The sequence below is a fragment of the Vipera berus genome (genome assembly GCF_964194415.1).
Source record: "Vipera berus genome assembly, chromosome: 9".
Taxonomy (NCBI): domain Eukaryota; kingdom Metazoa; phylum Chordata; class Lepidosauria; order Squamata; family Viperidae; genus Vipera; species Vipera berus.
Window position 1 is genome coordinate 6,948,836 of NC_138212.1, and position 71,333 is coordinate 7,020,168.

Consider the following 71,333-nt stretch of genomic DNA (forward strand, 5'->3'; position numbering starts at 1 on the left):
ATTCTATGTATATGCCTGCTTATTAGGGCTTTCGCCCCCTCCCCCTCAAGCGGCATTATTACAAAGTCAGCTTATTGCCCCCAACAATCTGGGTCCTCATTTTACCTACCTCGGAAGGATGGAAGGCTGAGTCAACCTTGAGCCTGGTGGGACTCGAACCTGCACTAATTGCAGGCAGCTGGTGTTACTTAAGGAGGCATTAGCCCACTGCTCCACCAAGGCTCTTTCAAGGAGATTGGCTCCTCCTGTTGATTGAAAGTGGGAGAGAAGAGTCTCCCTCTGACATCTTGCATGGAGGTTTTTTTTTAATGCAGGATCCAATCTGGGTCAGTCACCGGAACTAGAAGTTTTGTCTTCCAAGCTTTTGGATTCAAATGCTGGACCCGATCTTGAGGGAACTTCTCTGTGTGCTTTGGGCTGTTCTGTGTGTGGTATTTATATGGTGGCTGCTGTGTATAGCTTTTCTAGATGTAGATTGGGGTGTTGGTGGCTGGCTATTAAGTTGTTGGCTGTTGTTTCCTTGTGCTGCCAAGCCGTGCCTCCTCAGTAATTTATAAGCTTGGGGGGTAGATCAGTTCTCTTGTTGATTGATGGGTTTTTAAAAAAATTCTTCGGAAGAAGCTCATCCCGCCCCTCCAAAACACACTTAGGAGAAGACATTGCTCCCCAATGATTGCAAACCCCAAATGAGTTTTTGCAAAGGCTCCACCTCTGTCTGCATGTTCCTTATTGATTCAGTAATACATAGGGCACAGCCTGTTAACTAAGAGTACACCACAACTCCCAACCAACTTCTTTATTGGCCAAACCAGCTGCAGCTGCTGTGAGTTGAAGGTCCACCACCTTTGCAATGTGATGCCTCGGTAGACACTGAAGCCTATTTTTGATCTGGGGACAGGGAAAAGAGATGAAGAAGATGGCAGTGTTTGGAGGTGCAATGAGCACAGCCTGAACAAACCTCCTTGCCTTCTGATTTTCTCTGTCAGATCCTCCCAAAAATGCAACTATCTTGATCATTGGGAATCCAAGGCTCAAAGAAGGAGACGATGCCACTCTGAGATGTCAGAGCCATGGAAACCCACCGCCCATCACCTACCACTGGTTCTTTGGGCCAAAAAAGGCGCCACTGAAGGTAGCAGGTGGTGGACCAGAGGTGAAGCTGAAGGACATCAGGAGAGACCTGGAGCCCTACCATTGTGCGGCAGAAAATGATCTTGGCATGGGGGACGACTCGCCGCCTACTTACCTAACTGTGGAGTGTGAGAGGACCATTTAATGTTTTCTCTTTCAGGGCTTTTGCATTTCCCATTTAATACCTTCTGAGAGCTTAGAAAAGGTGATCATTCAAACTTGTCTCACTGGGTTGTCCGGCGCACCTTCTTCTCTCAACAAAGTTATTTCCTACACCTTTAACCTTTGTGTCAGATACTCACTAGTATAGTGTTGCTCAACCTTGGCCACTAAGATGGATAGACTTCAACTCTTTGCTGGCTGAGGAATTCTGGGAGTTGAAGTCCACAAGTCTTAAAGTTGCCAAGGTTGAGGACCCCTGCCTTAAGCAATTTCCTTATGAGTACATATTCCCAACGATATTTAATTCTGGCCCAAGGACGATCAATTATTTGTGCTTGGAGGAGCAGTTGAATCAGCTGGTTTAGGAGGCGACAAGGTAGAACTCTGTGCTCTGAAAAGTATTCCATCAATCAGGTGGAGATTGGATAGTGGGCAGTAAGCCCAGTTAGTTTTTTTTTGGTTTTTGCTACCAAGTTCATGTGCCAAATCCAGTTTTTTTTTATTAAAGAGTTTTACAAAAACAAAATTTTACAATATATCCCCAAATCCAGTTTGTAAAACCACAGATCACCACTAGATGGAAACAAAGAGAGATAGTAAAAAAAAACATGCGCTCTTTACTACCATCTACTGGTCTTGTAGGGATTTGGAGCCCTGATCTGGTTACCCTAAGCCAGGGGTAGGCAACCTTGGCTCTTTTCTGACTCGTGGACTTCAACTCCCAGAATTCCTCAGCCGGCATGGCTCAGCTTGGAAACCTCTCCCTTTCCCCTCAGCATGGCTGGCTCAGGAATTCTGGGAGTTGAAGTCCACAAGTCATAAAGCGGCCTAGGCCAGGGGTAGGCAACCTTGGCTCTTTTCTGACTCGTGGACTTCAACTCCCAGAATTCCTCAGCCGGCATGGCTCAGCTTGGAAACCTCTCCCTTTCCCCTCAGCGTGGCTGGCTCAGGAATTCTGGGAGTTGAAGTCCACGAGTCATAAAAGAGCCAAGGTTGCCTACCCCTGGCCTAGGCCGCTTTATGACTTGTGGACTTCAACTCCCAGAATTCCTGAGCCAGCCACGCTGAGGGAAGAGGGAGAGGTTTCCAAGCTGAGCCATGCTGCCTCAGGAATTCTGGGAGTTGAAGTCCACGAGTCATAAAAGAGCCAAGGTTGCCTACCCCTGCCCTATTTAACACTTCTCTGTACAAGTTGGTACGTATACCATTCCTTTTTCTCCCTGTCTGCTGCTCTTCTTCTCTTAGTAGTGGTAACAGGAGATAATAAAAACTCTGTGTTAGCAACATTTCAGGCGTCACAACATTGTGCCTCAAGCCCTGTGATTTTATATATATATATGTTCTAATGTTGTATGCAGGGCTTTTTTTTGTCATAGAACGCTCAGAATGGAGTTCCACCACCTTTTTGGGATGGAACCTTGTAGGGTAGGCAAGGCAGATTGTATGACGTGTGAGTTCCGGCACCTTTTTCTTTTACAAAAAAAAAGCACTGGTTGTATGCATGCCCCAAAACCTTACATATATAAGGTGGGGCTGGTAGTGGGCAAAGGTTTGTGTAGTCTTACCGTTGGTGCCCCCCTATGGACACTGATGCTCATGCTAAGATAGGCTACATTCTTTTGAGCTAACTAGATCTAAATCTGCTTACTTTTTTTTTGAGAATGCTCAAAATAGGTTGGTGCTGCCACCTAGTGTGGCGGGAGGCAATGTGTCTTTATGCAAAACAATAGAATTAAGGGCATATTTCACCACGTTGGAGAGGTGTATACTCTGAATCAAATGAATTCCACGTTTATTAACCTTTAATACATGTTTTTTTAAAAAAAACAGTCAATGCATAACACAATCTGGGATACAAAGTGAGGGAAATGCTAGGGGGCAGAGATGCTAAGGATTTCACAGGGAAAGCTTTTCACAGGCTGATAACCTATTTCCTGACACATTTTTTTAATTGACAGTCTATTTTGCACCCATGATTAATGAATGCTCAATATGTTCAATGTAAAAGCTTTGCAAAGACAACTCTTGACATAAACATGCCATGCAGTGGTGGGATTCAAATAGGTGGACAACCGGTTCTCTGTGTGGATGCCACTTCCGGAAGTCCATTCTGGGCCTGGACAACCAAAAATTAGCTACCGGTTCTGTTTAGGGACCATTCAAAGTTCTGGTGGATGTATCTGGGAGCGGGTGGGGGGGGTTTTCAAAATTCCATTATCACGTACCACACCACACTTCAAGCACTAGGCAACCAGGCTGCACTTACAGCCGTTGGCAACACCCCGCAGCCACGTGATTGCATTTTATGACAGTTTTGCCTTTACTTGTAGGGTTTGTTTGTTTGGCAAAAATTGCCCATAGCAAACCATGGGCTTGCTTTAATGACCACAGCGTTCACTTAATGGCCACAACGTTTACCTAACAACTGCTACAAAAAGGTTGTAAAATCTCTTTTTTTTTAAAAAAAAATCCTTCATAAATTTTGGGCCACAAACTTGCTTTTTGTGCCTGTGGTGTTTTTGCTGTGCCCTGTAGGGCAATTTGAGGAAACTACCACAATAGGATAGCTTGGAGATTGTTTGGAGCAATGTCTCAAATCCAGGGGACAGACCTCACCAGCCTAGCCTGATGCTTTCTCCTTTCTTTGCAACAATTCCTTCTATGTCTTTATTTATTTCTTTTTTTAAGACAAGCCAGTGATTTGGCCTGAAAGCAACTGTACTGTCTCAAGAACTGAAGAGATTGTCACCTGTTACTGTGTGGCAGAGGGAAACCCCCCTCCGAGAATTGAATGGAACCTTCTAAACCAGACCATTCCTGGAGATTTCAATAGCTCCGAACTGCAAGCAGGCTTGAACGTTTGGGAACAAACCATTGGTGGCATTCTAAGGGTGCCCAAATCTAACTTTACCCAGATATCCTGCAAGGCCACTAATCAGCATGGGACCAGCTACATCACCTTGCCGACCATCAAGGCAGGTAAGGCTAAGGAAAGTTAAACCAGAGATACCTGTAGGGATGGTGGAGATGGACTAGAAAGCAATGGGCCACAGTTTCCCTACTGTTCCAAAGAAAACTATATGGACATATACGTAAGTGAACAGCCTGAGGAGTAGAATGGTTAAGATGCTGGACTAGGAACAGAGAAGACAGCTCCTCTCTGTGTCTCTGTCTCTGTCTCTCTCTCACACACACTAAAGGCACACATGTACCGTAATATAAAAAAGAAGGACTAGTTCCATATTTTGAAAAATACTCATAATTGGCTTCACAAAGATAGAGCAGTGTTTCTCAACCTTGGCAACTTTAAGACTTCAAGTCCCAGAATTCCCCAGCTAGCATGCCGGCAGTCCAACCCACTGTAGCCTAGATATGCACACTCACGGGAAAAGATTTGCAAACCGAATTCCTGGTTGTTTAAGTATGTCTGGCTCAAACTGGCTGTTGACCATTCCTTTGCCAGTGTCTCTCTTTTTGCAGGGAACCTCACCCTTTTGCTCATTGGATTGGGGGGAGCTGTTGCAGGGCTGGTCCTCTTCACCTTGCTGGGAATTTTGGTTTACAAAGTGACAGTAAGCAGGTAAGAAGCATAAAGGATCGGTCAGATCTGCCGATGAAGATTCTCAATCCTTCGGGCAAAGGAGTCTGAAGGTTCAATCATGGCAGCTGGACCAATTTTTGTTAGTTGAGACGTTTTGCTGCTCAATCGAGCAGCTTCCTCAGTTAAAGTAAGTGAGTTAGTCAGAGAGTCATTGGAAGGTACCAACACCTGACAACCAAACTCAGGGGTTTCCTCCCCCAGATTAGCCAGTTCCAACTATAGTCATGCAGCTCTGGGGGGGGGGGGGGTTGTCCTCACTAACGTTGTCCAACCATCGTCGTACCAAAATAACAGTCAAAGAGCAGATTTAATAGCTCTTTAGGCTTTATGGGCCAGAGCGTTCCAGAGCAACTGATGCTTTCATTAAAATGACAAAAGTAGTGTCATTCTGTAGCATAATTAGCTCCACACTATCGTCAAACCAGCCTCTCCCCTTTCATGATATTATCCATTCAATTGCATCTGACTCTTGGGAATTATGTGGGCTAGGTCTCTCCATGTCTTCAAATCTTGCAGTACTTCTTTGAGTTGTTCTATGCTCTAGGCTGGGGTCAGCTTTGATGGTGTCCAGCCACTATATTCTTGGATGGCCTGATTTCCTTTCACCGCTAACTCTTCCAAATATAATTGCTTTCTCCAGTGAATTCCCTTGCCTGACTGTGTGTGATGTCATGTCACATGTGCACAAATGACAGAGTTGCTTTCATAATTCGCCTCACCCTGACATGGCTCCCCTGAGGATGTCTCTTGAGCTGGGTGATGCTATGAAGATAGCATTCAAGGAGAGAACCCAACTTAGAACTAAGGAGAAATTTCCTAACAGTTAGTGTTAAATAGCGGGTTCTTTGGCGCAGGAAGAAGACACAGAACTGAGTATAAGGTAACTCATAGTTTATTTCGTGCAGAAACTGTACTGGGGAAATGGCTGCAACTAGCCGCAATATATAGTCTGGCCCCTAGGAGGCAGCCAATAGGTTTGAATCAACCATTGCCGCCTGGAGATAGCCAATTGCAGCACAGGAGACTTGTAGTCTGGGTTGCTGGAGAGCCGTTAGCTGCTCCAGCACCCCACATGGTATTCCTCAAGAGGTAGAATAATTAATCAGTGGAGCAACTTGCCTTCAGGAGTTGTGGATACTCCAACACTGGAGTTTTTTAAAGAAGAGACTGGATAACCATTTGTCTGGAATGGTATAGGGTTTTCTGCTTGAGGAGGGGGCTGGACTAGAAGCCCTCCAAGGTTGTGTTACAAGATGCTATAACTCACTAATGGGGAAATGGCCTCAATCAAACTAACCAAAAGTTGCTTTGGATATATCTAGTGTGTGCCTTCAAATTTTAAGATAATTTTCAAAAAACTTGTCAATCTTTTCAGTGGTCTTTGCTCCTATATTTTTTTTTACTACTGATACACTCAGAAATGCTTTGCCTGCCATATTTTACTAGATATTTTTCCTTCGTTGTCTTTTTATCTTATTCCTTCTTTTATTTTTATGATATTTCTTTGGCCAGTCGGAAAAAGGAAAAGAAAGAAGGGCAGAAAGAAGAGGAACAAGAGGAAAACCCCAGGCTACATGGCAGTGGAGAAGAAATGATTTACCTTAACACAAAAAAGCCATCTAAAGATAATGAGGAGGAGCAACTCAACACGTACAACAAACCCAATGTTCCAGGAAGCCAAGCTGCTGATAATGTATGAAGCAACCTGGGGGCATCTGAGAATAGCAGCATCTTCTGTGAAACAAGGGCTTACATCACACTTGCTAGATGCATGGGGAACCTCTGACCCACTTCCAAATATTTCTGAACTACAACTCCCAGACGCCCAACCAACACAGCCATAGGTTAGAGTTTCAGAGAGGTATAATCCAACAATATCTAGGTGGTCATGGATTCTCCTGGAAAATCCCCATCCACATCTATTAAGTTCACCCAATGCTATCCAAATACAGTATGTGGACTTTCAGTTCCCAGAACCCCAAGACAGCATAGCCAGTGATGAATGATGGTTTGATTTGTAGTTCAGCAATGTCTGCAGGGATTCAGGTTGCCAACTCTTGCTGAATTAATCGTTCCCGTCCTTTTCCTTCATGCAGACCAGTGTTTTTCAAACTTGGGAACACGAAGATATGCAGGCTTCAACTCCCAGAATTCTGCTCAACTTGTGAGGGAGGTAGATGGGCGGTTCTTAAATTTGACAAAGTAAATAAAAAAAATTGGGGAATTAAAGTTCACACACCCTTAATGTGGCCAGTTTTGAAAAACACTTATGCAGACTATTACATCATCATCAAAACATAATCTCAGATAGCAACACGGTGCTCTTAGGCAGGATGGTGCACAGACCCTCCTAGATGACAATTGCAAAACCCTAAAATTAAACCAAAAGTATGCCAACAGTCTAAAAAGATTTGTTAACCTGACAATGTGTCACCCAAATCATTTGTTCTGTTTTGGCATCTACTTCATGGACCAACCCTAGTATTGTCACAAATGATGGTTTGGAACTATTAGGTTTTGCAGCTAAGTTATACGGTAATAATATTTATTCAAAGAATAAATGTCGGCTAGTCCCTCTTCCACAGGGCTCTGGTACAAACAGGAATGATACAAAAATGAGGAAAGGTTTGCATCATGTCACAACATCATGATGCAAACCTTGGTCTTTCATATTGGAGTCCAAGTCTTACGGTTTGTGTCATGACAATATTTCATAATTTGCCATCATTCCCTCCTGCAGACCCTTCCAGATAGTGTAAAGCCCTTAAAACATAAAGTTTAACTATTTTTATTAAGTCGTTTGAACTCAAGTCTTTCCTCTGGTTTCTTCTACATTTTTAAAGGAATTAAGCACCAGCAAGGCCTATGAGAATACGGAGATGCCAGAAGATTATGAGAATATATCAACAGAAAAGACCACTGGATATTTTGGGATAAGTGACTGGCACTTTCCTTTTGGCTCTGATCAACTCTACTCCAACATCTGATCCAACATGGGCAAAAGATCTTGAGAGCTCCTGTGTAACAAGTGCTAGATGCATGGGGGGGACCCTCTGACCCTTTTACAAATACCTCTGAACTACAACTCCCAGCATTCTAACCAACATGCCATAGGTTAAAGTTGCAGGGAGGTATAAACCAGCAACATCTAGATGGCCATGGACTCTCCTGAGAAATCCCTACTCACACCCGTAGGTTTACCCAACCCTCCCCAGACAGTGAATGGGTAGAAGACTTGGCAAGGCATAACTGCAATTAGAATATTGAAATGAAGAAATTTGTGAGAATCCTTTTATCAAGGAATATCTCTCCAAAGTCCCTGGAGAATATTATTATTGTAAACTCTCCCTGCTACTAGGATCATTCCTGCTATGGGTAGTCCTCAGGTAATGACTCGTTCCATTTGAAATTACCACAGCACTGAATAAGTGGGACTAGTGACTGGTCCTTGAAGTTCTGGTTTTCGCAACATGCCTACAGTTACAAGAAAGTCAATGGGGAAGCCAGCAGGAAGTCAAATGGCGACCACACGACATTGCACATAATAACCAGATTCACTTAATCATAGCAGTGGGTCCTAATTAGCATTGTTGTTACCATTTGCTGTCATTATGTGTCTCAAGTACTGTCATTAAGTGAGGATTAACCAGTATTTGAAAGGAAAGGCATGTTACCTGATTAGGGCTGAATTCCCAAGGCTTTAATGGAAATATTGATAACATTAACTCCCTTCCTGACATCTTTCTGGGGGAAACATTATTAATCACTCAAACTAGCTACCAGATCTACTTGTTGAAACTTAGGGAATTGTAAGTCTTTGACCACCACTACAACAATCCTCTTTTTTCTTCTGAAACTCAAAATGTTCCTTCTGTTCTCAGCCAAATGTATTAGTGGATTTGACTCTCAGGCTTTCAGATTATAAATTTTGTACTTAACATGTGTTGCTGATGTTTTATCAGTCTGGAGAATTTTGTGGATGATTGTATGATATTCCAGTTTTTAAAATGCTGATCGTAGGGTGATCATCATCACCTCACTGGGTTCCTGTGTCTTGAAGAGCTAGCTGACCCTACACTACATAGAAAATCTGCACCCCATTTTCCTTCCATGCAGATGTTTAAAGCAGAGTTGCAGGGCAAAAAGGAATGGATAGGAAGAGGGTCTACATCAGGGGGTCTTCAAACTTGGCCCTTTTATGACTTGTGGACTTCAACTCCCAGAATACCTCAGCCAGGCACGCTTATGCCCACAAGTCATAAAAGAGCCAAGTTTGAAGACCCCTGGTCTACATATATCCTTGCTGGCTGAGTATATTCCATGGCTTGATTCAAAATTATATGGTTTTTTTTATACCTTTCTGTTGAGTCATCACAGCCCTCATGATCAGGCTAATCAGGTGATCTGTGGTTTGCCATATTTGGGAAGGCCAGAGCTTAGGCAGGAAAATATCAACAAGAGGTAGGAAATCACAAATCCATAACAGCACGTATGAGATAAAAATATGTTTAATTGTCAAGAACTGACAAGAGCATCAAGCAAAACAAAAACACCAAATATTGTCAAACTAATAAATAAGGAAAATGTATCAGGAGACCTGGAGATCAATGTGAGGAGGTTTTTTGAGGTGGTCATTTCTACAAGGAGAAGGGCTTCTCCATAGCAGTAGGACATGTCCTCTTCATGTCCGACAGCAATAGCCAAAACCCTTGTTTCCACAACAGTCCCAGCAATATCTGCACAGAGCGATGTGACTGACGTGACGCTTGGGTCTTCCTAGCAATGCCTGTGGGGAGAAATACAAAGAATTTACTCTCTGTGCATGCACAAGTTTGGATTTCAGAAGAAGTTACAACAAGACCAGAATACAACATACTTAGAACATGGAATTAGCTACCAATAGCTGTGGCAATGGGTGCCCATTAGAATGGCCTGAGCAGAAGACCAGACCAGCAATGGCTTCTAATCCTAATGGATGTCTCTTATCTCCCGAAATAAGCCTTAAACACCTTTGCTGGGAAATGGCAGTGGAAGGGAGAGACCGTATCCTTCAGGGCAAACTTTTGAGTTCCAAAATCACACCTAGTAGAAAGGTCAATATTCTGATCTGGCTGTTTGCTTTATAACGTAGATTTTTGACAGCCCACCACTGAAGTGTGGCTGTTGCATTTGCTCTTAACGTGAAGCTTCTTGGAATGTGATTGCATGATCAAAGTAGGAACAGGTAGGCAGTCAATTGATCGTAGTTTGGCATGGATGGAGTAAAGTCCTCTTTGCAGGCATCTATGCCCAATGGCCATAATTGCTAGGGATTTCTGAGAGCTGTCAACTAACACCTAAGGAGGACGGAGAAGGAAAATGAGGGGCTTATAATGAAGAACATCTGGAGGGCATGAGGTTAGAAGAGAGTCACAGAGCTACATTTGGTAGAATCTCTTAATGACTAAACTTGAAGAAAATATAACCTGACATGTCTCTGGACAACGCAAATAGGACTTTTAACTGGTATTTTCTAAGAAAGGTTGCCACCAGTGTGCTTTCAAAGTTCCTAGTATATCAATCTGAGTGTCTAGATTAATCTTACTAATTGATTTAAAAAACAACCAGATTATAATTGTGAAAGAAACCAAAAGAAAAAGTAGTATAGAAGTTGCAGCTGAGACTCCTATTTGAGTCTCCTCCCTACAGTTGCAAAGTTCAGAATGTAAGACTGCAAATTTGTATTCTGAATGAATTGCACACAGAGACACGTCTTCACCATCCTGCTCGATTACGGAATATTACAAGCATTATGCAGACATTGGTCTCACCTGCAGTCCCATGGTTTCTGTTTTGTAGGTATCCAAACTGGCCAAGTCTTTCTGGACATCTCTCTGTAAAGAGGAGGAAACAAAAATATTTCTTTCAAATCTTCTATTGTCAAAGAGGAAAAGATATTTCAAAAGTAGCCTTTAGTCACCATGTTCACAGAACATCCTAGACTCAATTAAAATGAAGTTGGCTAGCCTGCGGTTCAGCTTGCTGTGGGAGAACCAGCCACTGTCGTAGATTATGAACTTAAGATTCGTTTGTTTAGACATTGCATGTTAGGTCATTTTGTGAAGATTTTTGAGTTGAAGATTAAGCAAGGTGTATGAATTGGCTTCCTAGACTTTAGGTGCCCAAATCTTTAAAATTAGGAGAACAGGGGTATAATTCTCTTAAGGGTCACATTCCCCCAGAAGAATTTAAATTAGTAATGGGACATGGTGAAAAGGAAGGAAGGAAGGAAGGAAGGAAGGAAGGAAGGAAGGAAGGAAGGAAGGAAGGAAGGAAGGAAGGAAGGAAGGAAGGCAAGAAAGAAAGAAAGAAAGAAAGAAAGAAAGAAAGAAAGAAAGAAAGAAAGAAAGAAGGAAGGAAGGAAGGAAGGAAGGAAGGAAGGAAGGAAGGAAGGAAGGAAGGAAGGAAAAGAAAGAAAAAGGAAGGAAGGAAGGAAGGAAGGAAGGAAGGAAAAGAAAGAAAAAGGAAGGAAGGAAGGAAGGAAGGAAGGAAGGAAGGAAGGAAGGAAGGAAGAGAAAAAGAAAGCAAGAAAGAAAAAGGAAGGAAGGAAGGAAGGAAGGAAGGGTCTTTCTTTCCTCCCTCCCTCTTTTCTTGATCTCCTGAGAAATGGGTACATCACAAGCAAGCACTTTGAAGGATTTTGAAATTAAGCTGCAGACTGCTCAGTCTTGATCTACATTAAATGCAGGCCTCCCATGTCACCAGACATACTTGGCATCAAGGCCACATTTCAGCAATTTGTTTGCAGTTCTAACCATGCTGGCAATGTATGTAATTCTAACCATGCTGGTAAGGCTGATGCCAAGGTTAGGGCTTTTGGAGGTGAACATGATAATCTCACTCCAAATTTAATCCCCCATGCTGTTGGTGCCTTTCTCCTCTCATGAGTAGGAACCAGTACAAAGAGAAGATGACTAGTTTAAAGGTAAAGGTAAAAGGTTCCCCCGCACATACGTGCTAGTCGTTTCCGACTCTAGGGGCCGGTGCTCATCTCCATTTCAAAGCCAAAGAGCCAGCGCTTGTCCAAGGACGTTTCCGTGGTCATCTGGCCGGCATGACTAGACACCAAAGGCGCACGGAACGCTGTTACCTTCCCACCGTAGTGGTCCCTATTTTTCTACTTCCATTTTTACGTGCTTTTGAACTGCTAGGTTGGCAGAAGCTGGGACGAGTAACAGGCGCTCACTGTGTTACGTGACACTCGGGATTCGACCCGCCAAACTGCCGACCTTCTGATCAACAAGCTCAGCATCTTAACCCACTGAGCCACCGCGTCCCTTAGACTAGCTTAGGTCTAGCATAAGAAAATGGAGCAGTTTCTGGGAATAAATACCACAGCTAGTCTCCCCTTGCAATTTTATCTCTCTGGACATTTCTCTAGCTCCAGTTGCTATTAGACAGGTACAGAATGGCGTCCACAAAGTGACACCCTAACCATCTTCCCATTCTCCAGGCTGCCCACACAGACCTGCCGGACATTTCTCTTGTCCATAATTATAAAGGAATCTCTAGTAAAACAAGTGTCTTTGTCTAGATAGGCTGGCCCAGTGGGTGGAAGCAATAACAGAAAACCAGATAGTCCTACTCCCATTCTTCTCTTTTTCATTAATTCGTCAGAAAGAGTTAACAATGTATTTGGGGCTCCCTGCAACAATTAAAGAGGTTGAATCTTTCCTTTCTGCTCTGCCACTTTTTTGGTCACCTACAAAGCAGGAGAAAACTTTTATCTGGTATTATTCCATTCTGCAAAGCACCTGAAAGCAGGACAAGAAGCAACGGATGGAAACTAGTCATGGAGAGAAGCAACCTGGAATTAAGGAGAAACTTCCTGACAGTGAGAACAATTAACCAGTGGAACAACCTGCCTCCAGAAGTTGTGAATGCTCCAACACTGGAGGTTTTTAAGAAGAGACTGGACAGCCACTTGTCTGAAATGGTATAGGGTTTCCTGCCTTAGCAGGGGGTTGGACTAGATGATCTCCAAGGTCCCTTCCATATTATTATTATTATTATTATTATTATTATTATTATTATTATTATTATTATTATTGTTGTTGTTGTTGTTATTGTTATTATTGTTGTTATTGTTATTATTATCCTTTGACCTTCAGCTGTCCTGATTTTCAGTGCATCTGGTACTTTATAACAACGTAGCGTAGTTCTAGCCTGAGTTTTCTTCAGGAATCTCCTCCAACTATTTTGCTACAACCCAAGATCATCAAGTATCCTCCATCAATTGGTCTCTTTGTTTAATTTTACATAATAATAATAATAATAATAATAATAATAATAATAATAATAATAATAATAATAATAATAATAATAATAATAATAATAATAATAATAATAATAATAATAATTATTATTATTATTATTATTATTATTATTATTATTATTATTATTATTATTATTATTTGGAATGGACCTTGGAGGTCATCTAGTCCAACCCCCTGCTCGGGCAGGAAACCCTATACCATTTCAGACAAATGGCTGTCCAGTCTCTTCTTAAAAACTTCCAGTGTTGGAGCATTCACAGCTTCTGGAGGCAGGTTGTTCCACTGGTTAGTTGTTCTAACTGTCAGGAAGTTTCTCCTTAGTTCTAGGTTGCTTCTCTCCTTGACTAGTTTTCATCCGTTGCTTCTTGTCCTGCTTTCGGGCGCTTTGGAGAATAGCTTGACATATTCGCATGTCTTCTACCTTTTGTTTGAGAACTTAGAGGGTCATATGTGAAAGATGGTGTCTTCCCCCCAAGATGCCCCCCCCCAAAAAAATCATCTGGTGAGCTCCACAATCAAGTGAGGTCATGAAATCAATGTTACCCAGTTCTGGCCCAATATTCCAACTCCAAAACTCCTTTACCAGTCCCCTAGGACCAGCTGTAATTTCAAAAGCTACCCTGCTTTTGAAAAGCTTAGAATGATTAAAAGTCCGTTAATTATGAGAGGTATGAACATCCTAACTTTCACCACACAATCTTCTCTCCTGCAACCTTCAGCCTTCCTGGCTCCTTATAAATGCTAGAGGAATATCTCCAGAGATATTGTTTTCCATGGGCTTTCTCAGACTAGGAAGCTAGAACTGCTAGCAGGTCTACAGAAGGATGGAAAGACAGAGAAAAGTGGAGAATCGGAAAACAAAGCTTCATTGGCTAAAAGGAAGCTGAAGCTCAATTAAGGAAGCTCAAGGACCTGACGAGAAAAAAATTACGGTAAAACTAAAGACATACTAGTGGAATGCCCTAAGAAGAAGGTGGCAAAACAGCAGCTACTTCAGTAGAGAAAGAAAATGTTCAAGAAATTGGAAAGCAACATTTCTGCATCCTATTAATAATTTTGTTCTTACCTGAATTGTGAATGCGCAGAGGTTTCTGGTAGCAGCACTCAGTAAAATGAAGAGCATGCAGATAATTTGAAGTTTCATCTTTATTTCTTGAGTAAGGCTGTGTTCTTAGATTTTTTTAAAAAAAATAAAAATCTGTCTTATCCGTTCTCTCTGGGATAAACCAAGATTATCTTGTAGGCAAGTGAACAGAGGAGCAACTTTTAAAGGCCACAGTATCCCGCCCCTAGTTGGGATCAGCCAATGGTCTGTGTTCCAAGAAAGTCCACACGTGGGCAAGATAATGGCCAGCAAATAGGTCAATAGAACTTAATCACATTTGAACAGTAACTCACATCCTTCAGACCTACTGGAAAATGAGTCAAATTTCCCAACTGATGTAATTTCTCAGGGTCAGTTCTAGCTGTATGTGTAAAAAACTAAATAGACCAAGACTTGTGTCAAGAAACGGGGGTATTAATATATTCTCATCCCGCTTTTAACCTTTAATCCTTTCTGGGATTTTCCTAACCATTGCAGTAGATTTACTGTAATTTTCTTTACTGAGATTCAAAAATAAAACTGTCAAATCAGCACACATCCAAAATAGGGAAATCAAGTTTTGAAACAAGCCGTTCGTCCACTGAGTTTTACAACATGTCTTCTGCCAGTCAGCAAAGCAAACTGGAAGAACTCGTGAAGAAAGAAATCAAGTGACCTCAGCAGAGAGCTGAAGAAGCTTCTTGGATGAGAAGCAAAACGTCTTCAAAGAGAAAAAAAAAGAGAGAATCCAGTGGTCTCATGAAAAAGCACCTTTGGGACCACCATGACCTGGATGACTGAGAATCTCCATAGACAATCAGCAGAGAAAGAGATGATGTCCCAACTTTGGGACAACTGCTTGGAAAAGTTTGCAGAAGAGTTTTAAGAACTGAGATCTAGACCTGGTCTTGAAGTTTATGCTTCCACAGATTCTAATTCAACCTGTTTCAGTACTCCATAGATCAGAACATGCCAGTCTTTTTATAGAAAATATAGTGGAATTGGATTAAGTCAGATGTGATTATTTAAATGTGGGTTGATCAGGCAGTGAATTAACTGATTTTAAAAGAAGAGCTTCACATTTCTGGATTACCTAAGCTGCTGTAGATCACAGATCATTTTAGTAGTAGCCCAGACTACAATCCTAAAGAAAGAATAATAGACATAAAACTGGGCTTTGGGGAGTGGGAAGAGAGGAAGAGATTTATGAAGGAAGGATTACTTAAAAGGGCCATTAAAAGAAGTCACGTACAACACAGAAATGAAGAATTAGTTAACACATAACGTGTGAGTCTCACTTTCTGTTTAATCCATGAGTAAATACACAGTGTTGATACTTCTAATTAATGCTGCTTCATAATAAAACCTGATTTTGCAGTGCCTGTTCTTTTTGGTACATTGTGGTATGTAGTAGAATGTTCCAGGGTGTTAAAATGTTCACACTGGTTTGGAGTATTCACAGTTTGGGACTTAGAGGTATGTCCATTTATAGTATTCTTCTTAGTAGAGATTGGCCAGTTTGCCCAAAATACAATAAATATTTGAGTGGATAATTATAAGGAATTAGATCAGATTTATATATAAACTGAGTTTTAATTTAGACTGAAAAATAGCGTAGTTGCGATGAACTTATTTTATTATCACCATAGTTCTAAAATCCTATGAAGTTCCACATTTTCTTGGAGATAAGTTCTGCTGAAGCTCTGCTGAATGCAGTGAGATTTAGTTCTGGATAACTATGGAGAAATTTGTACTGTATAACTTTCAGCCCATTTTTAAATTTATTTTCTGAATTACATTCTTAAAATGAGTGCTTTCTTCTCTGGAGATCATGAAAAACTTCAATATGCTTTCATTCATTTGCTAGGTCAAAATCAAAGATCAATGGATGAAAAATTGCTCTTGCAAAGCATTCATAACACATTTTGAGCAGACTACAGAAAGTTAAGAAAATAACAACCACAAATTCTTATGAATCAATATCAAATTGCCAATCATATAAACTAGAGTGCATAGAGTACACTGTCCCCAAATTATCTGTAATACATTTTTTACAATTACTGTCACTATTGTGAGCTCTATACTTTTCAATGGATGTATCTGTATAAATAAATCTAGAACTGACACTCTTTCTAGAATTCAGAGAGACACACACACACACACACAGAGAGAGAGAGAGAGAGAGAGAGAGAGAGAGAGACAGACAGACAGACAGACAGACAGTCAGATTGCATAGTAAAGCAGGATTTGGAACAGCCAGTTCCCTTTTTCCATATGTAAATGTTTTTGAAGTTGCAATTCACTTAAAAGACAAATAGGATTTCCTGTCTTTCTCCCATTTAGCAACAAATTCATGCAAAAGGTAAATACTTGAATGTACAGAAATTGTAAATAAAAGAATTGTGCATGCATGTATAGGTAAAAAGAAAACAATTAAAGATTGAAATTAAAGAGTCACTTAATACAACAACTAATGTACTTTTATAGAACTTTGAAGCGAAAAAGAGGAATGTAGTTCTATTATGGTTTGGAAGTTATCTGTAATACTGCAGAAACAGTAGCTTGTTACTAATATTACTATTACTACTGCTGCTATACTGGGAATTTGTTAGTATTTTGAAAATCTTTATATTTATATCACTTTGTTATTATCAGTTATTGTTACTGAATGCAATAATGTTAATAGCCCTCATGTGATCAATATTTAGAATTTTCAGTTACCAGAATTTAAAGCTTTTAAAAAACCCAGTCAGATGAACAATTTGATTTCAAACAGATTTTAAATCAAAGGCCCCCTGAGGAGAACTTCTTCAAAAAGGTATAGTTGTTGAAGAGATTAAAAGAAAACATATTTAAACTTTAACAGTGTTCATTAAATTTGGCTTTTAAAAGAATTCTTGATCCATTCTCTTAAATAGCTATAAAAAGGAAGCAAGACTTATATATTAATTAGGAAGACATATGTGTTCATTTGGGGCTGCCAAACTGATGTTTGATAGGTATTGACAATTGTACAGAAATGTACAGAACAGATTAATTAATATACAAGCAAATAAAGTCACTGAATGTGGCACATGTCTGTACTCAGTCTGGCTGATTTTTGAGACGATATCAAGAGCCCTGAATTGTATTGCAAGCAAAACCAACAGCTTTTAAACTGTACAAACTGAATTAATACTAGTGATAATCACTTTATGATACAATCTGAAATATGAATTGTGAATACTTCTCTGAAATAGGCTAATTTGCTGCCCTTATCAAATTGTTCAGTCATATTAGTAGCTATTTAAAATGTGTTCTAATTTATCCTGGGATTCAAATGGGGCAAACAGCTATGTTTTTCCCCTACAAATACCAATATGCTGTAGCAAAATTAATGTCTTTTAAAATTAAAAATAAATCTCCCATACATTTGTATTTGTTGTGTGTGCAATGTGTGTGTGTTTCTGGTTTTCTTTTTTTTAATAGTATATTATTATAAAGTGTAAAGTAATAAAAGGAAGAAAAGTATAATATTATATAACATAATCTACATTTTTATTTTTTTTAGAAAAGCAAATGAAATATAGGAAAATGAAAACAAAAAAGACAAAAAGTTCTATCATTATTAAGAATTTTACACATAATGCTTTTACAATATTTTAACACATTTAATTTTTATCCATCTGAATGCTTTCTTTCCGTAAATTTCTTAAATAAAATGAAAACCATTAAATATGGTATTCTGGGAAGAGACTTCCAACTCTTTTCTTTTTATTTGTAATATTCCTTCTATTGACTTTGAATATGTGGGCTTTGAGTATAATGTAATGATTTTTAAACAATATACTAAGTTTTTTTCCCCATTTCATATATGTCCGGCTCAAAGCTGATCAACATGTTGTTCTTTTTTTAAATATGGAATAAAGTTTAAAAAGGTTGTTGACTTCCATTTCGTGTTCCAAAGAATTATCAGGACTAATCTCTAACAGTACACATTTATTTCTGAAACGTTTGGTGTCAGAAAGTAGATAAGCCTCAAATTTCAACTGTGTTGTGCAAAGAAAATCAGGCAATTGTCAAAAACAAGATTAAAACAATAAACATCTCGTTGAGATTTAATGATACTAATTAAAAGTTTTTGGAGAAACTCCTTAGTTACTATTAAATAAACGTAAATTCTAGACCCCCCCAAAAAACCAGATGCTTATTTATAATTTTGTAAGAACATGTTACATGCAACTTACAATGTTCAAAAATCTTTCACACAAAAATCCTCTTGTAGTTATCCTTCACCCCCAATTCTACAAGTAGATAGTCTGTTGTTGAAAATAAGGGTCAAAAATTTCTATCAACTCTCCTAAGTAGATCCTAGTGTATTTTTTATCACTAAAAATGCTTTATTTTTATATTCTACTAAACCTACTATTTACCTTGCCATTATATCAGAATGATGCCATTTGGGTACATCAACAGCAAAAATGAGGATTTTTTTAGTATATAAAATAGGAACACATTGAATACGCAATGATGGTGGATGTAAGCATTGACTATGAGCTACAAAGGCATTATGTATGGCATGATACCATTGCTCAAATAATGCAAATTATGCCATCTGTACAATGATGTCAGGACCGAAGGGATGATACTTCCTTCTTTTCTCCAATCCTAGGAAGATGACCAGGATGGTATGGCTGTGTTCAACCAATGTGCTTTTCCATGGATTACTTCAGTATTAAATCAGCCACAACTGGCTGGATTTTCGGAGCATATGGACATTAATGTATTATACTGATTACATTGGTGAGTTAAGTCCTGGAAAGGTTGGACTAAAATTCACCCGTTGCAGTGGAAAGTTACTAGGTTCCTTTTTGCCTGGAAATATGGAATGTCTGTCTGTCTGTCTGTCTGTCTGTCTGTCTGTCTGTCTCTATCTATCTATCTATCTATCTATCTATCTATCTATCTATCTATCTATCTATCTATCTATCCGCTTTACCAGATCTATCTGTCTGTCTACATCTGTCTACCTACCTATTATCTATCATCTATCTATCCGCTATATCAGATCTCTCTGTCTATATCTGTCTGTCTATATCTATCTATCTATCATCTATCTATCTATCTATCTATCTATCTATCTATCTATCTATCTATCTATCTATCTATCTATTATCTATCTATCTATATATCTATCTATCTATCTACCTTCTATCTATCTATCATCTATCTATCTATCTATCTATCTATCTATCTATCTATCTATCTATCTATCTATCTATCTATCATCTATCTATCCACTATATCAGATCTATCTGTCTGTCTATATGTCTACCTACCTATTATCTATCATCTATCTATCTATCATCTATCTATCTATCTATCTATCTATCTATCTATCTATCTATCATCTATCTATCTATCTATCTATCTATCTATCTATCTATCTATCTATCCATCTATCTATCTATCTATATCATCTATCTACACTATATCAGATCTGTCTGTCTGTCTATATCTATCTATCTATCATCTATCATCTATCTATCTATCTATCTATCTATCTATCTATCTATCTATCTATCTATCTATCATCTCTCTCTCTCTTTCTCATCTATCTATCCTATCTTCTACCCCACCATCTGTTTGTCTAACCTCTATCGTCAAAAGAACCACCACCATATTCTTAAGCATCAACCATACTTCACAAATTATACTAGTTAGGTTCACATGTCTGCTTAAGCAAGCAAGCCAGCCATATTTTGCTGGCATGAACCTACCTGGTGAGCATATTACAGGTGAAAACAAAATCTCTTCCTGATCTCTGAGTAATGTGAAAAGCCCCCTTTCCAGCCAGAGAACCGTTGTCTTCTGCTAACAAGATTTTCCCTTTTCGGAGAATCTGTTTGTTCAGAGCACCAAGCAAATCCGTTTGTTTGCTGTTTCTCCATTCTGCTTGCATCCCTGATGGGATTTGGCTGGCTTCCAGCAGACCCATGGCTCCTCTCTGGCGGCCAAGCACAGACCCACAGGCGCCAGGCAGGACACCTTTCCTTCCATGCCCTCTGTCCAGGATCAGTGACTTTGGATGCATCAGTTCCAGGCAGTCCTCTCCTCTGAGGACAAGCCAGTCTGATTCCAGTCCCTTGGAAGATGGGACCAGTTCCACCTCTGAATTGTGCCCATTCTTTATTGACTTATCATTGATTTATTGAAAAAAAAATCTGTGTCTCTCCCTGATCGCCAGAAATAAAATAATTCATTACTATAAAAATTCAGGAATCCTACTTTCAAAGTTCTAAATACATTAGAAGAACACAAAAAAATCACCTAAACCAGGGGTAGGCAGCCTTGGCACTTTTATGACTCGTGGACTTCAACTCCCAGAATTCCTGAGCCAGCACGGCTCAGCATGGAAACCTCTCCCTTTCCCCTCAGCATGGCTGGCTCAGGAATTCTGGGATTTGAAGTCCACCAGTCATAAAGCGGCCTAAGCCTAGGCCAGGGGTAGGCAGCCTTGGCACTTTTATGACTCGTGGACTTCAACTCCCAGAATTCCTGAGCCAGCATGGCTCAGCATGGAAACCTCTCCCTTTCCCCTCAGCATGGCTGGCTCAGGAATCCTGGGAGTTGAAGTCCACGAGTCATAAAAGAGCCAAGGTTTCCTACCCCTGACCTAAACCAACAACTACCCAAAGCAATGACATGCACATAAGCCCAAATACCCAATAGAGGGAGGGAGGTAAGTTGCCTTTTTCTTTTATGTACCTTCTTTCTAAAAATATGGAACTAAAAATATGAAGACACCCTCAAAAATATGAGAATTCCATCTAGTCAAGCTTCTGAAGGCAAGAAGTCTATCATGGTGAAGGTAGCCACTGAGATCCGTCTCAAAATCTCACCAGTCCAGAGAAAGGCTCTTGGCTTAAATGCCAGAACTGCCTCATGATGTGTCTGCATATGACAGACAAAGTGTGGGCATGGTGAGAATAACAGAATAACAGTTGGAAGGGACCTTGGAGGTCTTCTAGTCCAACCCCCTGCTCAAACAGGAAAGCCTATACCATTTCAGGCAATTAGTTGTCCAATCCCTTCTTAAAAACCTGCAGGGTTGGAGTACCCACGATATGTGTAGGTAAGTTATTCCACTGATCAATTGTTCTAATTCTCAGGAAATTCCTCCTTAGTTCTAGATTTCTCTCTCTCCTTGATTAGAGACTTTGAGAGGAAACTTTATTGCATGAGGGCCTTTCTCAATTCAGCAACCCACTATTTCCAGCTTCTAGCTTGTGTGCAGCTGTGAAGGTGAAGATCCTTGCAGGTCAATTTATGATGCCAAAAAAGAGTAGGTTCACACACACACCCCTCCCAAGATGTCAGAAACACTCGTTTCCAGAAGGTCTGAACAGAGTTGAGCAGTCAAGCAAGGAAGACACGTAGAAAAAAAAAGAACACGTCTCTAAACCCAGGATAATATTTTGCTTATCCAGTAGAAATGGGAGATGTTAATATAAATGCATTCAGGCAGTCCTCGACTTACAGCCACAATGGAGTCCAACATTTCTGTTGTTAAGTGAGGCATTCATCCGGGGCACAATTACAAGATTTCCAGGCTGAATTTTTGCTCTGAGATGGAATGAGCAGTAGGATTCTAGCTTAGTAGGAGAAGCTAGTCTGTGAAGGTTAAAAAAAAAAGATCTGGAGGAGTCTGCTAACGTATTTTCTTTAAAGCTTCTGATAAAGGGATACAATGTAAGTAGTTCTTGGCTTTTGACCATAACTGAGCTTCAAATTTCTGTTGCTCCCTGCAGTTGTTAAATTAGTAACACGGGGTTAAGCGAATCTGGTTCCCGCATTAGGCTACAGAAAAAATTTGGCCAACTTCCAGGCATTTATCGATGACCTATTTCTCCTGCAGGATAGGCCCTATTATTTGACTGCCTCCTGAAAATCACTTTGGCAATAAACTCATCGTTTTTCCTACAAAAGTTGAAAGCCACACTTTAAAATTAAAAAATAAATAAATGCGTTGGCTGGATTGACCTACAGGTGGTTGATTTGCTTTGTTTTACCCTTCACCTAAACAAGTTAAAGCTTCAGATTTAAATACAACCATTACATTATTTTCAGGTTTTTTTTCCTTAAAAAAAATTGTCATTTGAGGGTTTTTTCCTGTCGAAAAGCTGACTAGAAATAGCTTGCACGAAAGATTAAATCCATTATTCAGCAACTAAGTCACAAGCTGAACCACATTTCAAGCTCCAGCATTGTGCAAACTCAACTCTCAAGACTGACCCTTAGAAAATCACAAAAGGTGGAAGATAATAAATCAGCTTGAATTCCAAAGTCTGTGTGGAAGATCTTACTTGTGTTGAGAGTCAATTGTGTCCTTTCTTAAAACGTGCCACTTGGTAAAGAGTATGACAATGGACATGTTGAAAATGGGTTTCAAAGCTTTAATTGCTATGCTTGCACAACCTGGATAAAAAGTTCTACAGACTGAATTCGCACAAGCCGCACTATGTCACAAAAAACCTAACCTGACTTAGCGTGTTGAGCAAATGTGACTGCTAGGTTTGCAACTGCTGTGTGAACACCACTAGAGTTATGTTCCTGCTCAATGAAAAACTTGGATTGTGTCCAGGGTAAACTGGAAGCTAAGCCAGGCAAAGTAAGCTTGGGGGCATATGTATTTTTTTAAGTCCATAATCATCTTATTTTGGCCTAACTCTTGCCTCCAAAGAAAGCCCAAGGCCATCCCTTGGAGGCTGTGTTACAATCACACACACACACACACACACACATCATATCCCATCTCCCAGAATACCTAGCTAAGATTCCCAACGGTTGGGTGTACTGAGAGCCATAACCCCACCAGCTGTGGAGGATGTCAGATTGCATCTTAACTTGATTGTAGCCTTCACAGTCTTCTTTGTTGTACTGCCTTTAATGGCTGATAATTGGTGCCATCTTTTTGCCTCGCTCCGTATTCGTGGGTAGCTCTTGATTCATTCTTATCTGCAAGAACCACCAAGGTGCCAGTGTAATCTAGTGCAATATGTATAACAGCATCCAAGTGACCCCAATCCCAGTTACCGATTCAAGTCATCTGCCAACCCAAAGGTGCTTTTTCAGGAGGCAACTGGACTTTCTTTGTTTTTCCTTCGAAGATGTTTCGCTTCCCATCCAAAAAGCTTCTACAGTTTTGGATTCAGCCTGAAGTTCTTGGATGAGAAGCCAAATGTCTTCAAGGAAAAACCGAAAACAGTCCAGTTGCCTGCCCTAGACAATTGACCAACCCGTTTCTTCTCTTCAGCTTTTTTCCATTGTGGAGAGGCAGTGAGGAAAGTCTTAACTGAAGCTAGACCCATCTTCTTAATCTGAGCTTTCCGGCATTCCTAGTTTGTACAAGAGTCCCTTTTGGTCCAAAATGCAGATCAGAGGATGCAATGCTGCAGTGTTCCATCCACAAACAAACCAGCAACTTTGCGACATCACCTTCTTTGACCTCTCAGTGTGTACCTCTCTCTTGCTCGTCCCTTGTTCCCTCCCCAACTGGGAGGCACAGTTAGGGACAGCCAAGATCACAGATTACAGATGGCGCCGAGCACACACATGGACAGGCGACAGGCAGGCTAGCCAAGGCGCTTCCCAGCACCATCATATGCTTAGGCAACTGGTACCACCGTGTCCTTGGCTGGGTGGGGGTGAGGCAGGCAGTGTCATCTTGTGGCCAGAGTAGCTCAAGGACAACATTACTACAGGCAAAACACAACATTTACCTCCACTCCCTCCCAATTCTGGCAGTACTGATGTAAATATGTCCGAAAGTTCACAGTGGTTTTTGTTGCTGTTTTTTTTTAAAGAAAGCACAAAACATTCTTTTGCAAGTGGTCAAAGAAAGCCATGTCCACAAACATGTGACAACACAGCACATTTCAGGATGTAAGCAACTTGGTGTCTTCAGAAGCAGCTTCCCTACAAGTCTTAAGGCCCTTTGCTGTGAGTAATCGATGAACACTAAGCTCAACAAATCCCCTTACTTGAATATACTAAATGTGGTTCATTCATATACAGGAAGTCCTCAACTTACCACAACGGAGCCCCAAATTGATGTTGCTAGGTGAGAAATGTGTGAGCTGAGTTTTGTCCCGTTTTATATTTCTTGTCGCATTTGTTAAGTGAATCGCTGCAGCTGTTTAATTAGTAACATGCTTGTTAAGTGAATCTGGCTTCCTCACTGACGTAGCTTCTGAGAAGGTTGCAAAAGGAGGTCATATGACTCCAGGACGCTGTAACTGTCATAAATGTGAGTCAGTTGCCAAGCATCCGAATGTAAATCACGTGATCATGTGGATGTTGCAATGGTCATAAGTCACTTTTTTCAGTGCCGTTGTAACTATGAACGGTCCCTAAGCAGTGTTGTAAGTCAAGGGTACTGCATAACACTGGGTGTGGTCCCCCAACACCCAAAATGATAAAAGAGGAAGTAAAGAAGAATGGAATGTGGTTGAAAGCAAGAAAAAGCATACACCCCTTGGTTACTAAGTGTCTAACCAGGAGTAGACAACCTTGGCTCTTTTATGACTCGTGGACTTCAACTCCCAGAATTCCTAAGCCAGCCATGCTGAGGGGAAAGGGAGAGGTTTCCAAACTGAGCCATGCTGGCTCAGGAATTCTGGGAGTTGAAGTCCACGAGTCATAAAAGAGCCGAAGTTGCCTACCTCTGGTTTAACCTGTGAGAAGTTGATCAGAATTTTCTTTTAGAAGTAAATTCTTGTAGGGGAAAAGGCAGGGAACAGGGATGCTATGTGCCAGTTAAGAAAGTTAAAAAGCAGTCAGCAGTAGTTAAAAAAATGTTTTTAAATACAGATAGTCCTCCACTTCTGAGCATAATTGAGCCTAGAATTACAACCGCAGTCGCAAATTGAGAGAATGTGATTTGTCAGCATTTTTTGTGGTGGTGGTCAGCACAGCAGTCATTAAGTGACTGCTGCATTCATTAAGTGAATCCTTTTTACCCAACGGGTGTTTGCGCCATTCTAACTTTGATGCTGTATTGCACGTAGCTTTTAGGGAGTCGTAACTTCAAGTGGCAGCTAAGCAACTGGACGTAAGTCGATGAGTATTGGAGGATGCTTTCTGTTGCTATTCAAATTTTCTAGGGCCAAAGCGAAGACAGGTGGGAGTATGGGGGACGCTGCTCCACCTGCTTTTCAAAGATAAAGGTACAGCCTCACTGCTGGTTACTGCAGAACTCAAGAATCCAACATATTACAATGCACAACCCAGCTGATAGAGCTTTTAGAACAGGGAGGAATAATATGTGATCTTCTCAAAAGTAATCTCCAAGCATGCCTTAGCAGTGGCCCCGCTGGAAAGGAAAGATCACAGCTCTTAAGATCCGGAGGGGGACATTCATGCTTTAGATGTTTCTTTTTACCTGCTTTTATGCCACTTCAATCCAAAGAACAAGGCATCTTACACAAAATTAAGCCCTTAAATATAGTTTGCAACCATTTGGAGGAATACATGCACTCGGAATTACAATCGGTGGCAGAGCCTTCAAGGGTCAAATGGATCACAATTTAAATTGATGTTACGGGTCCTGTAAGAACCTAGTTTATTCACTGGGATAGAAGGGTGGTGGTGGTGGTCGAAATCAAGATGGTGGATGGAATGTTGGGATGCAAGCCCCGCCCCTTTGGAATGCCCATGTTCAAAAGGGCTCCCATCTTGACATTCCTTCTTGCCAACTTCATGCCTGCTTCTCTGGATGCTCCTAGAAATACTCAGGGTCAGGAGCTGGGGTTCCAGCACACTGCTCTTCCTGAAACCCTTCGATTATCAACATTTCCACTGCACCCGTAAGCAAGAAAACAGGTTGAGCATGATGTATGTGGACTTTGAAGGGGCAGGATGGGCAAATTTTGTCCATCAGGAGTGCTAGCAGCATTAAGCTTAGTCAGGCAGCTGCCAGGATCCAAGCAGTGAACGTGGGAACTAGGGCATTGTAGTCCCAAAGATGCTTTTTCATGAGGCAACCGGACTTGGTTTTTCTTTGAAGACGTTTTGCTTCTCATCCAAGAAGCTTCTTCAGCTCCGGCTAGATGGTGGGGAATGAATCCTTCCATTCCCCACCATTATTCATACTTCACATGATCTTGATTCTATCCCTCTGTTAATGTAGCCTAGCACTGTGTTTGCTTTTTTGGCAGCTGCAAGTGACTTATGACCATTTTTAGTGCTTACAACTGTTTACAGCAGGGGTGTCAAACTCAATTTCATTGAGGGCCGCATCAGCATTGCGGTTGCCCTCAAGGGGCCGGGTGGGTGTGGCCTACTGGGTGGGCGTGGCTAGAGTGCATATGGCCTATGTGGGTGGGCGTGGCCAGCTCTACATCGTTCGCATCAAGGGTGCCTATGGGGGCCTGGGCAGGAGTGGGACAGATCTGAGGGTCTCTGGCAGAAGGAGGGTCTCTGGGCCAGGGCCAAGGCAGTGGGGGCCGTTCCCTCACTGTTTCCAGGATGGCTTTGCGGGCCGCATGAAACCACTTCGCGGGCCGCATCTGGACCCCAGGCCTTGTGTTTGACATGTCTGGTTTACAGTATCTCCATAGTCATGTCCTCAAAATTGGGATATTTGGCAACCAGTTCATATTTACGACGGTTGCAGCATCCCGAGGTCACGCGATCCCCTTTTGCAACTTTCTGACAAGCAAAGTCAATGGGGAAGGCCAGATTCACTTAACAACCGTTATGTCATGACCTTTCTTGACACCGTTGTTAAGTGAATCAGCACTGCAGTCATTTTATTCCACCCTCATAACCAACCCAAGGAACCGATGAACCACAAAATGATCAGATAACAGTATTTTTTTTTTCTGTGCAGGTTTTTTTCTTTTTTTATATATAAACAGAATTATTTCCTACTTTGCAACAAACTCCGCAAGCCGACTCAATCTTTTTTTTTAATATATATATTTATATATACCATATGCTTTTTTTTTGGCTTGATTTTGCTTTGTTTTTGTTTTCCCCTCCTCATGTTCACGGAGGTGTCAACAGGATCAAACAGTACAAATTGTGACCACAAATCCAGTTGGCAACCTTATTTTTCCCCCCTTTTTAGGGAAAGGCAGGTGACTGGTATATATAGATATATTTTTTTTTAAAAAAAATCAGGTCTACGTTACTTTGCTGTTACAATAGTATTTTATCATTTTAGGAACCATTTATTGTTTTGTTTTTTTTTTATTTAAAAAAAAATTCTGTTCAGAAGTGGGTAGAAGGGAAGGACACAAAATAGAGATTTCTTTTTTTAAAAAAAAACCTCATCTCCTGATTATTATTTTTTTTTAACCTGAAATCCTAAAACACTGCTGAAGTTTAATTAAAAAATTATATAATATCAAAAAACACACACAAAAAAAGCAACCCTGTTGTCATTCAATCCACCCCTATTGCCTTTCCTAACGACCTGGGTTTCAGCTATCATACAAACACCGTACCTCTATACAAACGCGCTTTTAAACTAATAAAATAAAGATTACTTACAAGAAAGAGAGGGGGAAAGAGAAAAAGACAAGAGACAGGAAGGGAGGGAGGGAGGGAGGGAAGGAGGGTGACTGAAGGGGGAACTTTTTTGGGGGGGGGATTTTCTGCCCAGTGCCTTACAAAATGGGAAAGAAAAAGAACGTGAGACAATGATTCGAGGAGCTGAATGGCTCGGGTTAAGAGGACGGGAGCAAAAAGGCATAAATTCGGCATGACGCTTGTTCTCTCGGTGACAAAATGCAGCTAAAAATCCTGTTGGTTGCATTTGCAAGTCTCCAAAACTCAGACAGAATTCTGCTCGGGATTAAAATAATAATAATAATAATAATAAAAAAGAACGCACCTTGCCTGCAAATGCAAGTTTTTTCTTTTTTTTCCCCCTCCATAAGCCCGTTTCCAACCTCGTCACGAAACGATGCGCTCACTGTCTGCAGGCCGCGTTCAAATTAACTGGCTAATTCATGCGGTGTGTGTGTGTGTGTGTATACGTGTGTGTGTGTGTCTGAAGCTGACCACACTGCATTTTTTTTTTCTTTACACCAGAACTACCTGTGACATGGGGTCCCTCTGGCTATGTTTGCACCCAAACAGGAGAGTGCCTTGGTTGCAAGAGGCCAAAAACGTGCAGAAGAGACAAAAGAAAAATCTAGGGTTTTGTTGTTGTTTCCTTTTAAACAGCCAAGCTCAAGGGTATACGCTCCCCCCTCCCCCGAGTTCCTAGGAAAGGGTGACAGAAGTCAGTGTGAACCCGTGTTAAATATATATATATATATATATATATATATATATATATATATATATATATGTATATGTATATGTATATGTATATGTATATGTATATGTATATGTATATGTATATGTATATGTATATGTATATGTATATGTATATATTTGTGTGTGTGTATCACTGCAGGATTTTGCCTGATGAATCTTAATACGTCCCGCCTGGGGGGGAGGAAAGAAAGGGAGGACAGAGACAGAGGGAGGGAAGGGACAAGGATACACCTGGTGGGAAGAAAGCCAGACGCCCCCTTTTAGAGCAGTAGCAAGGTTTGGGGTACAAAAGTCCCTCCCCCCCAAGTCCCCTCTGTCCACTACCTCCTCCCTCCTGCCCCCCCTCCCCACATCCCTGCCCTCCAACGGAAAGCAAGGAGGCAAAGGTTCATCCACAGGCCGCGGTTTTGGTGTGTCCTTGTTGTCGGGATTCAGAGGGGATTCGGTTGAGATATATATATATATATATATATATATATATATATATATATATATATATATATATATATATATATATATATATATATATATATATATATATATATATATATATATATATATATATATAAAACAAGAAGAACCGGAGGTGCTGTGATTCGTTGGGCGTGTAGGCAGAGGCGAAAAAAGGGGCTACTGCCCTGGGGTGTCGCCCACCATTTCAATTCCGTGTTGTTGAAGCTGGGCTCTCAGAAGGGCGTTTTCGTTCTTCAGCTGCTCGATCTATTGTGGAGGGGAGGGGGGAAGAGGAGGAGGAGGAGGAGGAGAAAAAAAAGGGAGAGTCTCTCAAACTGGGGAAAAGGCGGAAGTCAAGAATAAGGAGATGCAACTGGGTGCTGCAAAAAAGGTACGGGCAGGGCGTAACGGAGCCTGGAATTTCCATCGTATGTCACGACGGTTGTAAGTTGGGGCACTCATGTAACCAAGTCAGGATAACAGAATAACAAGAGTTGGGAGGGACCTTGGAGGTCATCTAGCCCAACCCCCTGCTCAAGCAGGAAGCCCTACATACCAAGGGTAGGCAACCTTGGCTCTTTTATGACTTGTGGACTTCGATACCCAGAATTTCTGAACCAGCCATGCTGACTCAGGAATTCTGGGAGTTGAAGTCCACAAGTCATAAAAGAGCCAAGGTTGCCTACTCCTGCTTTCCAGACAATTAGTTGTCCAATCTCTTCTTTAAAACCTGCCGTGTTGGAGCATTCACAACTTCTGGAGGCAGGTTGTTTCACGGATTAAGTGTTCTGTCAGGAAATTTCATCTTATTTCTAGGTTGCTTCTCTCTTTGCTCAGTTTCCATCCGTTGCTTCTTGTCTTGCCTCCTGGTGCTTTGGAGAATAGCTTTGACCCCCCCCCCCGCCCTTGTCTGTGGCAGCCCTCAAATACTGGAACCTTGCTATCATGTCTCCCCTAATCCTTCTTTTCATTAAACTAGGCATACTCAATTCCTGCAATCGTTCTTAGTATATTTTATCTTCCAGTCCCCTAATCATTTTTGTTGCTCTTCTCTGCACTCTTTCTAGAGCCTCAACATCTTTTTTCATATCATGGTGACTAAAACTGGATGTCTATTTTTGTAACTTTTTTGTGTGTGTGATAGCTCTAAAGCGGACACTGTGGTCATAAAACAAGTCCATTTATTCTTAGGGATGTTTTTCAGCAGAAACAGACTGAAATAAAACACACACCAGGCAGGCACGTGTGCATGTGCAGATGCACCCGTTTTGTGAAAGCAAAGGGACTTTCTCTGTTTATATTATACATGCAAACCTACAAACTGCGTCTTCTCTTGTTCTGAGATAGCAGTTAACTGCAACAGCTGAAATTATATTTTGCCAGACCTAACAGAATTTGCTCCAAGGCCGTGTGACCTGCAAGAGGTCCCTGAAGCAGGACATCCCAACCTCTGTACCAAATCACAACTCACTACTATGACAAGTAGCCCTCAACTTACAACAATTCATTCAGTGAACGTTCAAAGTTACAACAGCACTGGAAAAAGTGACTTACGACCATTTTTCAGAGTTACAATCTTCGGAGCAGCCCCCTAATCATGGGATCAAAATTCAGATATGTGGCCACTGGTTTATATTTATGACCGTGTCCAGGGATCGTTGCGATCCCCTTTTTTGACCTTCTGACAAGCCAAGTCAAGGGGGAAACCAGTTTCTCTTAACAACCGGGCTATCAATTTATCAACTGCGGTGACTCACTGAACGACTCTGGCAAGAAAAGCTGAAAAATGGGGCAAAATGTTTCACTGAACAACGGAAATTTTGGGCTCCATTGTGGTCGTAAGTCAAGGACTACGTGTACTCGGTTTTATCGCTGGCCACAATCCCAAGCCCTGCTCCAAAGCAAGAGGGGAAGAATCTGGGCTGAGCTACCTGTTGCCGTAGCAGATCATTATCCATCTGAAGTCTCTCGGCTTCCTTGAACGTCTCCTGCATTCGCTGGTTCGTCTGGCGCAGCTCCCGGATGTAGTCACAGGCTTTGGAGAGGATGCCCCCTTTGCTCTGAAAGAGAGAAAAAAGGACCGGGCCCTCAACTGAGTGGCTTGGATGGGAAGCATCTTCACGATCACCAGACCTCTCTAGGGTCCTACCTCCTTTGCACACCTTCAAACTTGCAAGGAATAGCTGGATCTGTTTTTAGGATGGGACTTGTCTATTGGTGACTGATGAATGGAATGGAATGGAATGGAATGGAATGGAATAGAATAGAATAGAATAGAATAGAATAGAATGGAATGGAATGGAATGGAATGGAATGGAATGGAATGGAATGGAATAGAATTGAATAGAATAGAATAGAATAGAATAGAATAGAATAGAATAGAATAGAATAGAATAGAATAGAATAGAATAGAATAGAAAATATGGAATGGAATAATGGACTGGACTGGACTAGACTAGGAGCTGGAAGGGACCTTGGAGGTCTTCTAGTCCAGCCCCCTGCTCAAGCAGGAGAACCTATACCATTTCAGACAAATGGCTGTCCAGTCTCTTCTTAAAAATTTCCAGTGTTGGAGCATTCACAACTTCTGGAGGCAGGTTGTTCCACTGGTTAATTGTTCTAACTGTCAGGAAATTTCAGACAAATATTGATTTATTTGAATTTACAGAGCTTGCTGTTATAGTCAAAAAGTAAGCACTAAGTGCTGTTTTCTATCAGCCTGAGTCAACCTCAGTGACTGGTGATATCTTTAGCTCTGTCTTGAAAACCACAATGAAATTGTTCATCACAGGAATTCTTCAAGCAGGAACTCTCAGTTACGACTGTGCCAGGTTATGCAAATGAAGAAACAACAGCTCATTTGCATGTCTTCCTCCTTCTACTGCAGGGGTCTTTCCTCAAGATGGTTGAAGTTGTTTCCACCACCACCACCACCACACACACACACACACACACACACACACACTTCCTAGAGCTTTAGGACTATTTATGGACCTGGTAACTTCCCATTCAAGTACTAATGTCCAAGCCTCTTAACCTTTTGAGTTTAGGCAAAACTGGCCAACTGTGGCCACAGCTTCAGGATTTATTAGGAGGAAAAGGTGTCTTGTGGGGCTCTACTCAGCTAAGGAGAAATAACTAGGAACAAATGTCTGCAAATCTATGGAATTCTTCAAGCAGGAACTCTCAGATACGACTGTGCCAGGTTATGCAAATGAAGAAACAACAGCTCATTTGCATGTCTTCCTCCTTCTACTGCAGGGGTCTTCCAACTTGGCCTTCAAACTTTTATGACCTGTGGACTTCAACTCCCAGAATTCCTCAGCCAGGCATGCTGGCTGAGGAATTCTGGGAGTTGAAGTCCTCAAGTCATAAAAAGGGCCAAGTTTGAAGACCCCTGTTCTACTGAGTTGGAGGACATTATCTATCCCCCATCAGAGCGATAAGTAGGAAAATAAGTGGGATCTCAGCCTCCCAACTAACCAATTAGCTATTTCAGAAGACTGCAAAGATGAATCTCATTGCTACCATCCCTGGAATTAATGAATAGAACCTGGGGTAAGCAACTTCGGCTCTTTTATGACTCATGGACTTCAACTCCCAGAATTCCTGAGTCAGCACAGCTGACTCAGGAATTCTGGGAGTTGATGTCCATGAGTCATAAAAAGAGCCGGGGTTGCCTACCCCTAGAATAGACAGGCTGTCAGCTGAGAAGCCAGGAATAGATCAAGGTAGTGGTCCACATCAGGGTCCACACCAGCATTTCTGTAGTCTGCGCTACCTCAAAGATGCCAATAGTTTGGAATTCAAGATCAGAACTATTTGGCATAGTTCTTTTTATCAAAAGCGCAGTAGGAGAAAGGGATTGCTAACTCTCTTCCTAGTTATCATCCCCCCACCCAAAAAAATTGGAATATAACTTCTCATCTTGAGTGGACAACTCAATACTCAAGCAGGAGTGGATGTTTCCACAAGATATAATCTGACTAAACGGTCCCGGTGGTTCCAATTAAGTCCACAATTCTGCCATCTTTGGGCAGGCCAACGAGGCTGTAATTACCCAAAACAATTTAAACAAGATAACACAACAGGGAAAATTCATCTGGGAAAAACAATCGGGGAAAAGTCTCCCAACTTTGTTGGAACCATGGAACGGTGACCTGGGGCATCTCTTCATGAGAGAAGCCTAACATCTCTCCAAACCAAAACACTGTTCCTTCTGGGCTACCCACCCCACCCAAGCAACTGCCCTCACCGCCCCTGTCTTGCTGTTGTCTGTATTGCAGTCTGGAATGATTTTTGACAGCTGTACGATCCAATTGTTGATCTTGTCCCGCCTCCTCCGTTCAACTAAAAGAAAAAGAAAAAATAAGATGCTGATCAAATATGGCAACCTGACAATAATACCTGGAAGGACGGAACGACTGGCTTTGGAGTCTGGGCAACATGTGTTTACAGAGTCAGCCTCTTGCCCCCAACAATCTGGGTCCTCATTTTACCAACCTCAGAAGGATGGAAGGCTGAGTCAACCTCCAGCCAGTCAGGATCGAACTCTTGGCAGTGGGCAGTTAGCCTGCAATACTGCATTCTAACCACTGCGCCACCACGGCCCTTTCCAAGAATTGGAAAAAGGGAAAGAACCTGGTCTTTCTAAATCATGTTTTAGAGCAGTGCAGTCCTTCCTCAACAGATTAGGGCACAAATCTGGAGACTGGAGTGAGCTCACTCAGCTTTGCTGTTCTGCCTACCTTCGTTGTGCTGAGCTCTTCGCCTCTCATCCCGGGGCGTTCGCGTCCCGTCCATTTTCCTAGAATTTGAAGGGAACAAGTTGAACAAATCGGAAGGACAGCAGCTTTCAGAGACCCTGTTCCCATCTCAGAACCGACCAGAACATTTTCTATTATTTTAAAAGACGAAGTTAAAGAGTGCACAACTCTCGGTCAACTCCCTTCAACACAAATAGGCATATCTTAAGAATCGAGAAACGGGGGAAGCTAGCTCTGAAGAGAATAGAGCTGGAAGGGACTTTGGAGGTCTTCTAGTCCAGCCCCCCGCTTAAGCAGGAGAACATACACCATCTCAGACAGGTGATTGTCTAGTCTTTTCTTTAAAATCTCCAGTGATGGGGCGTGCACGATTTCTGGGGATAAACTGTTCCACAGGTTGATTGTCCTCACCGTCAGGAAGTTTCTCCTTAAATCCAGGTTGCTTCTCTCCTTGATCAGTTTCCAACCATTGTTTCTTGTCCTTCCCTCTGGTGCTCTGGGGACACCCCTCTGCCGTGTGGCAGCCCCTCAAATATTGGAATACTGCTGTCATGTCTCCCCTATTTCTCCTTTTCTTTAGACTAGCCAAGTCCCGCAGCCATTCTTCATATGTTTTAGCCACCAGCCCTTTGATCATCTTAGCTGCTCTTCTCTGGATTTTCTTCTAAACTCTCAACATCTTTTTTGTGATATGGCGACCAAAATTGGCTGCAGTATTCCAGGTACTCCTCACGGACCTTCCGAATTGGAAGGAAGCGGATTGCCAAAACAAGAGTGTTTGTTTTTCTACAACCTGTCAGAAATGCCACAATTAGGGTGGACCCTTTCTCCCTATTGCCTCCATAATGTTGCAAAGTTCAACAGTTTTTTTTGAAAATTATTTACGTCTCTTTTTTTTCCTTTCTCAAAGATGTTTTTAAAAGAATAACCAAAAAACCCCAAACAAGCAAGGAGTTAGAAGAAGAAATATCCACATTCTTTTCTGGGAGAACACAAGTATACTTGAGCAACAATTGTGAAGTTAGAGAAGCTTTCAAGACTGAAGTCAGCCCTTTCAAGTAGGCCAGCTCAAGAAACAGATATGGCAAGGATTCAAGGACTCGTGTTGATTGTAATATGGTAGGATAAGAGTCTCGAGTAGAAATTTTACTGTTAGTCACCCACGTTACAAGAATGTTGCCAGGCTGACTGCATTCCCTTGGGAACAGTCAAATAAGGCTTCAGGGATTTTAATAATAATAACAAAAATAAATTATTATTATTATTATTATTATTATTATTATTATTATTATTATTATTATTATTATTATTATTATTATTAATAATAATAATAATAATAATAATAATAATAATAATAATAATAATAATTGGAAGGGACCTTGGAGGTCATCTAGTCCAACCCTCTGCTCAGGCAGGAAACCCTATACCATTTCAGACAAATGGCTATCTAGTCTCTTCTTAAAAACTTTCAGTGTTGGAGCATTCACAGCTTCTGGAGGGAAGTTGTTCCACTGAATAACTGTTCTAACTGTCAGGAAGTTTCTCCTTAGTTCTAGGTTGCTTCTCTCTTTGGTCAGTTTCCATCCGTTGCTTCGTGTCTTGCCTTCAAGGGCTTTGGAGAACAGCTTGACTCCCTCTTCTTTGGGGCAGCCCCTGAGATATTGGAAGACTGCAATCATGTCCCCCCTCGTCCTTCTCTTCATTAAACTAGACATACCCGACAACCGTTCCTTATATGTTTTAGCCTCCAGTCCCCTGATCATCTTTGTTGCTCTTCTCTGCACGCTTTCTAGTGTCTCAACATCTTTTTCTACATCGTGGTGACCAAAACTGGATGCAGTATTCCAAGCGTGGCCTTACCAAGGCATTGTAAAACAGTATTAACGCTTCACGTGATCTTGATTCTATCCCTCTGTTAATGCAGCCTAGCACTGTGTTGGCTTTTTTGGCCGCTGCAGCACACGGCTGGCTTTTGAGGAAGTTAATCCTGTGCTTCTTTCTGCAGTGCAAAGACTCTGATCTCGGCCCTCCCTTCACCCCTCCTCCCAGCCTAGCTGGAAATTCCACCCCATAAATCCCCCAATAATGGTCTGATCCATCCTTCCTTAGCTACCTTCCTTTATGTTCTGGCACACCTGCTTTCTCTGCTCCCCGACTCCAACATTACCTGCTTGTGATCCCCACTTGTTCTGCCTTCTTCCAGCTCGCCTCCCTCTTCCCCCCCCCCAGCCACACTACAGAATGTCCAGAACTTCCCTGACTGCAAGACCCTGATTGAAACTTCAAGCGTGTGTCCAAAGCAATACGTACGGGGAATAGGGATGGGTGCGGGGAGCTATAGTACGTTGCGTTCCGGTCTGCAACACGTCTTGAGGGGTCATCATCACGTAGAACTGACCTGAGGGAGAAGATATTATGCCACCAAAAAAATTAATAAAAATTGGGGAAAAAAGGAAGAGAGGATGTCTGCAAGAATATATATATATATATTTACAATTTATTGAGTTGTGGGGCAGACCCACAATCTTAACATGTGGTGTCCATTAGGTCAAGTCAGATGGTTTATTTGTCTGGGTAAAGCCTGTTAGGTAAACAGAGCAACTATTTTGTTCACCAGAGTTTTAACCTGTGGCACTGTGATCTTTTCTTGGAATCAATGCAGTTTTGACTTTTTTTTCATAGAACATAACTATGAACATCTAGCTAGATAGTAGCATTTAATTAGTCTGGGCTAATTTTGATAAAGGATCCAACTTAGTTTGTTTTTGCATTGTGGACACCAGGAAATTCCAGGAGTATGGACTAGCTTGGAAAGCCAAAACTACATTCTGGGAAAAAAAGCCATGAAAAACTATTTCTGTATCTGGTGGCCAAGAATACTGGTTCCAATGGTGTCTGGAAGCTGAAGACTACCCACACTTCAAAGAAAGGTTTGGACTTGTAGATTATTCAGCAACTTTGCCCCACAATGTTATTTAGCTTCTTTCTGCCCTCTAGAACTGGGGATCTCAACACCCGGCCTTCTCAAAGAACAAGGCCAGTATTGAAATTCACAGGTCTGAAAGCCACCCAGGTGAGGAAGACTAGCCTTGGAAAACAAGCAAAGAGACAGGAATGGCCTAGTAGTTTAAGGCACCAGCAATAGTCTTGATTTAGGCATGAAAAACTGGCTGGGCCAATCACCAGGAGACTGAGAGTTCCAGTCCTGCCTTAAGCATGAAAGCTGGCTGGGTGACTTTGGGCCAATCACCAGGACACTGTGATTTCTAGTGCTGCCTTAGGCATAAAAAGTGGCTTGGTGACTTTGGGCCAATCACCAGGAGACTGCGAGTTCTAGTCCTGCCTTAGGCATAAAAAGTGGCTCGGTGACTTTGGGCCAATCACCAGGAGACTATGAGTTCTAGTCCTGCCTTAGGCATAAAAAGTGGCTGGATGACTTTGGGCCAATCGCCAGGAGACTGTGAGTTCTAGTCCTGCCTTAGCTATGGAAGCTGGCTGGGTGACTTTGGGTCAGTCCTTCTCTCTCAGCTCAAGTTACCTCACAAGATGTGGGGAAAATAGGAGGAAAGAATATTGTGTGTGTTCGCCCCCTTGAGTTATTTATAAAAATAATAAAAGCAGGATAATAAATACATATTGATAGTCTTCGACTTATGGCCACAACTGAGCCAAAAGTTTCTGTTGCCAAGTATGGGAATTTGTTGAGTGAGTTTTGCCCCATTTTGCAACCTTTTCGCCACAGTCGTTAAGCGAATCACTGCAGCTAAGTGAATCATGAAGTCGTTAAGTGAATCTGACTTCCCCCATTGACTGACCGTCGGAAGCCAGCTGGGAAGGCCTCCAATGGTGATCACATGACTCTAGGACAGTGCAACTGTCGTTAAGTACACGCCAGCTGCCGAATGTTCTAATTTTGATCACGTGAACATGGGGATGCTGCAACGGTCGTTAAGTGTGGAAAACGATCCTAAATCACTTTTTTCCAGTGCCGTTGTAACTCTGAACGGTCACTAAACAAATGGCTGTTAAGTCAAGGTCTACCGGCAAATATATATAAAGGTAGGCAACACCTGGGCCCTCCTAGGGATTGTGGTTCCAACCCCCATCAGCTCCAGATAGAATGGTCAATGATTGGGCATTGCAGGGGTGGCCATTTCAAGAGGAGGCCGTCAAAGCCCCTTTCTGGGGGTCCCTGATTTCCTACCTCCAGCCTGTGTCAGCGATTGATCAGTGGTCTGTACGGACACTGCGGTGGCATCGCCCACGGTGGAAGCAGGGAAGTATGCAAAACGGGCTTCCCCGCTAACAGCATCTGCGGCTGGGCTCCCGCCATTACTGAAAGGGTTCTGAATCACAGCCTGGAAACAGAAGGAGATGTATTTGTGGATCTGTGCGCTGCAAAAAACCAAACCACCCCAAACCTAGATAAACAATGGAGAAAGAGCAAGGGGGAAGCCTTGAGTCTACCGCACGGGATGACTGGCACAGACAACCCAGCCCTGGCTGTTATTCATGCTGGCTAGGAGTGATCAGAGTAGCAGGCCAACAGCTGGGACTAAACATTAGGAATGCTCAATTCAGTCAAGATTTTGTGCTAAGTATGAAACGGTCCAGAAGCAGGTTTCCATTAGTAGAGGAGAGGAAACCAAGGAGTGAAGATCTAGTGATTAACTCAAGGTATACACTGCCCTCTTGTGTTTAAGAACAGGTAACAGATTAAAAAGGGACAAGGTGGCTCAGTGGGTTAAGACGCTGAGCTTGTCGATCAGAAGGTCGGCAGTTTGGCGGGTCGAATCCCGAGTGCCGCGTAACAGAGTGAGCACCTCGTCCCAGCTTCTGCCAACCTAGCAGTTCGAAAGCACGTAAAAATGCAAGCAGAAAAATAGGGACCACTACGGTGGGATGGTAACAGCCTTCCGTGCGCCTTTGGTGTCTGGTCATGCCGGCCACATGACCACAGAGACATCCTCAGACAAGCGCTGGCTCTTCGGCTTTGAAAGGGAGATGAGCACCGGCCCCTAGAGTCGGAAACGACTAGCACGCATGTGCGGGGGAACCATTACCTTTAACAGATTAAAAACAGCCAGGTTGGTGTGCTGATGAAGGTACCAAGCTAGAAAGTGGGAGACGGTGAGTTCTAGTCCTGCTTTAGGCAAAAAGCCATCAGGCTAATTTTTGTGCCAGTCACTTTCTCTCGGCCCCAGCAAACAGACAACGGCAAGCCACTTTGGCAGAATCTTGCCAAGAAATTTGGACGGATGCCATCTGTCTGCAAGCAATGTCATTGAAAATGAAGGAGGCAAAGTGCTCTGGGAGTTTAGAATTCAACACACAAGCACCTGCTACACCATACCCCAGACTTAACAAGTTGATAAGAAGAGAAAGAACTGGAGAAAAATCACAAAACACAAAGACCTGCAAACAGAAGCAGAACAACTGTGGCAAAAGAAAGCAAAGGCGTTCCAATAGCAATAGGGGCTGTGGGTGTTAATACCAAAACATCTGGAGCACCACTTGAGCATCACTGGCGTTGACAAAAATCACTGTTAGTCACTTGCAAAAGGCAGCTTTACTCCGAGCAGCTTAAATCCTCTGACACCATCAAACCACAACATCTTTTCTATCTCAGGACCTTTGGAAGGACTTGATAGGTGGTTAAAATAGCAATTCCAGTCTGAACATTTGCTTAGCTGTGCGACCAATCATAACAATAATGCTAATACTGGGGATAATAATAATAATAACAATAATAATAATGATGATGATGGGAGGGACCTTGGAGGTCATCTAGTCCAACCCGCTGCTCAGGCAGGAAACCCTATACCATTCCAGACCAGTGGCTGTCCAGTCTCTTCTTAAAAGCCTCCAGTGATGGAGCACCCACAATTTCTGCAGGCAAGATGTTCCTTTGATTGATTGTTCTAACTGTCAGGAAGTTTCTCCTTAGTTCTAGGTTGCTTCTCTCCTTGACTAGTTTCCATCCATTGTTTCTTGTCCTGCCTTCAGGCGCTTTGGAGAACAGCTTGACTCCCTCTTCTTTGGGGCAACCCCTGAGATACTGGAACACTGCTATCATGTCATCCCCGCTCGTCCTTCTCTTTCTTAAACTAGACATACCCCATTCTAGTTTAACAATAATGCTAATACTAGGGTTAGTCAAACCATTTCTCACCTGAGCAACAGCTTGCTGACCACTGGTAAAAGCTGCGGTTGAGACCACACTAACGGCCCCCGTGGCATCCGTTTGTCCATCCAGCTGACTGTCCGTCACCTGAACTACTCTGTATGTCACCTGGGGAGAAACAGCAGAAGCCATGTCACTCTTCTGGCTGACGTGGTATTTATACAGATGGGGAGGAATAGGGCGATGTTCAACCCCCTCAAAGATCTCAAACAATCAAACCCTTGCTATGCGATGATTTCCACAATGTGAAAAACACTTTTTGTTTGTTTTGGAGTGCGATGTAATCAATCAGAAACGGGAGCGAATTCCCATAAAGCTAGGCATTTGCCTGCTGTATCCCACCGTCTTCAAATGACAAGAGAGGCCGTTCTTTAATTGCCGGAGCTCCATCCAAAATCCCCAAATCCAACCGTCCCAACATGGGCATTACCTGTCCACCATTGTTCTCTGTTCGAAACTGGTACTGAATATTATGGTCTGCAAAAGCTGCTTGCTGGACACTGGCAATGGCCACTGCGGTCTGTTCATCTGCATTTGTGCCGTCCCCTGCAGAGAAAGGAAAGAGATTTTCAATTGACAGCTATGAGCGACGGACTGGAAAGCTGAACAACAACATCCAGTGAATTCTAGGTCCCTGACAGACAGGAAACCAGGTTGGGAGGGTCTGGATTTGTGGCAGGAACTGCAGAAGGCTGTTTGGGGGCGGGGCTGCTCTTGAGAGTGGAACTCTCACTATCAGCCTATTTCAAAATATCAGCTGCAGCAGGATCGAATATTTTCACATTGACATCAGACTGATCTGCATTGCGATTGTAACGTCCACTGTTCTGTTCTATCTGGGATGTACAGCTGTTTGACGGCCACGGAGGCATTTGGAAGACAAGAAAGCGCACAGGCAGTCCTCGACTTACAACAGTCCATTTAGCGGCTGTTTGAAGTTATAACTGCACTGGGGGGAAAAAGCGACTTGCGACCGTTTTTCACACTTAACAACCGTCGAGGCATCCCCCGTGGTCACGTGGATCCAAATTCAGACAGACTTGGCCACTCCTCTTTATGACGACTGAGCTCATAGGTGGTCACCCTTTGCAACCTTCTTACAGGCCAAGCCAGTGGGGAAGACAAGGTTCACTGAACAACCCCAGATTGCTAACTTCACAACTGCAGTGTTTCACTTAGCGGCTGTGGCGTGAAAGGTCATTCAATGGAGCAAAACTCACTCAACTGTCTCGCTGAGCAACAGAAGCTTTGGGCTCAACTGGGGTCATGAGTTGAGGGCTACCTGTAGGTTGCCCACTTTGGAACCCCACAGAGCTGAGCGTGCGAGAAAACGCTGTGCAAACCTGGACCATGTTACCTTTCGAACTGATCTTAATAGTGTGGTTGTGGGACCGGGGGAGGCCGAAAGAGAACTCTTAGCACAGGCTGTGCTTGACTGCCATGGGAGGGAAGGCACATTATACACCTAACGGGGAACAGAATCCGAAGCTCTCCAAAGGCTGCTGGGCTATAACGCCCACTGGCTACACCGATTGTATAACCCAGGGGTCTTCAAACTTGGCCCTTTTATGACTTGTGGACTTCAACTCCCAGAATTCCTCAGCCAGCAATGCTGGCTGAGGAATTCTGGGAGTTGAAGTCCACAAGTCATAAAAGGGCCAAGTTTGAAGACCCCTGGTATACGTTGCTGGCTGAGGAATTCTGGGAGTTGAAGTCCACAAGTCATAAAAGGGCCAGGTTTGAAGACCCCTGGTATACGTTGCTGGCTGAGGAATTCTGGGAGTTGAAGTCCACAAGTCATAAAAGGCCCAGGTTTGAAGACTCCTGGTATAACCAGCTGTGGTCTGGTTATACTTGCAGGACTCTGGGCTTCCTTGAGACAAGGGAGAATCTGCCTTGCAGATGGATAGTTCTCCTCTCTCTCAAATTAGTATTCAACAGTGCATGTTGTACCCTGCATGTGATAGGCCGCAAAAACATGAGCACGCTAACAGCAGCGAGGATTGTATTCACTCAGCACTGGAAAAATGAAAAAAAAACAAAAAACACCACCGTTGGAGGAAGAGATGACCAAGAAAATGCTGGACTGTGCTGAAATGGACAGACTGACCCTGAGAATCAAAGAAAAAGAAGGCACAGAATATTTTCAAACATGGAACTTATTTTATCAAGGGCTGGAAAAAACGTAATGGAGAGTAAGAACTTCACTTCTGTGACTAGGCAAAAAAAAATAACCCAGACGACACGTTGTTCATTAAGCACTCTTGAATTGCAATAATAGAAAATTAATACAATTAATAAAAAGAACAACATAAGCACGCTAGCTTTTGGCTGCAAAAATCTCTGCAGACTAGATCCAGACAGAAGGCAAGACAGCTACGTTCTGGTTTTTATACTTTGGGATCCCCGGCTGCAGAAATCCCAACCACGCAGCATATTTTGGGGGGGGGATTTCTGGACCAGCCCAAAAGTTTTCCTCACCTTCCTGTAGTTCAACTCCATCTTCACTTTCTTGATCTTTCTCGTGGCTGAAACACAAAAGGGAAGAAAACAGTTCAGTTCTTATTCCTTCCTGCCAGACGGGGGGGGGGGGGGGGGGAGGAGGGCACTCAGCAATTAAGCATGGGGGATTTTTCTTTTAACCCTTGTAGGATCAAAATGAGTCAGATGAAAAGTTTCAGCAGCACAGAATCACCCCCCCACACACACACACATACATGCATACCTCCAAATGGCTGCTTCCTTTTAAGGAGTTTTGCAGTGCAATTTTGCCTTGTAATTAACAGCAACACAGAACTTGCAAAACAGCCTTGGTTTGCTACCCTGTATTACAGGAAAGCAGCATGGCACACTTCGAATTTTAGTCTCCAGCCCTGGTGTTCACTCGCACAGAAAGGCTTTGGAACGCCAAAGATGGAGCTCTTGGCAAGCAAAACAGATCCTGTGTGGGCCAGGGTTACAATTCATGATAAATAAGCTTCTTGGTCTCAGGTTCCCCAAATGAAGGGCGGAAATCAAATGGCCAGTGAGTGGTTGAGGACTTCAAAAGAGCAGGAGTTGAAAAGATGGTCAGTTGAGAGGGGAGCTTCAGCCCTTGGGACCTGCAAAGCCAGAATGTACCCCACCCACCCGCCCCAACGTGCTCAGCTATGCAATGAAACGACGTTGTGTCAAGCGACAGAAAAGATGCCATCACATGCAGCTTTCTCCTACTTACAGAATTAGAATAGAATAGAGCTAGAAGGGACCTTGGAGGTCTTCTAGTCCAGCCCCCTGCTCAAGCAGGAGAACCTACAGTATGCTGTCTCAGACAGGTGAATGTCTAGTCTCTTCTTAAAGATCTCCAAGGATGGAGAGCCCACGATTGTCTCAATGCAGAATTTCAAGGACCCAAGCTGGGGATTGTCGTTGTGTAGAGTCCTTGGTGCTCTCTGACTTTGGTGGTTGGCTTGCAGACACGATGGACTGATGATGTTATTTAGTTGGGTAATGAAACTGCACCCAACCAACCAAACTCAGAGCGCGCCAAGGACTCCACAGTTCAACCCTCAGCTGCAGAGATCCTTCTCTATTGGACTGCAATTCTTTCTGCCCCAGTACAGTACATCTGCCACTAATTGAAGAGGTTCCCTTGGTGCAGGGGTAGGCAACCCGGCTCTTTTATGACTCGTGGACTTCAACTCCCAGAATTCCTGAGTCAGCTATGCTGACTCAGGAATTCTGGGAGTTGAAGTCCACGAGTCATAAAAGAGCCGTGGTTGCCTACCCCTGCCTTGGTGTAATAAACCACTTTTGCTGGGTGAGATGGATTGAGGCCCAAAGAAAGCCTCACCTCTGCAGGGTGCCACAGCTATCATTTCCATTTCCTCCTGGAATCCCTGGACCTCAAGACTGCACCCCCAGGAAATGTCTGGGCTAATATCAACCACCAAGTTCAACTTTCCTTTCCGAGAGACTGGAAGGAGAAACAGCTTTACAACCCCGGAAAAGCATCGAACTATCTTAATCCTTCACTCATGGCAGAGAGTGATAAGGATAGTCAGTTACTGCAGACCAGGCTGAACGCACAAGGCAGAGCGGCAAAGGTGTCCAAAGGAAGGTATGGCAGTTACTGGATAGATTCATGGATAAGCCCACCCAGGTAAGCCAACCCTCACATTTTTAACCAAAATACCATGAAAAATATGCCACTCGTGGAAAAGACAACCCACATTTTTCATGGTATTTTGGTTAAAAACTGGTGGTGGGGGTTGGTGTCAGCTTATCTACATGTACATTACAAGATATACAAGTCCTTTTTTAAATAAAGGGTTATTATATATACACTTGCAGATAAGCCCATTCATGGATGAGCCGAACCAATTTTTTTTGGGGGGGGGCATTTTTGGCTTATTTGCAAGTATATATGGTAACCAAGATCAAATTAAATAGGCTTGGAACAGGGGTCTTCAAACTTGGCTCTTTTATGACTTCTGGACTTCAACTCCCAGAATTCCTCAGCCAGGCACGCTGGCTGAGGAATTCTGGGAGTTGAAGTCCACAAGTCATAAAAGGGCCAAGTTTGAAGACCCCTGGCTTAGAAGAATCCTTTCTCCCTCTGGGGTCATATTGCCCAAGGGGCAATCCATCCTCCCCCAAAGGAGAGTTATTTATTTATTTATTTATTTGCTTGTTATTTATTTGATCAATTTATGTTGCCACCTTTCTCACAATTGAACTCTGCGGGTCTACGTGGGATCGAAAACCACCAAGTTTCAGGCTATTTGAGGGACTGTACATCTCAAAACGTTTCTGCTCCTCCTACCAGAATTGGATATTCTCTATTAAGCAATGCCATCTTTGCTAGACCCAACAGTAATTGTGCCTTCTCTGCTGCAGAGCATGCCTTATGAAGCATAATCGCTCCACAACTATGTTAAGTCTTCCATACAGGTTTTAAAGACCTGGCTGTTCCCTAGACTTTGAGTTTAGCAGCAGAACAAGCTCTAATTGGCTTCTTCTTCTTTTCTTTGTAAATGGAATTATTTTTGCAACCTCAAGACATTTGTTATTTAGATGGGTTTTGTTGCTATCGTTGGATACAGTTATTCCCATGAGACGGGCAGGTATGGAAGTCACTTGAGTGGACGCCATTTCAAAACACAAAGAAAAAACAAAGAATAATCAGTCAAGAAATACAAGGAGTCCTTGCTTAACGACCACTTAAAATTATGATGGTGCTGAACGAAGGATGTTTAGAATTGGTCCTTGAAGTTCTGGCCCTCCCACGGTCACGTGATCGTGGTCTGGACAGAATGCACTCTGTCTGCACTTACGAGGGAGACCGTGTCCCTGTGGTCACCACTTGAGACCTTCCCTGGCAGGTTCCCACAAACAAAATTAATGGGGAAACAGGCTGGGAAGGGTGCAAGACACTACTGTCAGGTGGTTCACATTCCCACGGCTTTTTCTCTGAAGGAACCTTGGCTACGAGGTCCCAAGGATGTTGCATTCCATAGCAAGTGTACGCAGAATTGCCCCTGTGCACCTTATTGTTCTGGGGGCAAGGGCAGAGACGTGGAGAACAGGCTTTCCAGGCCTTGGCAAATTACACCGTTTAATAAATGGGACCCAGAGTGTGTCCACCCTGTTGGATCTAATGGGACAAGCAGAACAATCAGAGAGAGACGGTCCTTTGCATATGAGCACAGTGGCTCATGAGGTTAGGACACTGGGCTGATGTTCGTCAGCTTCGCGGTTGAGACCTGTTTGCTAACGTGGGATGGGGTGAGCTCCCGTCACACCCTGACCCAGCAGTTTGAACCTGGGTGACTGCGAGTAGATAAATGGGCACCACTTTGGTGGACAATTTAACGGGGACGTGAAAGGAGCCCCCAACTGGGCAACCGTGATCTGTTCAATCCTTTCAACCTGGCAATGCTTCCGTGCTCTCCATTGGACTGTAGTAGCAGCCCTCCATCATTTTAGATAAGATAAGATAACCTTTATTGTCATTTTTTTTTTACTGTGGGCACAGCAGCACACATCAAAAATGAAACTTAGTTGCCCGCTCTCACATACATGACACACACCTAACCATACTGTATACACATATGAATAGACCCACACCCCTACATATACACAACAAATAAATATTAAAAACTGTCCATCTTGAATATATAACAGAGGAAGCCTGAGAGTTCACAAGGTTAATGCTGTGTGGAATGAAACTATGGCTGAATCTGGATGTTCTGCTACGGATACCACAAAGCCTCCTCCCAGAAGGTAACAAGGAAAACAGGTTGTGAAGAGGATGAGTAGTGTCCCAGATAATCTTACGGACCCTGTTCAAACAACGCTTCTGTGCTATGTCCTGGATGGGAGGGAGGGAACTGCCAATGATCTTTTCGGCCATCCTCACCACTCTCTGCACCGCCTTCCTGTCTGAAGCAGGGATGCTTCCAAACCAGACTGTGATGCCGAATGACAGGATGCTCTCGATCGTCCCCCTGCAGAAAGTGGTCAGGACAGGGGAAGGAAGATGTGCTTTTCTCATGCGACGCAGAAAATGCAGGCGCTGCTGTGCCCGCTTCACCAGTTTCTCACTGTTGAGCGACCAAGACAGCCTACTCCTTAGCTGCACACCCAGGAATTCGATCCTGGTAACCATTTTCTATGCATTCCTAAGAGCGAGGCCGAGCTACACAACACACCAGCTGTACCAAAACCTCAGCTGTCACCCTCTGAAAGATTCTGCTCTCCCAATTCCTCTTTGTTCCCATTTTTGCTCTGTTCCTTCTGGATTCGCACACACTTGCCGCTGCCCCCAAATTCCAAACCAACCTAGCTAATCCCATCCATCCTACCTAACTGAAACTGACACATCCCTCGCTAAGTGAGGTAGTTGCAAAATAAGTCACACCTGATTTTCTCATCTTTTTTGCTACTCTTGTTAAACAAAGCACTGTGGCTCTTAAGTAAATCTGTCTTACCCCAGTGTCTTTGCTTGTCAGAAGCTGGCTGGGAAATCGCAAATGGCGATCATATGTCCCCTGGATGCTGCAACTGTGGTATCAACACATGTTAGCTGCCAATTGCCTGAACGGTGATCGCATTACGGCAGGGATGAAAGTGTGGGGGACCTGTTGTAAGTCACTTTTTTCAGCGCCGTTGTAACTTTGAATGGTCGCTAAACAAATGATGGTAAGCTGAGTATTTTTCAGAAGTGGAAAGTTGAACAGAATTTAAGGAGTTGAAGTCCAGACATCTTAAACCAGGGGCCTTCAAACTTGGCCCTTTATATGACTTGTGGACATCAACTCCCAGAATGCCTGGCTGAGGAATTCTGGGAGTTGAAGTCCACAAGTCATAAAAGGGACAAGTTTGAAGACCCCTGTCTTAAAGCTACCAAGTTTGAAAAATACTGTTCTACTCTATCATCACCACCTTTAAAGGATAGAGAAAAAAAGCCACATGAAAATTCCCACTGCCCCAGATCACATTAACTATGGAAGGCCACAGTTTGCACTCTGAAAAATAAGATATACCTACATCACCCCTTTAAATTATTATCAGAATGATAAAAAGACCTGGGGTTGTCTCATGCATGCTTTCCTAATAGTTTTTAACTGCATCTGGAAATCCCGGTGTTTATTTATTTGGAAATCTGTGTATCACTTTTGCAGAACAATAGAAGCAATCTGAGGAATTTCCCTAGTTTAAGAATGGTTTAGAAACCTCCTCTGATGGGGCAAAAATACTGACGCATATATCTCTCATGTGTAAACACTTCATTTTTTAAGCAGCGGTGTGTGAATGTACGCATGTGGGATCTTTTCCTATTTTGGTGCCCTACTTAAACCTGCTTTCACAGCTTTATGTCCAAAATTCACTGCAGAAAGGGGTCTCTGTTGTGAGAAAGGGGTACCCCAAAACATTAATTTGGTGAAGTTCGTTCATTGGTCATTCTTTCTCACCTAAATCTAATTTATTAAGACCTTCCTATTTCAACTCCCAATGGGCTTTTTTCTAATCCAGAGCCACTTCAGTGGCCCATCCCAGCTTTAGAGTAACTGCTGAGTAGCAAATACTAATAATAGATGGCCTTTTCTGCTTTGTCCCTGTTCTACTTTTTGTCAAATCAGGTTGGTTTGGGTTGTTATTATTATTATTATTATTATTATTATTATTATTATTATTATTATTATTATTATTTTGGGAAGGGGGAGTAACGTCCCCTCCCCAATATAGTACACCAATAGGGGCAGAGAAACGAGAAGCGGCAGGAATAGCCTCAGGTTAAGTCCAAAGAGGAGTAAGAGAAATATGATAAATAATTAAAGGACAAGCAGGGGGCAGAACAAATGAGAGTTCAATGCAAAAAGAAAAGTGATTGAAAAGAACCTCCAAATTGGATGGGATTTGGGGAGTTAAACTAACTCAAGCTGTCTGCCCAGTTTGACACACAAAATCCAGAGCATCCCCAAAAGGCCTCGCTTGAAGATTTATTTATTTTTTTCAATCTGTGCTGCTGCAACTTTACTGAGCCAATTAACATAACTACAAATTTCCAGAAGGGTTGAGAGAGAGAGCATAGTGCACAGAATTTAGTACTCCGAGCTTTGTGGTTTGTCCCCCAAATTACTAGCCGGGGGGGAAAAAACCAAAATCTTTACTGGTCTTTTTGAGGGGTGGTTATTAGAAAAAGAGCGAGCCACCCATTAGCTCACCTTCCTGCTATTTCTAATCGCCTTTAGTGATGAAGCAAGTCTATAAAATATCAAGGCTGAATTATTTAGTATTTCAGCATACTCATTCCCCTCAAAGGGATTCTGAACAGCCTGCCTGATTCTGGCACGATCACTTTATTCTCCTTTTACCACAATGCAGCGGCTGAAAAAGGCAGTTGAGAGTCATAGTTAAGGTACTGGATTAGGAGCAGAGGTGATCCAGAGCACAGCCACTGTCTCAACCCAGCCAATTTCACAGAGCTGCTATTGGTGTGTGTGTGTGTGTGTGTGTGTGTGTGTGTGTGTGTGTGTGTGTGTGTAGAAATGGAGAGGGGGAGAAATGGAGGAAAACACCACACAGCTGCTTTGAGCTCCTGTGTGAACAACAGAACATAAATCTAAGAAAGAATAGAATAGAATAGAATAGAATAGAATAGAATAGAATAGAATAGAATAGAATAGAATAGAATAGAATAGAATAGAATAGTTGGAAGGGATCTTGGAGGTCTTCTAGTCCACCCCCCTGCTCAGGCAGGAAACCCTTTACCATTTCAGAGCTGTTTGCTGGAAAGGCAGCTCACCTGGCCTATTCACTACTTTGTCAGCACTGCTGTGATGTGAGAATTATTCTGTGCCCCAGATCTATCCAATGATCTGAACCAAAACTGGATTAAGTGTATTGTGCAAGCCAGGCAGGTAAGAAGACAAGCGGAAGATAACAGCATCACGCCAAGGTGCCTCATCTGCACTCAGCCCACATCATACCCCTCCCAGTTCAGACCATCAGTTTCACTCTGCTTCCTCCCCCCCCCCCGTTTTTCCCCCCCTCCCCCCCACGTCCTTCCTTTGTGCAACCACCTGCCCTGTATTCCAGCTTACTGACAAACAACCCTTAGCCCAGGGGTCTTCGAACTTGGCCCTTGGATGACTGGTGGACTTCAACTCCCAGAATTCCTCAGCCAGCCTGCCTGGCTGAGGAATTCTGGGAGTTGAAGTCCACCAGTCATCCAAGGGCCAAGTCTGAAGACCCCCTGCCTTAGCCGAAGGGAGAAGAACACAGGGGGTCGCTCTTTTCAGTCTGCCTAACAACCCCACGAGGTAGGCCAGAGACACCATATATATATATATATATATATATATATATATATATATATATATATATATATATATATATATATATATATATATATATATATATATATATATATATATATATATATATATATATGTGTGTGTGTGTGTGTGTGTGTGTGTGTGTGTGTGTGTGTGTATATGTATATGTATATATAGCACAAGGTCAGCCAATGAGAATAGGAATCCTGATCCGAAACTGAAACCTGGGTGTCTGAAGGCCCCTTGGAGGTCCGGATGTTTCCTCCCCTTCACCCGAGGACTTCCCATCCCTGTTTGACAGCCGGCTCTGGATGTGGGGTTGACCCTCCCCCCTCCCCCCCCCTCCTCGACGGCAGCCAACCAACCAATCTCCGCGTGGCTGCCCTTTCCAGTGTGACAGCAAGCGCCGGACACTCAAAACTGCTTTTTCTTTTTTCTCCCTTCTCCGGATCGCCCCGGACAACATTTCCTATCTTGGACAGGTGGGGAGGGAAATCCCACCCGCCGCCTCCTCCTCCTTCAGCCTTTCCCAACGCGACGCTGGTCCTTTGCAGAACGCAGACCCAGCCTTTCCCCCCCCCACCCCGCCCTCTCCTCCCCGCAAGCCACTGGGAAGGATGGGAGTTGTAGTCCCAACCTCTCCCCCACCCCCTCCCCTGGAAAGCCAAAGAGGGGGTTAGGAATCCCACCACCCGGAGAGCATAACGACCCCCCCTCCCACGGCATTAGAGACGGCGGGACGGTGTACGCGTGTACATGCGTGCGTGTGCATGCAACGCGTGTACACGCAACGACCCAGTTTTTTTTGTTTCCCCGACCCGGCAGCTCTCCGTTCTCACCACCCGGAGACCCCTGGGCAGTGCCCTCTCCCCTCCCCCCAGGGGCAGAAAGAGCGGATCGCCCAAGCTCGGCCGTGTCCTCCATTTTGTTCTCCCCCTCCCGCCGCCTCCTCCTCCTCCTCCTCCAGCGCAGGACCGAGCAAGGCGGTGGATCGAGGCTCTCGGCTCCCTCCCCTCCCCCACCCTCCGTAGGCCTGGGAGGCCGGAAAAGCCGGGCTCCCCGCCGAAGAAAGGCAGCGCCCGGGAGGATCCGGCCGGGCTCCGCTGCAGGTCTCGTCCTGCCCTTACCTGGAAGCGGCGGCGGTGGCTGTATCCAGTCCGGGTTCCAGCATGTCCATGGGGGGAGAGGGGAAGGGGAGGGGGAAGGGAGAGGGAGGGGGCGCCCGGCTGGCCCCAAGGGGGACGGGTGGGGGGGGGCGGGCAGCAGGAGAAGGAAGGGACGAGTTGGAAATCTCACGCCGGAGGGAGGTAGAGGGGACGCGGAGGAGACACGGGAGCCGAGGCGCTGATCACGGGGACAAACACTCGGGTCATGTGAGAAGGAAAGAGCGAGCGAGCCCTGCTCTCCCTCCCTCCCTCCCTCCTTCCCCAGCTGGGAGCCCGGGACACGTGAGGGGGAAGAGTCGGGAGAAGAGCGTGGGAACGGCAGCAGCAGGAGAAGGAGGAGAAGGAGGAGCAGGACGGCGGCGGCGTCGAGGCCCCGGGAAGCCCGGCTGCCGATGGAGCGTCGGCGGCCTGCTTCGCAGCCTGGGCGGGCGGAACGTTGCAGCAATACGGAGCGAGAGGGGGAGGGGAAATGGAAGGTTGCGACGATCCGGGGCGGGGGGAAAGGGGGAGGGGTGGGAATGGAACGTTGCAACCTGGCCGATGGAACGCGGCGGGATTCGAGCGAACGTTGCCGAAACAGCAGCGGCGGCGGCGGGGGGGCCGGGCGGGCGAGGGGGGTGGGAAGGAGAGCTTTTTTGTGTATTTACATCGCGGGAAAGAGCGGAGGGATGAAGAGGGCGAGAGCGTGGCGGGCGGGGGGAGGAGGGAGGGAGGGAACGAGTAGCCGAGCGCGTTCGGCTGCGCTCGTTTCGCTCGCTTCCTCCTTCCCTCCGTGCGGTCCCCCAGGGCGCATGCGCTTAGGCTCAAGGGCATCGGCTTCTAGGAAGCGATTTTTTTTTGGGCGGGGGGGGTGGAGAGAGAGAGAGAGAGAAGGGGAGAAGGTTGAGCTCGCAGGAAGCGGGAGTCTCCTCTACGCCCTTCTTTATATAGCGGAGAGGGGGGGGGTTCTTCAAACTTGGCCCCTTTGTGACTTGTGGACTTCAACTCCCAGAACTCCTCAGCCAGCCAGGAGTTCTGGGAGTTGAAGTCCACAAGTCACAAAGGGGCCAAGTTTGAAGAACCCCCCCCCCCCCCGTGCTGCATAGGAAGGCCTGTGCATTGTTGCTAGCCCGTTTATTATTATTATTATTATTATTATTATTATTATTATTATTATTATTATTATTATTATTATTATTATTATTATTTCAAGCTTGCAACGCGGAACTTGGCTGCCTGGCTGAGGAGTTCTGGGAGTTGAAGTCCAGAAGTCACAAAGGGGCCAAGTTTGAAGACCCCCCCCCCCCCGTGTTATATAGGAAGGCCTGTGCATTGTTGCTAGCCTGTTTTTTTAATTATTATTATTATTATTATTATTATTAGTATTATTATTATTATTATTATTATTATTATTATTATTATTATTATTATTATTATTATTATTATTTCAAGCTTGCAACGCGGAACTTGGCTGCCTGGCTGAGGAGTTCTGGGAGTTGAAGTCCAGAAGTCACAAAGGGGCCAAGTTTGAAGACCCCCCCCCCCCCGTGTTATATAGGAAGGCCTGTACATTGTTGCTAGCCTGTTTTTTTAATTATTATTATTATTATTATTATTATTATTATTATTATTATTATTATTATTATTATTATTATTATTATTATTATTTCAAGCTTGCAACGCGGAACTTGGCTGCCTGGCTGAGGAGTTCTGGGAGTTGAAGTCCAGAAGTCACAAAGGGGCCAAGTTTGAAGACACCCCCCCCCCGTGTTATATAGGAAGGCCTGTGCATTGTTGCTAGCCTGTTTTTTTAATTATTATTATTATTATTATTATTATTATTATTATTATTATTATTTCAAGCTTGCAACGCAGAACTTGGGCGATGCAACCTGGCATTGGGTGTCCCTAGCAGTTGCAACGTACAGAGGGCGACGCAGGGGATTGCGGAACTAGGACGTCGGGAAGTCGGATGGGGGTTGGGTTCGGACGGACGCTGAGCCACCGCAGAACAAAACAAAACAAAACACAACCGGAAAGGGCATTGTATCGAATGTTAAGCCTTGCAGGCTGCGTGTGAACGGGGCCCGAGCGAAGCTCCGTGTAGTCTCTTTGCAGGCCGTTCAAATTCGATGAAAACAAAACAAAACAAACCGAGCAGATTCTTAGGCAAAAGCCGCGGAATAGTGTGTGTGTGTGTGAACGCGCACTTTATAATTTGGACGCGTGGAGGAAAAGGGTGCGCCAGGTGCCATTTCGTAAGGGAAGAAACGTGTCAGTAGCAAGCTTATTCTGCTAGGTCCCAGTGACTGAGTTCACACAGTGTGCTAAGCCCAATATGGCTTAGTCTTAGTACTAAGTCTTAGTCTTAGATTTGCAGATTGTGATGCAAGAGATTATGGAAAAGCCGCGGCATGGTTTTATGTTCGAAATTCAGCTCTTCTTCCTTTTTTTATCCGCTGATAGAGATCCTAATGCTCGCCAAAGTTTTTAAAGTTCACACTGCCCGGTTCTTTGAACCTTTGTTAATCAACAATGCAATTTCATGAGTATAAATGGACTGTGTCATGAGTGTCTATGGAGATTCTCAGTTATCCAGCTCATGGTTGTCCCCAAAGGTGCTTTTTTTCAGGAGGCACCCGAACTTTCTTGCGTTTTTTTCTTTGAAGACCTTTCGCTTCTCATCCAAGAAGCTTCTTCTGTTCTGACTCACCATCCAGTCAGAGCTGAAGAAGCTTCTTGGATGAGAAGCGAAAAGTCTTCGCCTGGTGCGCCAGTTGCGACCCTATCTGGACCGAGATGCCCTACGCACAGTCACTCATGCGCTCGTGACCTCCCGTTTAGACTACTGCAACACTCTACATGGGGCTGCCCTTGAGGACCACTCGGAGGCTTCAGCTGGTGCAGAATGCGGCCGCGCGAGTTGTGATGGGGGTTTCCCGATACTCCCATGTAACACCTCTACTCCGTGAGCTGCATTGGCTCCCGGTTGCCCACCGGGTGAGATTCAAGGTGCTGGTGATGGCCTATAAAGCCCTTAATGGCTTGGGTCCGGGATATCTGAGGGAACACCTGCTGCCGGCATCAAGCTCCCTTCGTCCAGTGCGCTCCCACAGGGAGGGTCTTCTCAGGGTGCCGCCGGTAAAAGATTGCCGGCGGGTAACACCCAGGGGGAGGGCCTTCTCTGTGGGGGTGCCTGCCCTTTGGAACCAGCTGCCAGTGGAGCTGAGGACTGCCCCCGACCTCCGTTCATTCCGCCGGGACCTGAAGACCTGGCTCTTCGAGCTCTCTGGCCCAGGCTGAGAATTTTAATTTTAACTGGGGTTTTTATTTGTTCAGGGGTTGATAAAAAATTTTTAAATTGTTTTTAACTTTTGTATTTTTCGTTTTAATCACCCTGTAAACTGCCCTGAGTCCTTCGGGAAAGGGCAGTATATAGATATACAGGGAGTGCAGAATTATTAGGCAAATGAGTATTTTGACCACATCATCCTCTTTATGCATGTTGTCTTACTCCAAGCTGTATAGGCTCGAAAGCCTACTACCAATTAAGCATATTAGGTGATGTGCATCTCTGTAATGAGAAGGGGTGTGGTCTAATGACATCAACACCCTGTATCAGGTGTGCATAATTATTAGGCAACTTCCTTTCCTTTGGCAAAATGGGTCAAAAGAAGGACTTGACAGGCTCAGAAAAGTCAAAAATAGTGAGATATCTTGCAGAGGGATGCAGCACTCTTAAAATTGCAAAGCTTCTGAAGCGTGATCATCGAACAATCAAGCGTTTCATTCAAAATAGTCAACAGGGTCGCAAGAAGCGTGTGGAGAAACCAAGGCGCAAAATAACTGCCCATGAACTGAGAAAAGTCAAGCGTGCAGCTGCCAAGATGCCACTTGCCACCAGTTTGGCCATATTTCAGAGCTGCAACATCACTGGAGTGCCCAAAAGCACAAGGTGTGCAATACTCAGAGACATGGCCAAGGTAAGAAAGGCTGAAAGACGACCACCACTGAACAAGACACACAAGCTGAAACGTCAAGACTGGGCCAAGAAATATCTCAAGACTGATTTTTCTAAGGTTTTATGGACTGATGAAATGAGAGTGAGTCTTGATGGGCCAGATGGATGGGCCCGTGGCTGGATTGGTAAAGGGCAGAGAGCTCCAGTCTGACTCAGACGCCAGCAAGGTGGAGGTGGAGTACTGGTTTGGGCTGGTATCATCAAAGATGAGCTTGTGGGGCCTTTTCAGGTTGAGGATGGAGTCAAGCTCAACTCCCAGTCCTACTGCCAGTTTCTGGAAGACACCTTCTTCAAGCAGTGGTACAGGAAGAAGTCTGCATCCTTCAAGAAAAACATGATTTTCATGCAGGACAATGCTCCATCACACGCGTCCAAGTACTCCACAGCGTGGCTGGCAAGAAAGGGTATAAAAGAAGGAAATCTAATGACATGGCCTCCTTGTTCACCTGATCTGAACCCCATTGAGAACCTGTGGTCCATCATCAAATGTGAGATTTACAAGGAGGGAAAACAGTACACCTCTCTGAACAGTGTCTGGGAGGCTGTGGTTGCTGCTGCACGCAATGTTGATGGTGAACAGATCAAAACACTGACAGAATCCATGGATGGCAGGCTTTTGAGTGTCCTTGCAAAGAAAGGTGGCTATATTGGTCACTGATTTGTTTTTGTTATGTTTTTGAATGACAGAAATGTATATTTGTGAATGTTGAGATGTTATATTGGTTTCACTGGTAAAAATAAATAATTGAAATGGGTATATATTTGTTTTTTGTTAAGTTGCCTAATAATTATGCACAGTAATAGTCACCTGCACACACAGATATCCCCCTAAAATAGCTATAACTAAAAACAAACTAAAAACTACTTCCAAAAATATTCAGCTTTGATATTAATGAGTTTTTTGGGTTCATTGAGAACATGGTTGTTGTTCAATAATAAAATTAATCCTCAAAAATACAACTTGCCTAATAATTCTGCACTCCCTGTAATAAAAGAAAGAAAGAAAGAAAGAAAGAAAGAAAGAAAGAAAGAAGAAAGAAAGAAAGAAAGAAAGAAAGAAAGAAAGAAAGAAAGAAACAAGTGTCCAGTCGCCTCCTGGAAAAGCACCTTTGGGATCCTGTCATGAATATTGCACTTTTCAGAAACTCACTGTACAAATAATATTAAATCTGAAATATTGACAGTATTACATCAGAAAATTCACTGGTGGGCAAAAAAAAAGAACTCCATTGAGTTTAGTGGGATTTTTCAGTGGAGCCTTTGTAAACATTGACAGCTTAGGTTGTCGAAATGTAACAGATAAAAATAGACTGCTGTTCCTTTCTTGCGAGGGGCTAGTATTAAAATCTCATGTCTGAAAAGATTTCGCCTGCCATGGATATAATTGATTGGTACGATTATAGAATGGGTACAATTATTTGCAGAGATAATTCTTGAATGTTGATCAATAATTCTAGCTCTTATGGAGAAAGGCAGGGGGTCAAAACTAGTGGATATAAACTGATCACCCAGTATGTCTAAACGTAGCTATACTGTGGTTTATTTTATAGATGGTCCTGTTATGGAAAATACTGCCTGTCGTAGACTAAAATTGCCTGTCCTAGCAATTTTAAGATGTGTGGACTTCAGCTCCTAAAATTCCTCAGCCAGCATGGCTGGCTGAGGAATTCTGGGAATTGAAGTCCACACCTCTTAATTAACCATAATATATTTGTGCAAATATCAGTCATTGGAAATACATTTTTTTTTGTTAAACAGGGTTTAAAGAGCCGCACGAATGTGTTGGGTATTGGGCCCGAGCCCTGAACTCTTAAACTGGTATTTCTGCAAAGAATGAGGTGGGTTGTGGGTTTTGTTTTGCAGCCCTTAAGTTGGGAGAGGCAGTGAGTTTCCCTTACATCCCTGCAGACATTTTGCTCAGATCTGACAAGCTCACTTATTTATTTTTTGGATACCTTCAGGTGTGCTTACTGGGGATTTTAAAAAGTCTAGATCGCAGGACAACAGTCATGTGATGGAAGCACCATTGCACCCCGTATAAAAAATGGTTAAGGCTTTGGTGGCTTCGTTGTGGCTTCCCTTCTTTTTTTACCTTCCTTGGATGCCCTTATGTTAGTTGAGCGTATTCTGATGACAGCCCTTTGAGGTAGACAAAATTAGGAAACCAGTTTGACGCGGTGGCTCAGTGGGTTAGGACGCTGAGCTTGTCGATCAGAAGGTCGGCAGTTTGGCAGGTCGAATCCTGAGTGCCGCATAGCAGAGTGAGCGCCTGTTACTCGTCCCAGCTTCTGCCAACCTAGCAGTTCAAAAGCACGTAAAAATGCAAGTAGAAAAATAGGGACCACTATGGTGGGAAGGTAACAGCGCTCCGTGCGCCTTTGGCGTCTAGTCATGCCGGCCACATGACCACGGAGACGTCCTCGGACAAGCGCTGGCTCTTCGGCTTTGAAACGGAGATGAGCACCGGCCCCTGGAGTCGGAAACGACTAGCACGCATGTGCAGGGGAAACTTTACCTTTATTGCTGCTTTTGTTACAAGGTTATAGTTACAGAGAACAAGAGTGTGAATGTGCTTCCCCCTTTCTTTACTTCCTCTTTGTGAGAATGAGGGAGAGTGCTGCCTGAAATGCTTTCTCAAATTACATTTCTGCCCTGGACTCAAGTTTCATTTATCTGAATGGTGTTGTCTCAATAGGCTCTTCCTCCTGTCGGTCAGGTTATTCCTTCTTCCCAGTCTTCCTTCCTTCCTTCCTCCCTCCCTCCCTCCCTCCTTCCCTCCTTCCTTCCTTCCTGTCCTATCTATCCATGTCTGTCTGTCTATTTGTCTATCTCTGTCTGTTTATCCCTCACTCCCTTTCTCTATCTAATCTTTCTTTCCTTCCTTCCTTCCTTCCTTCCTTCCTTCCTTCCTTCCCTACCCATCCATTCATCCATGTCTGTCTGTCTGTCTATCCCTCACTCCCTCTCTCCTTCTATCTAATTGTCCTTCCTTCCTTCCTTCCTTCCTTCCTTCCTTCCTTCCTTCCTTCCTTCCTTCCTTCCTTCCTTCCTTCCTTCCTGGGGAATTCTGGGAGTGGAAGTCCACGCGTCTTAAAGTTGCCAGATTTGGAGACCCCCCTGATTTAGAGAAAGAGTTACATTGTTTCTCTGAAAATAAGACCCAACTGGAAAATAAGCTCTAGCATGATCTTTCAGGATGCTCGTAATATAAGCCCTTACCCTAAAAATAAACCCCAGTTAAGCCAGACGGACGCATTTAGTACCGTATTTCCCTGAAAAGAGAACCTAATATGCGTCTTTTAGAGCAAAAATTAATATAAGACATACTCTTATTTTCAGGGAAACGCGGTCGTGAAGGTGACCCCCCCACTTTGCCTGCCTTAAAAATTCTCATCCAAGAAGCTCCACAGCATAGAAGACAGTCTTTTTATTATTATTCCAAATAATAAACGGGATGTAGATGGTAAGATTGTCTGCTCCTTGCTGAAACATTTAGCAGTACAAGGGCAGGCTGAGATTAAACTCAGAGGCTTTTAGCTTCCCCCACCCCCTTCAAAACAAAAAAACCCTGAATTGAACTTTAGTGCCCCAGCAGTGATGGAGAAATTTCTCAAGAAACGTATCATTCTCTGTCGTACAAAATAATAATAATAATAAAAAATCCACTCCTTAGTATTCTCTGCCGAACGCTTGGATGCTAAAACGCTCCGTGTTGGGTGGGGTTCATAAACTGAAGGCTGATGGGCTGCATTGAAGCTGAATTGGGGATACCGATGGGGGCGGGCTGGAGGGTCTGTTGGCTTTTGTTGTCCTGCAGGAGGAAAGACGCCTCAGTGGATGTGGCGGCCATGCATGGCACGCTGGTGATCACCATGATATCTGGCCGCAAGGGGGCGCCATTTTCTGGTGGGGTTTGTAGCCCTGCAGCACCAGCAATGGTGGCTTGGCTGGCATAGCTGAGGGCCAAGTGCTCCAGCCGTCTCTTCTTGAAGAAAGCCTGGGTGGTGGCGTGCAGTGGCTGGAGAAGACGAGGGATGGGTTGTCCTGGGTGTAGGAAGAAATCAAAGCCGGAGCAATCTGCAGGATCGTAGGCCAATGGGCGGGGGGACCCATCATTCTCACCAGGCCAGGCAAAAGGGAAAGGGAGTGTAAAGTCTTCCGTGAGTACCCGAATGGCAAAGTCATCTTCTTTGCCAAGCTCCTTGTAGGCCCTCTGGATGCTGTGGAAGTGCTCTTCCCATTTTTTCATGTCCCCGTCGTAGATGTCCGGAAAGGAACCCGGAAGTGTCTGGAAGAGCCTGGAGAGGGTGGGGCCAGTTGGAGAACCGGACAAGCTGTAGATGACGCCGGTTGGGTTGCTGGGCGAAGCTGTCTGGTTGAAGGCGGGTGGTGGCTGGAGGGATGGAGGGAGCAGGAAGTCTTGTGAGCTGCTTCCTAGGTCTCCTCCAAACGTGGGTCCACTACCTGTGGTGGGAAGGGACGGACCCTGTTGCAGTGAAGCCAGGGGACCTGAAATTCCTCCATCACCTTCGTGGAACATGAGAGAGAAAGAGAGAAAAAACACAGGAAAGTTAGGGCTAAATTTCAGCAAACTCGCTCGTTGGGGAGAAGTTCTCTGAGGCTCTCCGCAGAAGAAGGTGGTAAATAATCCCGCTCAAAGGATTCCCTTGTGACACAAGAGACAAATGGCAGTAAAGTAGCAGAAGAGTTGTACGGATTGTATGATCTCCGTCAATGAAACAAGAGCTTCTTGTTCAACTTGTGCTCATGGATTCAGAAGAGAGAGAGAGAGAAAAAAAAATGTTGGCGCTCACAAATGAGGACTAGCTTGGAAATATCCCTAAAACCTGTGGATTGTTGGTGAGAGATGAGAGGTTGCAAGACCGGGAAAGAAGTATCTCGATTAGCCAAAGACCTATCGAAATGAAGAAATCTTTAAAATAGTGTTAAACAATGTTATCCCTTCAAAAGAAAATCAACCAGGAAGGAAAACCAACAAGCATCTTCCAAAATGAATACAGTCCATTACTTCTCCCCCCACCTCCACATCTTGCTATTTTGATTCTCGGCTTTGACTTTTGGTTCCCCCCCCCTCTTTTTTTAAAAAGTAGACTATTTTTCATGTCATGTCAATATCTTTGATCAATTTTATTGAAAAAGCAATCCATGAAGTAGGACAGACTCCCCCCCCAAAAAAAAACCCCTCAGAGGACTAAAGGGGAACAGCTAATGATTCAGTAATATTACTGGCAGGTGAAGTCTTCCACTTACTGTATTTGGGGGGACAATTTTAAGGGGCAAAATAGTTGTGTTCAGCTTCTTAGAGATGCAGAAAATCTTATTTTGCCTGTTCTTGGGGGGAAAATTTTCATTGGACGCTGATGGTTTTGCCATGAAATTTTGGTGGTGCATTCTGGACATCATCTATGTGTTGTTAAAGAAAGCAAGGTGGGGGGGAGAACTGGGTGTATGTTGCAAATTGCTCGCTCCTCCTTTGAATTTTGCTAATAAATAAAACAGCAGCAACCAAGGACCAGAGAGAATATGGCTATAGTAATAAAACGATGGATGGATGCATCAACAAAAGAGTCTTTAGAAATTATGTAGATTTCTTGATGGGAAGATTGCCATATGTAAGCAGATGATATTAAAGGACACTCATATATGGTGATTGGTAAGACGTTGGACTGACTTCAGGTTTAGAGCCACACTCATCCCTTGTTACTTCCTGGGTGACCTTAGAATAAGAGAGAGGCAAATTAGTGCAGGTTCGCGTCCCACCAGGCTCAAGGTTGACTCAGCCTTCCATCCTTCCGAGGTAGGTAAAATGAGGACCCAGATTGTTGGGGGCAAATTGATGACTCTGTAATAATGCCGCTGGGGGGGGGGCGAAAGCCCTAATAAGCAGGCATATACATAGGATGAAGGCTATTGCTAAGCACATTGATTTGTGCTTTAGATTGTAAGCCGCCCTGAGTCTTCGGAGAAGGGCGGGATATAAATGGGATTTAAAAAAAATTAGACTGTAGGACTGCTGTAGGGAAAATGTGAGAGAAAAACTACCACATAAGCAGCCTTAAGCTCTTCAAAAAGTTTGGGTGTAAGTGTTAAGAACACTACATGATTTTCAGTCCAGCACTTGTAAGAACGAAATAGAATTATAGATAGGTCCTAGTTAGCATCCAGTGGAGGATGCTTGACCCCCCCCCCAGTCTCTCACTCTTGACACTGCCAAGAACTTTAGCTGCTGCATGCCATTGGACATCAAGATGGACCACCATGTAGGGGTGAGATTTGGTTCTGCATCAGCCCGTTGTTAAGACCTACCCTACGCTCTCCATATGGCCTACTCTAGGGCCTGTTCAGTCTTTCCTTCTTAGTCCCTGCAAAGCTCTTCACCTGGAGGATGGGATGGGTTATCCAAAGTCTCTGCCCCTAAAGAAGCCATTGTCGTGCTTGGGAAGATGATATGAAAGGGGTGGAGAGCCCATTGTTGACTGCAGTTTCCTAGGAAACTACAATGGCTTTCTGATGACATCACAGCTGATCAAAGGGGAAATGACAATGTGATGCAAGTAATTACAACTGAATGGGGCACTGGATGTTTTTCTATCAAGGGAACATCTGTTGGGGAATTAATCAGTGGGCTTGTTTCTACAATCTTCTAATCCCGGATATCAAATTCACATTTTCCAAGTTCATGCATTGCATTGAATCCTTCATCCAAACAAGCCAGGTTTATACAACGTGCTAAATTACAAAACACTTAACCCAGGTTAGCACTAATGAAGCTTAGCATGTTAGTAAATGTATTTGCTAGGGCTTTTCTTGATTTGACTGGGAGTTCCGTGCTATTGGCCATCACAAAGAGCTTGTCAAAGCCTCTGCCTAAGATGAAGCCATAATTCACAGTACTGGTTCATTAATGGTCATGGTCCAATGAATCCAGGTTCAGCTCTTCTTTAGGGGACCTTGGTAAGTGAAGTACATGTTTTACCTCCTATAGACTGGATCCATACATATTAAATGGTAATATGATTTGAGACAGGAGCATCTAACTGAGTGTGAGTTTGCCCCCACTGGCACTTGCACAATATCTGCTCAATAACTTTGACATTAATTCCCAGTGGAAAGCCAAATGGGTTGCTGAAGATTCAGACGTAGGAAGACATGTGCATGACCCCACGTCAAAAGGCTTTGAACTACTATGCCAGCAACGGACAATCCTGAATAGGACTCACACCTCACGTAACCAGGACTTACTGTATAAATGGGGCATAATATCCTCCCCTCTGTGACTATTGGGTCCCACGTCAAACTAGACCACATTGTGATCAGCTGTAAGCTGAGGGCATCTACTGGCCTAGTATCTGATATTTTTCATATAAACGATGCTGCGCTTCAATGGTTAGTTGGCCTAGACATTGGTGTCTGTAGATCTTTTTAACGTTCATATTTTGTGTTTTTTTTAAATTTAGGTGAAATGCTAATGTATATTGCAAGTGTATGTATGATAGGGAGACAAGGTATTCTCCAAAGCCCCTGCAGGCAGGACAAGAAGCAAGGGATGGAAACTAACCAAAGAGAGAAGCAACCTAGAACTAAGGAGAAATTTTCTTATAGAACAATCAGAGGAACAACCTGCCTCCAGAAGCTGTGAATGCTCCAACACTGGAAGTTTTTAAGAAGAGACTGGACAGCCATTTGCCTGAAATGGTATAGGTTTTCCTGCTTGAGCAGGGGGTTGGACTAGATGACCTCCAATGTCCCTTCCAACTTATTGTTGTTATTATTATTATTATTATATGCCATAACAATAAATAAATGTGAGTTTGGAGTCATTGGGCAAATCTCAGGAGTTTTTGGAGAAGAAAAAGGCATTGAAAATATCCTTCATAACTCAGGAACCCCAATCGTTGTTTAGTAAAGGGGGGCATATGATCTGTCTTGCAATGTATTCCTTTTCACACTAAACTCTGATTTTTAGTACAATATCTGACTTTATTTTTCCCATCTTGGTTCCCCCCCCCTCTTGCCCAGTTGGTTTTACAGTTGTCCAGCTAACCAGTCACAATTCCCACCCCCACACAAATATTCCTAGCATTTTCTTCAATACCCCTCAGCTCACTACAGCAATTTGAGCCTTCCAGATGTGCCAATTTCCCAGAATTCCTCCACCAGCATGGCCATTGTTGAGGATTTTCAAAGTCTGAAGTCTGCAAATCTGGAAGACACCCAAGGTGGGAAAAGCTGAGCTAGAAATTAAAGGAAACGACAGTGCCAGATGTCAGATTTCTTTGACATCTACCTGCGGATCTCAAAAGAATTAGTAGCCTGTTAACAATTCTGGTGGATCCCACCTTGTTGTTTGGTTGAGTGTTTTTGCAGTTTTTTGCTTTATCCACCAGGTGGCAGTAAAACCCAATAGTTTGCCTTTTCCAAAATTCTAAATGAACTGTAGATGCATTGTCTACAATACTTTGCCTGCAAGTGAAGTTTGTTGATCCTTATTATTTTCTTACTATACTCTCTATAGGAGTAAAAGAAACAGATCCTTCAGCTAACAATTGTAAATATGCTTCATACTTCAGATGAAAATGAATGGCAAACCCAGTTTCTTTTGACTCAGCTTTCCTTGTGGAAAAAAATGTAAAAGTTGATAATAATATAATAATATATTAATAGTAATATAATAATAATTATAATATAATAATAGTATATCATATATCATATATACTATTATATAATAATAAAATGAGTGGAACATGTTATAATTATTCATTTAATGATCTAAAGCACCACTATAGCTTTTATCTGTGCCATTGGACTGTATTTACATGAGGGTAGCTGAAAGTGGTGGCTCAGTGGGTTAGGACGCTGAGCTTGTCGATCTGAAGGTTGGCAGTTTGGCGGGTCGAATCCGGAGTGCCGCGTAACAGAGTGAGCGCCTGTTACTCGTCCCAGCTTCTGCCAACCTAGCAGTTCGAAAGCACGTAAAAATGCAAGTAGAAAAATAGGGACCACTCCGGTGGGAAGGTAACAGCGTTCCGTGCGCCTTTGGCGTCTAGTCATGCCGGCCACATGACCACGGAGACGTCCTCGGACAAGCGCTGGCTCCTCGGCTTTGAAACGGAGATGAGCACCGGCCCCTAGAGTCAGAAACGACTAGCACGCATGTGCGGGGGAACCTTTACCTTTACCTTTACCTTTAGCTGAAAGTTAAAATCGTTTGCCACATCAGTCACTCCACTCCATAAAGCGTGTGGATGTTTTTCTGTTAACTGAATTAACTCATTTTTACCCTTGTTTGACTCACAAAGTAGTTCCACAGATTGCCTATGTCCAAGAGCAAGGGTCTTCCAACTTGGCTCTTTTATGACTTGTGGACTTCAACTCCACAACTCCAAGTTGGAAGACCCCTGCAGTAGAAGGAGGAAGACATGCAAATGAGCTGTTGTTTCTACATTTGCATAACCTGGCACAGTCGTAACTGAGAGTTCCTGCTTGAAGAATTCCATAGATTTGCAGACATTTGTTCCTAGTGATTTCTCCCTAGCTGAGTAGAACCCCACAAGACACCTTTTCCTCCTGAGAAACCCTGAAGCTGTGGCCACAGTTGGCCAGTTTTGCCTAAACTCAAAAAGTTAAGAGGCTTGGACCTCATTAGTACTTGAATGGGAAGGTACCGGGTCCATAAATAGTCCTAAAGCTTTAGGAAGTGTCTGTGTCTGTGTGTGGTGGTGTTGATGACGGAAACAACTTCAACCATCTTGAGGAAAGTCTGCGATGAACAATTTCTGGCTGAGGAATTCTGGGAGTTGAAGTCCACAAGACATAAAAGGGCCAAGTTTGAAGACCCCTGTTCAAGAGGCCAGGCTGCCAAAAATCACTCAAGACAGAAAGTTAAAGTTTAAAATATGCTGAATGTAGCTCACGATGCAAAACCAAGACACTAAACCTCTCACTTGAGTAAGCAATTGTGTGAATGGGACTGAGGCATCCCTATGGAATCACAAGGGATCATTTTCTGCTCTTGAGTTCTTTGAAAGGGTCCCGTAGAGGTGGCCAGCTTTCGGTGGCCTGCTTGCCAGTTGTCTGGGATTTCCAGCCATTGTCCTACTAGGCTGAGGAATTCTGGGAGTTGAAGTCCACAAGTCATAAAAGGGCCAAGTTTGAAGACCCCTGTTATTGTGTAGTGGGTTCTGGAACGCAGGAAAGACGCCAGGCAGAGGAGTACAGCATAGCAGCTCTTTATTGGTGGTAGAAACTGTACTGGGAAATCAGGGTTACCTGTCCCCCTTATATACCTGGCCAGGTACACCTTCAACCAATCATTTCAAACCTCAGATTTCCCGCCGAAAGCTGATCCCTGCTATAGCAGTTTCAGTGCAGTGCCACCTGGTGGTTTTGGCCGGGCAGCTGTTTCAATGGTTCTCATAAACCCCATACATAACACCTGTCCTACTAGGATAACATTTGGTGCTTTGTGTCACTCAGATTCCAATCAAGGAGCAGCAAAGGACAGTTATTGAATTTGCTTTTCTCTACAGATTTTTTTAAAAAAAATTCTATAGGACGCAACATCCAACTCCTTTTAATTTGCAATATTGAGTACATCGCCAACAACAAACAAAGTGAATCACAAAACAAGCATTGCATAAAAATAATTACCTGCTGTAGTCAAAACCAAGAATAAAGTCAAAGTGAGGATTAAAGTGAAAACAGTATATAGCTGCTCAGTCAGTAATTCTGTGCCTGATTTTTGTCATCGCATTAAATTAATGCTGTTTTCATGGAAAGAACCTCTGTGAGATAATCCCTTACGTTTCCCTGCGGTGATTTCTGAAAATCAGTGCATTTTGGAAAGGAATGTATTTTCCTCCCGTAAATCATTTCCCTTTTAAACTTACTCAAGACCTGTCTAAATTTTGTTACAGGTTTTCCCACTGTGGTGGCTGTTCTGTCCCATTAATATTTCAACCAGCAGAGAGAGATTTATTTTTTTTAACAGACGTGTAGTTCATTAGTTCCATTTCAGAACTGTATACCATTTTCTGCAAACAAAAACATCTTAAAAGGGCTATGGTTCTAAAACCCCTGCCTAATTCCTGTAAAACTGAGCAAGTTTCTCCCTCTTGGAAGCCATTCTAATTTTCCTTTAAAATGCATTCATTTTTAATCTGTTTACTTTTAAAAGTCATTTATTTCGCTGTCCATGTTGAATCTATGCATCATAATAACGGGAGATTTTTTTTCTAATCCAGTTTGCCTGTCCCAATGTGTGATGGGGAGTTTCATCCACTTTATTAGTTTTCATGTCTGATGCGTTGGTTCAGGTTGTCACTAAAAGTTGATAGTCTGTGCGTTTTCCTCTCTTAATTATTTTGCCATTCAGATTATTATTATCCTCTGTTATCTATATTGTTGCCCAGATATGGAAGAGATCTTTAAAAGTTGGCTAAAGAGTTTCTCAACCCTCACCCTTGTGAGAAAGAAAAAATAATAATTAAAGGCATTAAGAGAATTGAAAGGTGGGACAATGCCAGGTTTGAAACCACAAATGGCCTTTCAAAATTCTCCGCTTGGTTTGTCATCAGATAAATTAAAGCGTGACTTCATCTGTATTCTTTTTAAAAAGTCCGGTTCTGTGAAGGACCTCCGTTTCCAAGAAGTGGAACCATATCCAGTGCCTGTTGCCCTGGGTTAACCTCTTTAATGCTCAGTCTTTAAAAATAACAAAAGTCTTAAAATTGTTTGTAAAGTGCCATTCAGCCTTTACAAGGCTGAACGCATCCATGAACACCAACTGGCAGCCAAAAGGCATGACGAAAATGCTTTAATTTCACAACATGTAGACCGATTTAACCATAGTTTACGCTGGGAAAATGTGACCATCCTAGACCAGGCCAAATCCAAAAATGCCAGGGAATTTCTAGAAGCCTGGCACTCTGACAAATCAGCCACCAATAGATATTAGCATCTATAGTTTGTGGAAAAGAGACAATCAACCAGGCCAAAAGAGAAAAGGACTCCAGCATCTCTCCACCAGGAATCAGCACTCAGATCAGCATAGGTTAACCCCAAGGTCACCTTCAGACCAACAATCAAGTAAGCAAAACCCCAGTCAAAAAACTGCCAAAGAGCCACTAGTAAACAGCCCATACAGACAGACAAGACACCAGAATATGGTAAACTGTCAGCAAACAACACTCTCTACTGGCACTGATGATGTTACCTAGTCTGGGTAATGAAACGTCTGCAAGAAAACAAGCAAGCTCAGAGAGTACCAAGGACCCCTCATTCAGCCTTTGCCTGCCTCAAAGAGGTCTTGCACTGGTTGAGATGAAGTGCTGGCTTCAGCATTGGTTGTCCTCTTCTGCTTCTCAAGTTTTAGAGCAGGGGTAGGCAACCTTGGCTCTTTGATGACTCGTGGACTTCAACTCCCAGAATTCCTGAGCCAGCCATGCTGAGGGGAAAGGGAGAGGTTTCCATGCTGAGCCATGCTGGCTCAGGAATTCTGGGAGTTGAAGCCCACGAGTCATCAAAGAGCCAAGGTTGCCTAGCCCTGCTCTAGACCAAGCTTCAGTCTCTGCTTTGCATGCTGCTCTGAGCACTACAGCTTGCTCATTTTCTGCCACCAATTGTACAATATAACCCACTATTAACAACGTTTGGATATTTATCTATGCATTAGTCATTATAACACTTTATTATATTACATGCATTCTCATTTGTCTTTTGAACTGTTATTCTCAGTTGTTTTTCTGTTATAAAGAAAGATGTATGCAACGGTTCTAGTGTATATGTTGTTGATTCTGGCCCTATGGCTGTCACAAATAATTTAATTTAATTTGACAAAACTAGGGGAGGGGGGGGAAATCAAACTACAAACAGCCTCTCAAAATTCTCCACTTGGTGTGTCACCAGATAAATTAGACAATGACATTTCATCAATGCTTCCTCGGTGGTCAAGTTCACTCTTGGAAGAGCAACAGAGAGAGTAGGAAAGGAAAACTGGAGCTTGTCTGCACAAAAATGTTTCCCATAAACAAATAAAAAAACCCACCCAGGTTTAATTTGGCACTAGATCCTTTCTTATGATGAATTAATCCTTTTGACCTTTCTCAACTGATAAGTTAATTCGAAGGCACCATCAATTGCTCCTTTCAATCTGGGCAGTCTGGCTTGTACAGGCGCATCAATAAAAATCCGTCCTCAACCCCACACATTCCTACATACTTTCTCAACGGGGAAGGAAACCTTGAGCTGAGAAAAAATGAAGCCGTCCTTTGTGGGTGCTGCTTTGTTGATCTCCATGCTCTGCACTCTTGCACAGGTGAGGTGAACTCCATTTTAAGAAAAACAAGTCAGGGGATGGGGGGGAAGAAACCCCTGTGTATCAAAATACTGTGGGTTAAACCCAGATCGAATTAGTCCCCCTCAGGTGCTTGAGAAATCTTAGATACAACCAATCAGGCTGCGTAAAACTTCGCTAAGATTCAGTTGGAACACAATCCAATTCTATCTCAGAATCAAATTGGGCAATCCGATTGGATGCTGCAATTTTTCAAAACAGTTTCAAGTATTCATTTGGACTGAGGATCATTAAATCCATGTTTCTGTTCTGACCAGAAGGATTTTCTGCACTTTGAATAACAACCTCAAGTATATTTTAGATTGTAACTATAAGGTTACACACTGTCTTAGATTGTACCTTATTTGGTTTAGGCTTTGTATTGACTGGAAAGCTAGGCCATGATTCCAGCAATGGGTTTTGGTGACTTGGGTTATTGTTGCATCCCTTGATTTCCCACCCTCAATGGATTTGTTTCCAGCATGGTTTATTGTACATTGGGTTATAGTGCAGCCTAGCTATTTTGAGAGAAGCCTAAGAAGCTAATTGACCGATGGCCTGCTCCCAAGACAGACACGGTGGCTCAGTGGGTTAGGATGCTGAGCTTGTCGATCAGAAGGTCGGCAGTTTGGTGGGTCGAATCCCAAGTGCCGCGTAACAGAGTGAGCGCCTGTTACTCGTCCCAGCTTCTGCCAACCTAGCAGTTCGAAAGCACATAAAAATGCAAGTAGAAAAATAGGGACCACTACAGTGGGAAGGTAACAGCGTCCCTAGAGTTGGAAATGACTAGTGTGTGTGTGTGTGTGTGTGTGTGTGTGTATACTATGAAGCGGTAAAGGTAAAGGTTCCCCCGCACATGCGTGCTAGTCGTTTCCAACTCTAGGGGCCGGTGCTCATCTCCGTTTCAAAGCCGAAGAGCCAGCGCTTGTCCGAGGACGTCTCCGTGGTCACGTGGCCGGCATGACTAGATGCCAAAGGTGCACGGAATGCTGTTACCTTCCCTATTTTTCTACTTGCATTTTTACGTGCTTTTGAACTGCTAGGTTGGCAGAAGCTGGGACGAGTAACAGGCGCTCACTCTGTTACACGGCACTCGGGATTCGACCCGCCAAACTGCTGACCTTCTGATCGACAAGCTCAGCATCCTAACCCACTGAGCCACCGGGTCCCTCATATATATATATGTGTGTGTGTGTGTGTGTATTTATGTATATGTATATATGTGTATGTGTGTTTGTATGTGTACACACACACACACACACACACACACACACACACACACACACAAATCCATGGCTGAGGAATTCTGGGAATTGGAGTCCACAAGTCCCTGAGTTGCCAAGTTTGAAGACCCTTGCTATAGTATTACCCTTTGTTCATTTCTTCCCTTGTGGTCCTGATGCTATGCAGCTTGCAGTTATCATCTCTATAGTTATCATTGCCAATCCCTTCCTGAATCACGCTTTTACAAGCTTTAGCTTCCAGCTTAATTTTATTTTCTATGTGTAGGGAATGTATATTGATCCTTTCTCTCTCTTTCTGTCTTTCTTTCTTTCTTTTTCCGTTGCTGTAGCATGGCCGTGGTCATTGTATTAGAAACTGGGATCGAAACAGAGTGAGTATGATGCCTTTTCTTTACCAGCTTTAGATGTTTCCCCCTTTGCCTCCAATTGTTCTGGAATCTCAAATGTTTCCCATTATAAAAGAAAAAGGTTTAACATAGGGCTAAACATAGGGCTGCCCAATTTTCTTGCACCCTTTTTACAGGCTATTGCAACTTCCCTTCTTCCCTTTATTGCTCTGTGACCACGTACCGAAAGATGGTGGGCACATTGCAACATGCCAAGAAGTAGATTAAAAAAAAAAGACTCTTGAGCTTGGTTCCTCCAGGCCAATCCAATCGGTTCTGCCTGTAGAACTGAAGGAATTTCTTGGATGAGAAGCGAAATGTCTTCAAGGAAAAACGAGAAAGTCCAGTTGCCTTTTGAAAAAGCAAAACCTTTTGGGACAGCCCTGACTTGGGTGACTGAGAATCTCCATAGACATCCACCACTGCATTTATTTATTTATTTATTTTATTATATTTATATACCACCCTTTCCCGAAGGACTCAGGGCGGTTTACAGGGTGGTTAAAACAAAAAATACAAAAGTTAAAAACAGATTTAAAAAAAAATTATATCCGTCCCTGAACAAATAAAACCCCAGTTAAAATTAAAATTATTAAAATTCTCAGCCTGGGCCAGAGAGCTCGACGAGCCAGGTCTTCACGTCCCGGTGGAACGAACGGAGGTCAGGGGCGGTCCTAAGCTCCACTGGCAGCTGGTTCCAAAGGGCAGGCGCCCCCACTGAGAAGGCCCTATCCCTGGGTGTTGTCCGCCGGCAGTCTCCTACCGGCGGTACTCTGAGAAGACCCTCCCTGTGGGAGCGTGCATGCACTGTGCACAGAACTGTATTATAAACATGGGAAGAAAAAGACTGGAAAACTAAAGCAAGAACTGTAAAAACCATCTGCGTAGAGAATCAGAGCACAGAAATCAGGAGAAACAACAGAGCTTGCAGATGGATCCTTGATGAACCTCCATTGCAACAAGAGGCCACATTGCCTTTCCTTCAAAACATCTGAAATCCCAGTGACTTCACCAGTGTAGACAACAATATTATATTATCAGGTAGATTGTTTGCGGATGTGAATTGCCGGTGCCACCTATCTGGATTGTGAGAAAAGACTGGCGGGAGGATATTAGATGGCCGTGTTAGGGGGGGTGTGAATTATCATGTGAGTTCCCATTGCTTAAAGTCGGCTTGGTCCTGGGTTCCTCTCTGGTCCTGCTCCAACACCTTAACCATTACACTAGATGCACAGGTACATGGGATAACTGGATGCAGTTTTTATACCCCTAGAAAGATCCTAGATATGAAAGTTGGATTATCCAGCTCCCTACTTCTCATATCTACTAATATCCACCAATCTGTCCATCTTCTTC

The 71,333-nt window shown here is 43.4% G+C and overlaps 3 protein-coding genes and 1 long non-coding RNA gene across 4 annotated transcripts in view; 2 read left to right on the top strand and 2 right to left on the bottom strand.

Annotated features, from left to right (window-relative positions):
* LOC308671874 (sialic acid-binding Ig-like lectin 14) overlaps positions 1-6,593 on the top strand; it is a gene marked incomplete at its 3' end in the record, with an annotated part of 10,087 nt that extends 3,494 nt beyond the window's left edge. The window contains exons 4-7 of the mRNA XM_081334357.1: positions 987-1,259; positions 3,982-4,272; positions 4,774-4,873; positions 6,407-6,593. Of these exons, the coding sequence (XP_081190483.1) occupies positions 987-1,259; positions 3,982-4,272; positions 4,774-4,873; positions 6,407-6,593 (851 nt within the window). The remainder of the gene's footprint in view (positions 1-986; positions 1,260-3,981; positions 4,273-4,773; positions 4,874-6,406) is intronic.
* Positions 6,594-28,998: 22,405 nt separating this feature from the next.
* Positions 28,999-51,203, bottom strand: USF2 (upstream transcription factor 2, c-fos interacting). Its single transcript, XM_081334942.1, has 11 exons — positions 50,955-51,203; positions 42,488-42,534; positions 40,437-40,552; positions 39,995-40,114; positions 38,027-38,180; positions 36,133-36,220; positions 33,805-33,863; positions 33,312-33,406; positions 30,988-31,116; positions 29,149-29,323; positions 28,999-29,052 (listed from the first exon to the last, which is right to left on the bottom strand). Exons 1-10 carry the CDS (start codon positions 51,002-51,004, stop codon positions 29,234-29,236), a joined length of 948 nt encoding a protein of 315 aa, XP_081191068.1. The 5' UTR covers positions 51,005-51,203; the 3' UTR covers positions 28,999-29,052; positions 29,149-29,233.
* Positions 51,204-53,757: 2,554 nt separating this feature from the next.
* On the bottom strand, positions 53,758-60,790 carry LOC308672002 (uncharacterized protein C8orf90 homolog). The gene is made up of 2 exons (XM_081334537.1): positions 58,107-60,790; positions 53,758-56,568 (listed from the first exon to the last, which is right to left on the bottom strand). Exon 1 carries the CDS (start codon positions 59,531-59,533, stop codon positions 58,691-58,693), a length of 843 nt encoding a protein of 280 aa, XP_081190663.1. The 5' UTR covers positions 59,534-60,790; the 3' UTR covers positions 53,758-56,568; positions 58,107-58,690.
* A 7,152-nt stretch (positions 60,791-67,942) lies between these two features.
* The window catches only part of LOC308671977, a 4,456-nt gene continuing 1,065 nt past the window's right edge, over positions 67,943-71,333 (top strand). Inside the window, exons 1-2 of the long non-coding RNA XR_014027319.1 lie at positions 67,943-68,329; positions 69,921-69,962. This is a non-coding gene — a long non-coding RNA (uncharacterized lncRNA). The remainder of the gene's footprint in view (positions 68,330-69,920; positions 69,963-71,333) is intronic.

What these genes read in the sequence shown, in the direction of transcription:
- LOC308672002 (XM_081334537.1), bottom strand. Translation starts at nt 59,533, where the DNA reads ATGTTCCACGAAGGTGATGGAGGAATTTCAGGTCCCCTGGCTTCACTG.
- USF2 (XM_081334942.1), bottom strand. Translation starts at nt 51,004, where the DNA reads ATGGACATGCTGGAACCCGGACTGGATACAGCCACCGCCGCCGCTTCC. An exon ending in TGGAGTTGAACTACAGGAAG is followed by an intron (nt 40,553 to 42,487) that starts GTGAGGAAAACT and finishes CTTTCTCTGCAG; the next exon opens with GGGACGGCACAAATGCAGAT. An exon ending in CGCACCCATCCCTATTCCCC is followed by an intron (nt 33,864 to 36,132) that starts GTACGTATTGCT and finishes TTCAAATTCTAG; the next exon opens with GAAAATGGACGGGACGCGAA.